Source organism: Micropterus salmoides, unplaced genomic scaffold (assembly GCF_014851395.1).
Source record: "Micropterus salmoides isolate LMB-PRFRI ecotype aquatic unplaced genomic scaffold, ASM1485139v1 Ms_hic_scaffold_9, whole genome shotgun sequence".
In the NCBI taxonomy this organism is placed as follows: domain Eukaryota; kingdom Metazoa; phylum Chordata; class Actinopteri; order Centrarchiformes; family Centrarchidae; genus Micropterus; species Micropterus salmoides.
The window spans coordinates 23,744,400-23,815,730 of NW_024044681.1; the positions used below are offsets into that span (position 1 = coordinate 23,744,400).

Consider the following 71,331-nt stretch of genomic DNA (forward strand, 5'->3'; position numbering starts at 1 on the left):
TTAAAGAAAGCGTCTCAATCCACTGGAACTTTATCGCTACAAACAACTTCCATATTTATGCTAGTGATGAAGTCAGATGCATTATACTGTTAATTTGGAGACAGAAGCTTAGAGCAACCAGTGGGACTCCACTTTACAGCTCTAACACTTGAGCCTCAAATGGCATTACTAACTCTGTAATCTAATCACTGGCCAGTGTAGTAATGCGGTCCACAGCACAAGCCCCAGGAAACTCCTGGGCATACAAGCAATTAATTAACTTAATTGCATGGTTAACTTAATTGATTACCTTGTTATTTTGCTAGCCTTGATATGGCTCCATTGAGCAGTGAGATAATGTAGACATAATGTGAGCATTAGCCCACGGGGCAGCATTGGCTTCAGGTATCTCTCTCACCCCTCTCCCTGCTCTTGAAATACCAAAGTGTCCTAGTTTTGCAGTGAGTGAGTAATTGATGTTGAATTATCATCCCATTATCATAAGCTTAATTCATTTTATTTATAAGCCATTAGCTGCATACATCCAATCCAACACAAAAATGATAAGCAGAGTATATGAGTATACATGAGTGCTGCTGACTGGTGCCAGCATGGCTGAGTCGTGCTAATGTCACAAAGTCCATGTAAGAGCACAGCACGAGGTGTTTCTGATCAGCCAATACTGGGCTCCCTTTGTAGGGAATTTATAATGATAGCTGAGATATAACTTATCTAAAGCATGTTACAAAAGAGTTGTTCTTTCACGTAGAGAATAAGAGGGAGAAAGTAGTGTGCATGCATCCCTCTGTGTGAAGGTTGCTAAAGCCAGAGGCATTTATCTGTGGAATTAGTTGGCCTCAGATTTGGCCTCAGACAACTGTCATATCAACATTGCTTTAGGGAAGGGCAGCCAGCTTCTTCTTTACTCCTCTCTACTCTTCATGACCGACTCCCTGCTCTAGTTCTCCATTATCTCGTTGCCTCTTCTCTCTGTCTTCCCTGTCTGACTTCTTCCTGATCTCCCCTTCTGCTAACTCACCTCAATTCTTTTCTCTGTCTCACACTGTTCCTCCCTCCTCCTCTCTCTCCTCCAGTCCTCCATCTGCTGTGTTTATGAGGGATGACTCTTCTTCCTGGCCTGAGTGTATTAGCTACCCAGCCTCACTCTTTCCTGACAGCTCCGACCTTGTTAGAACTGGAGAGTGAGACGTCCACTTTTACAGCTGTAAAAACGCTGCAAGGGCAGCTGTATGACTTTTTTTTACCTTTTAGTTTTACTCTTGAAGATGGATGTACATAAACACACCATTATCAGGGGATGAGCATTAAGAAGAAGGCTGCCAGCGCCAAAACATCTCACTTCAAAACTCCATGAGTGTCTATTTTTATCCAAAGGACTAAAGTTGGGGTTTCGAGATTCTTTCCATAACTTCCAGACTTTTGTACTTGTAACTTTTCCTTAATGCCCTGTAATGGCAAAAAAGTGGCACCACCCACCTCACAAGCACACCTTGATTTTTACACTTCTTATAAAACCCAATTACCATACTCTATCATGCTCCATGGCACCATTAAATGAGCTCATTAAATACTTTTAGGATTACAAATCAAAGTAATTGCCAATTAGGATTTACCTAATTGTGAAAAACTTCAAGATCTGGTGCTTTCTCACTTACTTTGTGGCACTGCACCGGGCCATCACGCTTTGTACTTGTTTATCAGCAGAACCATTCTGATGATTGATGGGAACAAGCAGAACTAGCCTGGATCAGATTTTGATATACTCGCCACAGTAAATACTACAACTGAAGCAGAGAGAGACAGGTAGTGCACTAACTGAAAAAGGTAAGCTTCTCTCTGAATGATGTCAGCAAAGATGTCAGGGCAACCTTGACGTCAAAGTGAGAAAATTACTAGTTTTGTAAGAATCTACAGCTTGCTAGCTGCTCTGAGACTGCAGTGCTATGAGCTCACTGCAAATGTCAGCATGCTAACATGCTCACAGTGACAATGTTAAAAAGCTTAATGCTTTGTAGCAGTGCTTAATTTGTAAATTATTAGGTGCCAGAGCGAGTGAAATGTGCCACTTGTTGGAAATAATAAATTAATAATTTATGATCAAATAATTATTTAAAACACATGGTGTACCTGCAAATAGTTTTAAAGGGCGAACAGAAAACCATTATTAGCAACCAAATCAAATAGTAAATAAGGAAATCCATTAGACTTACCGTATTAGGCCTAATGAAATATTGGATTTTGTGTGTAGAAGGGCAGTGCAGTGATGGAGCGCACTTTGGAGGTGCCAGAGCACAAAAGGCTTTTAACTCAGAGGTACCGGAGTGGCGCTCCGGCTAGCTCCAGCACAAATTAAACACTGCTTGGTAGATAATGTTACCATTTCCACTATCTTCGTCTAGTGTGTTTGGATTGTAACCTTTCTAATTAGAAAATGGTACCTATACGTTAACGTAACATAGTTTATAAAATATTGTAGACTGTGGCGGTGGACTGACCTCCTGACCTACATTTCCATCCCTAGAGCCACACTAGCTTGCCTACAAATACAGCTGTGAAAAGTTTGTAGTTGGCTTATGGTCAGCAACAACTTCTTAAATGTGTGTTTGTTAAATTGGACTGTGACGTTTTTTGTGTGAAGTTTTCAGAACGGAAAAAAAACATAAAATGCTGTATTTAAATGCAGAGTATGATTTTGGTAAGGTAAGTGCTAAGTGTTTTCCTCTGCTTCCTATATTCTGTATGCTAAATGTCTGGTTACAGCATGGAGCATATAAACACCCTAAGGCTTAGCTATGGAAACACCACCTCTCTGAAACAAAGTTTCAGATAGTTTTAAATAGAACAGTAAATCAAATTTTGCCATAGGGTAATTACATCCAATTTCTTAGCTTCTATCACAGTACAGGCCTATAGAGCATTTGTACAATATATGGACATGCCTGTGGGTTTCTCTAAATTTAGGGAATGGAGCATGCTAGAGGTCTGTCTTATGTGAACTCCTAATTGCTACCTCTGTACAGTGAGGCATAAAGAGTGCATGGTAGATCCAGTCCTGGTACTTTATATAACAATAACACTGCAGAATGAACTAAGAGTGGGCTATTGCCAGAAATGTGAAGCCTTGCTGTCCCTATTTCCTGCCTCTATTTAGCTCATGTGCAGGAGTTAACACACATGCACACACAAACCCTAAAATATTCAGGAAGTACAACTCATGTGTTTGTCCTAGTTGCATTTAAAAGGATTTGGTCATGCTCAGATTGCTTTTTACGCTTCTCATGTGCTGTTATTTCCATGTAGACTAGGGCCCCACTTTGGGCTTGGCTGACTGATGCTACGCAGAAGGTTCCCTGGTAGGACAAAAAGTACGCCGCCTGTGTTATTTGTAGGCAGACTTGTGCTGCTGGTGCTTGACTGTGAACTTAAGCAGTGCTTCGGAATACTTAAATAGCCCTTTGCCATGCATTGCCCCTTGAGCTGATGAGTTTCATCATGGGAAAGAGTTCGGTCAATTAGGCTTAAATGCACTTTTAAAAAGTGTTTGGCGATGATTCTAAGGGAGGGTTCACACCAAAAGATTTGGTTCCTGAATTTAATCAATATGAAGATGATATATACAGGTAATTTTCCAAGTGGTCCAGTTTGCGTTCACAAAGGCAAAATTCAAAAGCCATGCAGTAGAAATGGCATTCGATTATTGGTTATACAGTTAGTGGGCTCTCCAGGGTTCGGTTCAACCAGGCTAAACAAGGCTTGTGTGAAAAGGGCCTTAGATATCAAGTGGGGTTTAGCCTCTTAGTTATTCTAATAAAATGTTTTATCATAAAATAATAGAATGCATATTTTGAATAGCCATAGAGATAGAATATGCACACGACTACTGATACCATTTATAGATTAAACTAGACAAGACCTTTAGACATTTACTCTTTTTACTGTTACCAGTCTGTGACAAAATGATATTGCGTGCACGTTCTATACTTTATAGCCTTGCTCTTTTTCATTTCCATAGTCTTAAAATAAAGAATCTTCTCTTTAAATCTACTCACTGTGGTTCTGAATCACAGCCAGAGTCTTTTGAAAACAGCACACTCAGCCAGCTGGTCTTTGGTTTCCTCCATTGCTGCTATAACATGGCAGCGGTAATAGAAAACCATAAAAGGCCTGTATGTGATGACAGAGTAATAACAGTAGATTTAAACTGTGGCGGACCAGGCAGCCTTTGCCAGCCATAACGGCTAATACAAATGCATGTCTAGGAGCCAATAGATTGAGGTCAACAATCATTGTTTATTATGTTCATTATATGAACACAGCAAATGTTAATAAAATTGATTGAATAAAATCATTATGCTTTTGAGTGCAGTTGAGAAAACAGTGTTGTAGTTCCCTGCTTTGGTTTAGGATAAATGAATGATGCCGATGAATTCCCAAGATTACATTCAACAAATTCAGATATTGATTGTATGCTGTGTGTAATTTCATACAGCGTGCTATATGATGGAGAACATACGAGGGAGGTACAGAAAGAGAGATGGAGGAGATGAGGGAGAGTGGCTACTCAGAGGCAAATAAAATGTGTGGGATTCATTTCAATAGAACTAATATCAGCAGAGTCATACGCACATGTTCACGCGCAAAACACACACACACACACACACACACACACACACACACGCAGACTAATTCAAAGCCATTTCTAGTGCTGAGCAGTTGCCTGCAGCGTTGAGGAGTGGCGTGACTGGGCTGGGACCAGCCTAAGAATGGTTTGGAATACTAATAGGCTCACAAATGGGTCAGGCAGAGCTAAATGGGAGTAATCTAGGCCTGGCTAATTATGAAGTAACCAAGCCTCCACCAAACAGGTTCGAAGGCCAGAAAGGCCGGTGAACTGACTGGTTGTAGACCAGGTTGGCTGCTAATTAGCCAGTACTAGTACAACAGTTTCATGCAAGTGGGTCGGCGTAGGATGGCTAATGGATGGATGTCATTGCAAACACATTCAGAATTGAGCAAGGAGACAAGTGTAGAATCTGAACATTGAGTTTTTCACCAAAAGAAGTTAAATCTGTAAAGCACATCGATTACTATTTGATTTCTAATTCTTTGGTTATATTCAATTATTTAATTTATCGGGTCTGTTAAAGGTCACTCAAAATAGTATAAATTGACATTACATTTTCATTATCTGTTTTTAGTCATTTTCAGAATGGTCGAAGTCACTGATTTCCATGTTGACTGGCACCCATCCCTAGAAAACTCCCTCATCATGGAGTACGTTAGCAACATTTAACCCGGATCTCCAATTGCCATATCAAATAGGTTCCAGCATTGTGAGTGAATTTATTCATCAAATTCATTTCAGTAATTAAAGATGGCACATTAATAATCCCTGTGGGATCCCTTATTAATTCCTGTTTTTAAATTCCCCATTAATTATTTGGATGAACTAAAAAAAAAAAAGTATTTGTCTGGAAAGCTAAATGAGCCAGAAAATGTAACAATAAAAAGTTGATCTTTGTAGGTAATTTAATCTCCCTAGGTAGTCCAGATAAGTAATCCCTTTTCTTTCAGGTTAATGTATACATCTCCTCAAATAGTAGTTTTATTCCTCACAGCCGTGTCTTGTGCTTATGCTGCCATCTTCTGGTAAGGATCGACCCATATTATAAAATGAATACGCTGCACACAAGAGTGTACTGTAGTTCATAACATTTGCACCACTGCTTAATCAAGCAGATAATGAGCAACAGGATTTGAGGCTGTCCGCGTGAGAGTTTGTGTGTGTGTCAAAACTTGTGAGAGAAGGGGATTTCTGTATAAATATTTATGCCTGGCAAACAGATCAATGGCTATTAAAAAGGTCAAGGGCAGATGATGATGGATGCCAGCTGTATGTATTGATAAATTTTGACCGCAGTAATGAATTACAAGTGCACACACACTTTGACACACACACATAGACGGTAGACCAAATGATAGGGATTAATTCATTGATCATGCTTAATCTGTCATAATTAATTCCATAGGAACAACTGTGATGAGAGCAAGCCTCCATTAAACAGATAAATTATTCAACACGAGGAGGAGGTGGACCCAAGATAAATGAGTGTGGGAGGCCGGTGCCAGCAGTCACAGGCTGAGGCTAATTACAGTCTTTTCTTAGAAACTAGCACAGGTTAACTTACAGTAATAGTTGTATGGCAGTACTGTAGAACTGTAATTGGAGGCTCAGGTTAACCTAACAGTTCATGCAAGCACTTGGGCTTCGTTACAGTTGACTTTGAATAAAAGTTATCTAAGATAAAGTGATGGGATATCATTAATGCCATATTTGTTGACCTATATAGCTTTATATAGCCATTTGTTCGTTTTTTTGCAGAGAAATCTCTAACCATATGTTACGTCCCGATAGGTTTATACTTTAAGCTGTGCAGACATTTTTTTCAGTTTGTTTCTTTTGTGATCATTAAGTCTTTATAGTTAGAGTTAAGCCCTGGAAATATCCCAGCTGATGACTGTCATTAACGCATAAAAGAGGATAGCTTTGGCAAAGGGATTTAATGGATCATGAGCATAACAATACACCTGGGGCCAGATGTTTAAAACTTTGTTAGAGAGTAAATGTCTGTGTATGCACAAAATAAAAATATGCATGAGCAGTCTTAGTGCCAGATTTATATATCCCTGCATATGCGTTGTTCTATATTACACAACTCAAGTCAGGTAAAATGAACGCACTGTACTTTTTCTGTACTTGGTCTGCTAACTGTAACATCTTGTACGGCGTCCAGATCAGCCTTTAGTGTTGTTATACAAAGTCATTACAAACTAGTACATGTAATGAGTCAGAATAGACACACACACACGCACGCACGCTCGCTGTTGTCTACCACATTCAGATCAGCACTCAAAAATATTTGTACGCTGTGCAAAGCATGCATTAAGGTTCAAGTAAACATTAAACTGACAAATGTTTTTTTATACAAATATCTGTTTCTGTGTGGAACATAGCTTACACTTTTTGTAAATGCTTTGTTTGACCCCTGAATCAATGAAAAATTACATCCATTAATAATATTCATCCAGTTGTATTTTATTTACTTTCCAGCATCATTTACAGCTGTATGCAGGCCAAGGGGAAAACGCACATCACTAGGTTTTGATATTTGCGAGCATTGGTATTTTGAAATGAAAATCCTAAAGAAGTTCCCTTTTCTGCTTTCCATAGTTGATCTCACCATGTCATAATGGTGTAAGGTATTATCTCTTTACACTCCTAAATGTTAGGAAATATTTGTGAAGCCTGTCCTGGGCACTGCAATACTTTCTTTTCTCCACTTCGTTTTCCTTTAGTTTGTAAAATTAATCATTTCGAAACGTGCAGGTCTATATGACAAAAGCATCTGGCCAGCTTTGATTTCTCCCAACTTTGTGATTCAGCCTTATCTCACATTTCAAAAGATAAAAAAATTAAGTCAGCAAAAAAGATAAAAACTCAACAGAAAAACATCAGCAGGGAGTTACTGATGCTGCACATTTACAGCTGGGTAAAGCACTGGTATTAAACTGTTGGCAGCTTATCAACCCATACTACTGAATATGGACAAAAGCTGCCAAAATATAATTTTCACTGGATTTTACTAGACTCTCAACTGAGCACATGACACGATTTTCTGAATCAAACAAGGAGAAAGAATTTCCACAAATATTGTGATCTAATAAATTAGATCTGAATATAGATTAGTTTCTTATTAACCCTCTTCATTCACATCCAATCCATCACCCGGTTCACTGAAGAACTGCCAACCTTTTAGCCATGATCAACAGACTGTATTGTTAGAAGAAGGTTTCTCTGCACAGCGGACAGGTGGACTTGTTGCTGGATGTGAACCATTTGTACTGTAGAAAGATGAGAAAAAAAAAATGATAATAAATCAATCAATCAATCTTCAAACAATATGTTGTCATGCATTAAATTGTACATGGTATTTGTGAGATGTACTTCAGAAAGTGTATGGAACACAACCAGTAGTGAGTTATGGATTTATGAACTAAGCCTCTGAATAGGTTCCAGAAAAAAGGAAAAATCCTAATTAAACATCATAGTAACAAATTACTTATATAGACAAACTACAGTTTGTTGCCAGTTCTATTGTTGTCTCTCACTACGATGATTAATCAAAGATTTTAAATGCTATGCTCGAAATTTACTATCACCATTTTATGTAAATTGTTCTTTTTAACATCTGCAAAGAAGGCACTGAAGATCCTGACAGCCCACTGCTGGATGTTTATGTGTCTTAACTCATAAATCTCACCAAACACGCCGAGTGGAATTTCTTTTTGCAGGTGCGGCAAGCCTTCTTTGGCAAGGAGTAGTTGGAGCCGTGGATAACGGAGAAGCAGATCATACAATCCTCTATTCCCTCAAAGCGCTTATCCACATTGTTCTTCCACAGAGCCAAGCCCTCCATTATACTGCCATTCTGAACACACAAACATACATTTTCTGAATTGTTCCATCAATTAAGTATCTTCACAGCCCTCTTGGCCTGTATTGTTCAAGAAAACTTCACTATAGAGACAGATATAATCTAGCTACAGGCCTTTAGGTTGAGTAACAGACACTATTTAAAACACCATCTTCTTGCGTTTATATCCATTGTGTGTTTGGGTTTTGTACCTGATGTGTTAGGTAGGTGCTCAGTTGCAGCATCCAGTTCCTCCACTGCTGTACAGCAACGCCCACGCGCCTCCCACTCTCTACAGTGATAGAGCCTAGAGGGTAGTTCGGTGGTAGTTGAATCACCAACTCAATGAAGATATCATCCACAGAATAGGTAGCGATCACCTCCCGCGCTGCTGAGCGGGCCTTCACCTGGAGCAATAAGATAAATAAATAAATAAATACACACACACACACTGTTTGCCTTTCTTTTTTGCCTTGGGTCTTTCTGCTTTACAATCTATTGTCTGCTTATTGTTACTGCACCATTGTATTACAAATATGATGCAGGTGTTGCACCACCAGATTTGTTCAATTTAAATAGTTATTACTACTATCCTTTGTGTAATTTCCTGCAGATGATCTACCAGATTATACAGGGGGAAAGCAAAGATTTCCCCCCCCCCCCGAACATATTTCATTACAATAAGCAGCCTAAAACTAATAAAAGTAGTAGTTACACACACAAAGAGCAATGTATGTGCTAACTTACAGTCATGCTGTCAAACAGTTGCGTGCTGGCGTGGACAGATGAGATCTCCTGGGCTGAGAGAACAGGACTGACATATTTAATAGTGAACTTCTCCACGGCTGCGCTCACTCTCTTCTCCTGGCTGTTCCACCACAGCCGCACCATGGCAGGCAGGTCCTGCACCGTGCTGTAATACACACTGCAGGCCAGATGAGGGAGCTCCCACTCGACACTCTTGCTGTCTGCAGGCATAAAACACAGGAGGGGAAATCTAAGATTGTTTACATTTCACAGCCGTGTGCCAAAAGTCATGCAGGTGTGTGTGCTACTTACTGTCAACACACAGAGACAAGCTCTCTGTAAAGAAGGTTTTAGTCTCCTTTGTCTCTGCCCCCTGGCCTGGGTAGATGGGGTTTTCAGGCATCAGTTTGAAGAGGTGAAGGAGGAGCTTGTTTAGGGAGCAGCTTCTCTTAAGATACTGGGCATAATGGGCACGCAGCTAGAGATAAATCAAGAGAGCAGTCAATACTGTGATATCAACAGTAGTCTTCTCGATCATCAAGTACACTCTCTTAACGGTGGAACATATACAGTGAGGAAAATAAGCATTTGAACACCCTGCTATTTTGCAAGTTCTCCCACTTAGAAATGTTACTTATTTAGAGCTGTATCATACAAATAAATAGTTAAAAAATCATACATTGTGATTTCTGGATTTTTTTTTTTTGATTATGTCTCTCACAGTGGACATGCACCTACGATGACAATTTCAGACCCCTCCATGATTTCTAAGTGGGAGAACTTGCAAAATAGCAGGGTGTTCAAATACTTATTTTCCTCACTGTAGATGTATTTGCTTGTATACACTCTCATACACCCAAACTACAAGGACATCAACATAAAAAAGCAAACATATTGTACCAAGTATCTGTGGCCTGGATGTATCATGACTCACATGGGAGGGTGAGGACTTGAAAAAAGTGAGGAGCAGCTTCCAGGCCAGCAAGTACCCCAGGATGCAGGAGTACTCCACACTGAGAGGCTGGACCACCGCAAACTCTCCCACTTGAATCCCTGCCAGGATGCTATCGCACAGTTCCTCACAGGTTGTCAGGATGGCCATCAGAGAAGCTGGAGGAGAACTGAACACAAAATAATTAAACAGAATTGTAATCTGAATCTCAAAAATCAAAGTCTAGTACTGTAAGAACTCACGTGACAATACCAAGAAGCTATCAAACTATCACATATATGTAAAACCCACAGTAATATGATCTCCCCCACACCGACTTACAGACATGGCTCATCTCTGTCATCATCCGACTTGTTGTTGTCACCTTCTCCATCACACTCGGGCAGCTGAGGCATGACCCTGTATTGACAATAAGCAAGTATATTTATTGTTCTTAGTTTAGTATCTTGTGGTGAGCATGAGGCAATCATTCCCAACCTCCTGCAGGGCCCTAAAGATCTCAGAATAGGTGTGACACTTCAAGCAAAACACAGTGCAACGGGAGGTCTTCAGAAAAACATTTTTCCCTTTTAGTTTAAGGAAAGGATACACACTTTCAAACATAATCCTTACTTTTCTAACAAGTGGTAGACAGTGATCTGCAGAGGCCTGGCCTTAAACAGCAGCAGAGGACAGAAAGTGTTGAGGAGCGTCTGGAGGGGTTCTGGTAGGTTTGTATTCTGGTCCGCTATGAACCTTGGAGGCAGGGAGTTCTGTTTTAGTTGCTGCACAGGCACATATGTGAGAGCAACGCCGGCTGACTGCAGTACCGCCAAAGGGAACACAGGGTCATCTGGTTCAGTGAAAGCTTCTGCATTTAGACAACAAACAGAGAGATAACTTTCCCTTAACAGCATGTATACTGCAACGACTGGGGTGAGGCAAAGTGAAATTAAATCCACACACACACACACCTGTGATCTTGATAGGCAGAGGCAACAACAGGTTGTAGATTCCCTCGACAAAGAAGTCTGTCCATTCACCAGCCAGTTCTGCCGGAAGCTTCTCCTTTTCATCAGGCAAAGATGATGTGAAGAACTGGTTCAGCTTCACTATCAATGCAGCGTTCTCGCACATAAACAGCTGCACCCATGGGTTCCATAGACTGCTCACATTCTCGCTGGCAGTCTGAGATCAGAAGAAAACAAATAAAGTTAAAGGGACAGAAGATCCAAGCTATAAATAAAGAACTACAGTTGATCAAAATGTATAACCGATAAAACCAAAAATATTACTTTTTTGTTACAGAGGAAGCAAAGTAGAGTTCAACACTGTGACAGGAAGCATTCATCCTGCTCTGGTGTCATGGAAACTGAATCCTGAACCAGCTATTTGAGGCCCTACTCTGTAGCTGACCGTGGCCACTGATCTTAAAGTCACAAAACAACACAATATGTATGTCCTTTGCCTCACCTCCAACCAGGCTAACATAGAGCAGAGCAAGAAGTCCCACTGGCTGCCCCCGAGAACTGTCGGACAGTGAGTTACCAGCCAGGACAGGAAACGCATCATCTCCACAGTAAGGTTCAACTGTTCTGCAGTAGCTGTAGACAGGTCACTGAAGTACAAAGATGTGACAAATGTACATATATACGCAGAAAACAGTCTATCAAGGATGGAAATGGAAATGTTTGCATGGTTTGCAGAAATGCATTACCTGCCAAAAAGGAACCAGTCGTCCTTGCTGTTCCTCCACTCCATCACGGTGGCCAGGATAGCCTGCACAACCTCCTCCTCTACTTGTGTGTTGGCTTTTAGACAGCACAGCAGCACCGCCAAACACCCATACACATCTGTGACACATAGAAATACAAAATTATCATTTGTTTTGTTCATTTATAAAAATGGATTTATAATTATGTATGTGTGTGTTTGTGTGTGTACTCTCACTGTCATTCTCCTGCCAGTTGATTATTCCAGCAGTAGCCAGAGTGATGAGAGCGTCTCTGTCTTGTTTGGTCATGGTGGGGCAGAGCACCTGCAGCGTGCTCAGTTTACTTGGAGACACTGGAAACAAACTGATCAAACACAGACAATATTCATTATATGACACAGCGGTAAGAGAGGTCATATAACAGCTTTGAATGAGACATTAAAAAGTTCAGATTAACAAACCTGTCTGCACTGCCGTAAAGCTTCCTCACAGTTGCACTGCCAGTGGCTGCCAATTTGTTGGTGTGGATGTAGTTTTCTAGAGTTAGAGACCATAGACCTCCATCCTCCACTGACCTACAGGGTAACAATGCAATACACACAGTATAATGGATATTGTTTTAAATAATTGCCATAACATAAACATGTGCATAAAAATCAGTGCTGATGACTTGTCGTCTTCTTTCTTCAGAAGCCGATACATTTATTACATTTCTTAAAAGCTACTTTTATTGACAGCCGATAATGTTTAGACTGAAAGCTCTGTTGTTGTAGAAAATCATTACATGTGTTGATCTTATGTGGGTTTGTTTCCGTTTACTCTGCTGAGTGCTAAATTAACTGTAAAATTAGAGTGTAGCTCACCTTGAGTAGAGTGTCTTCAACAGATCTTTCATTGGAACCTGGCTGTGGAGTCCATCTGACAGCCCCCAGTCAGTCAGCAGGCTGTGATAGGCAGACACTATTGTAGGGCTGTACTCTACCTCCTTACACCACTGCAGTGCGTACAACAGTTCTGAAACTGTCAAAGAAGAAACAGATTGACATATACATGTATGACATGTCACGGAGAAATATAGTTGATGTTCTTTGTGTATGTGCGTGTACCTGTGTACTTAAGGTTTGGCAGGTGTGAAGGATATTCTGCCTCCTTTTGGTCACGAACTATGACTGCAACCGTCCGAGTCACCCTTCCTAACAGGGCACAGGCACATAGGTGGGCTGGCAGCCAGGTTGACACCCTAAACTTCCAGATGTCCATGGAGGGTTTTTCGCAAATCCCTCTGTGACGGCTGGCCAGTAAGGGAGTTTTGACCCACTGCAGAGGGCAGAACAAAGGGCAACTCATGAATGTCAAGTGTTTTGTGTGGAGGATTTAATAAAAGCAGAAATCTTCCATAGCAAGTTCTCAATAACCAATGTGTGCTAGTGCCTGAATTTGTTATTATTATGAAAAGGATGATAGATTGGCCAGCTCACCTGAGGAGGTAAGGCTTGTCTGATTCTTGTCCATTCTGTCTGGCTTGGTGTCAATAGGGAAAAGAACTGGACGAGGAAGGGGGAGTCCTGATCGCAGTCAGAGATGATTGTCTCCACTAGGCTCTCTACAGCCAGAACTAGAACCTGCAAACTAAAGTATAACACCAAGAAGAGTTAGCTCCAAGTATAACGAAGCCTTCAGACAGATTCTTAGGTTATGGTTGCACTGTTTCATACACATTGAACAGGCCTAAATTAGGGGAAGGACTACTGACAAACCCACCCAGGTTTCTAAAAATTACAAGTGATTTGTTACCTTTTAATGTCCATAGAGACGGTGAGTAGTTGGTTTGTCACCCAAAGGGCAGCACTGTGCAGGAAACCACCTTCCTTGACCTCATCTTCAGAGTGTTGGACCAATGACTGGACCCCAGCTATACACACTTTCCTCAGCTTATCTAAAAGTGAGTCTTTCAAAGCGATAAACAAAAATTGGTCATTTAGCTTACCTAACAAGAATATATGTTTGTGCAATGTGTGAGTACCTACCAGACAGGTGAGTGTGGGTTTGATCCTGGGCGGTGAGCTGGAAGACCGTGAGCAAGAGTTCCTCAGCAGAGAGTAGCAGAAGACAGTCTTGTACAGAAGAAAAGAATGTGGAGGCCACATCACAGATGAAGGAGATGAGTGGCTCCATGTTGCCTGCATCAGACAGACTCTTGGTCTCAGACAGAGTGGCGTGGAGCTTCTCTAAGATCTTCTCCATGTACACCTCCCCTATCAGAGGCTCTGTGCAGGTAAACACACAAACGGATGATTATATAGATTAGATACTGATCCACAGAAGATATTTTCTATTTACTGACAAAAATGGTATGGTAATTAAAAGGTATGTGTGTTTGTGTTTACCATTGTTGTGGTGCTGAGAGAGGACGATACTGATAAGTATCCAACTGGTACTGGAAGAGCTGTGTCCCACCTTGCACAGTTCCTCAGTCAATCCCAGGAGTTGCTCGCCCAGAACTGAACCTTTCAGCCAATCTCTACAGCTCTTAAGAGTCTCAGGATCTACACATGCCTGACAGGACGGACAGCAGAGTGGCACAGACATTTATCACGGTGTAAAATTGATGGATAGGTAGATAGCACACATTGATAAAGGTCTGAATAATACTTACCCTCTGTATAATTTGCAGGACAATTCCCCAGTGTAAGTCCATCTAGAAAGCAAAGAGCAGAGCATGAACGTCAGTAAAGAAACAACAGCAAAATTAAGAGTTGAACGCTACGAGAAGAGAGGGATCATCACACTGCACATAAGAAACGTGAGTCAACATCAGGTCATATGTTCTGACATCTGTTACCGTGGTGATGTGGTTGAGGATGCGGGTGGTCTCCTGCCAGCTGCAGCAGTAGAGGGAGCTGAAGACCATCTCCACCAGGTGCTCAGTGTCTCTGCGGCCCTTCTCGGACAGCCACACAACCACCCGCTCCAGCAGGAACTGCATTGCTGGATTTTTTATATTCAACTCGTCCCTCTGCTCACCGTCCTTACTTATTTTTTCATCCAATTCGACCAATGTCTAAGACAGGCAAAGTTTAAGGAAAAAGTCAACTGCATTAAGGAATTGAAAGTAAAAGTTAATCCTTTCCATTATTTAATCCAAATGGCCTTACCACTGTTATCACGCCAATGAAGCTAATTCATTGAAAACTGCAAATACAATTACTGGCAGCAATTTTTCAAAGTGTTGTATATCACAAGATTTTATACTCATCCCTTTTAATTGTACATATTTTTCACAGATTTGGCCATTACAAAGACAAATTAAATTCATGGTTCGTAAAAATCCTGTAGATTCGCTGACCAGAAATGCTTAAACTCACAGAACGCCTTACAAACATAGACACGACTGACCTTGAAATTCACTATCATCTGTATTCTGACATAAATAAATAGGACTTACACTGAAGACCCTCTGTGTGTGGAAAGACCGCAGGAGAAGGGAGAGGAAAACAAGATGTCTCTCAGAGTTATTCTCATTCACATGCACCAGGCACAGTTGCGCCAGCTGGCACACTACATCCTCAAAATGCTGGGTCTGAGGGGACCCAAATGCCTTCTCGTTCACAAGCTCCGACATTGTCTGCACAGGCTTATCAACACCATCTCCCTCAACTTCAGTTTTCTCATTGTCCTCCGGTTTAGAGAAACAGATATTGACAGATTTCTTCTTCTGGATGTGCTTCCTTTTTATTCTCTCGGGGTAACGCATTACCTACAGACATAGAAGAAAGGTAGAATAGATTATTTTAGGCATAAGGTTTTCTGTTTCACTTTGGCCACTTTTTAAGACATAAATGGCTCCGACAGCCATATTGATCTGCTGTGTCATTCCCTCAAACTAAACTCACTTGCAGCAAGGTGGCTATCCCTTCCAACGCCTGTGGATCTGCTTCCTCATTGCCGACACAACGCACGAACAAAAGACCAAGCCCCTCCCAGAAGTCTGCCAGGAGCCCTTGAAAGACATCCTTGCTGTCATTTGCTTCTCCATTACTACGTAAACTTGCCCTCTTCTCCCAGGAAACAAGCATTTCAGTGACCAAAAGGAAAAGAGGACCATTCTGAAGGGAGGGATTTCCGAGAGCCTTTTCTAGTAGTGGTAGAAGCTACAAAAACACAAACAACAAAACAATGTAAGGTAGGGAATGAAGTACATCCGACATAATGGGACAAGAATGTGCAACTGTGTGATCCCACCTGCTGTGAAATAAGCATGGTCCGTATTTTTTTGTGACCCTGCTCTTCTTCTGTATTGTGCAGTATGCAGTACCTCAAGCACTCAACAGCAGAAGTCACTATAACCGCACTTTCCGATGGGCTTGTCACTGCACGCTCACTAGACAGACTGAGACAAACACAAAGTAACTTAAAAATAGTGTGACACAGGAATTCCGATTTATAACTTATAAAATTAGCAATAAATGTATAATTTTGTATCAATATATCTAAACATGTGGTACATTTATGCAAAATCAAATCAAATTACTGCTCAGTGCAATCAACTGTTATGCATTACATCAGGAAATATTCCTCAAACAAATACTTGAAATTACTGGTTTTCTGAGATTTAAAAAATAAAAAACAATGATAGCAGTATATTCTAAAATGATAATATAAGCATATTGTCAAAATATGGTTCCCTTAAAATCCAATGATAACATTACCACCCAGCCCACGCATACATAAACTCACACACAGAAACAAATTACCCTTGAATGACTGAAGTGAAGAAGGTGGTGTAGAAGTCCACTGTCGGATCGGTCACCTCCTGGGGCAGCTTGCTGAGGAGTGGCATTAGATTAGGGTGGAGTGCTTTAGCCATGCCTTTGCCACCCTCTTTTAGCAGAACCCAAAGTTTAGGTAAGAAGCCCTTCTTGGCATTCACATGTGTCCAGCAATCCTGAAATAGCAAATGGAAAATCTAAGATTAGATGCTAACTTAACTATAAGTTGGTACAACATGAAACACATCTACATTGGTATCTAAACATTTGTGAGTGCTGGGTAATATAGCCTCTCCTAGCACTAGCTATTAAATCTACTGTAATAACATAGTGGGTAGGCAACATTACAGAACACCTAACAATATAATGGTATTAACATTATTGTATATGTGAGATCATCCTTTATAACACAAGCTTACAGGGATTGTGGACACAACATGGAGAACAGCCTCCCACACAGGAGGCAGCACCAACGGATCTGTGTCTTCAATGCTGAGGAGGACGGCTGGGCAGAGCCGTGCTGCTTCAGACCGGACCAGTTCTGGAGTGAACTCACACAGAGCACACATCATCTCGAAAAAGGCCCCTCGTACCTAAGAGGGGGAGGCGAATACTAATTAGACAAATATCTTCTTCACAACAGGTTATTGCGTGTATATTAGGTGGCATTTGCCAGCACAAACAGATATAATTTAACATCTCACGTAGTTTTATCATTTTATGTATAGTCAACTCAAGTGTAGGTATGGGACAGATTGGTTAACAAAATTTAAACTAAAATGAAGAATTAGTTCACTTAATGGGAAAACAGTTTTCTCTAACATTTTGCCATTACATCTGACATAGAAATGTAGCAACAGTAACAGGAGATAAATTCCATGAATCCAAAGAAAAATTCAAATACTTTATCAAACTTTACTCAAAAACCCACTCAAGACTTTATGATTTATAATATATGAAATTCAAGGGGAAGAATAAACCTTCAGTAGCTTATTTTAGTTGAGTGAAAGTTGAGTGCATTATGTTCCAGTATCAGGTGAATTAGTTCATGAATTACATGCATACGCATTCCAACATCTGTTGTTAGCAGAGCAGTCCTACTCCTATTCAATGCCATTACCTGTGGTGTCTTGTGTTTGCTGTACTTCCAGAACTTCCCGGAGTTCACAAGATGTGCTAGTCTTTGCTCCAGGGCCCTCCTGTCATCCTGGAGCAGCAGGAAGAGCAGTCTCTTCACCCCCAGCAGAGAACTGGTCAGCATGCGCACATATTTGGCTTCTCGCTCCTCCTCTGTCACACTTCTAGAGAACAGGGGGAACCCGTGACTCTGAGAGAATATACTATCGTTGTGCTGCCGTGCACAGTGAGAGGAATTCACACAGAGGCTATATTGATTTAAACTGTTAACTTACTTATCGCTCAGTGTGTCTGCCGTTTCCTTCAACAAAATATCTTGAAGTACCTGCAATATTAAAAAAATAACTATTTGTTACATTTAGCTCAGTACATTACAGCGCAAATCCCCTTGTCCGCTCCAAAAGCCACTATAACTCACGTTAAGGATCTCATCCTTGCAGAAGCTCAGAGCCTCAGGCTGCTTGGTGGGTGAGAAAGCGGCCTGGAAGGCCTGACACGCAGCAGAGGCTGCCGGTGTGTAAGTGTCACACTGGGACAGAATCCAGTGGCCCATCAAGCTCTTCAGAAAGGGGGCCAAGCTGCGACGCACTTTCAGCACCAGCTGCTCAAAGGCCTGCTGGGTGGCCTCCCTGATCCGGCGATCATGGTCCTGATATACATTAACGACAAAGACAAAATTCCTCACACAATTGCACTCACACACATTAAAGTCCAGTGTCTTCCTTAATATGACCCCATCCCCATCATTAACTGAATTCTTTCATTTGCTAGGGTAGGATGGGACTGATCAAATATCTATAATGATAGACTGTGTATTTATGCACTATTTCCAGAATGTTAAAAGTAATGTGACACAGGTAAACAAAGGGCATTTCATGATTGTGTGGTGAATGACCAGCTCACCACTGATATCTTGCAGTAAATCCTGGGCCAGTATGGCAGCACCCCTTTAACCTCTTCAGCATCCCGTTCCTGACACATGGACCCAAAGTCCTGCACAGCCTGACAAGAGTACACAGCATCAAGACACACACCTGGACCTGGAAAACACTCTGGGGTGACTTCAACACACCAGATGAGATAGCTTTTCATGTTTCATGAACACTGTGTTTTATGTTATTTAAAGGTTGTAACATAGATGTTTTATATATTTGCATGGTACCTGTGTGTGGCTGCACAGAAGACCATGCAGTTAGCTGACGTTTAAACTCACTTTCAGTCTGGTGACAACATCCCTCTTCGAGAGTTTCCTGAGCACCAGTCTGAAATCAGCATCAACCAGGTTGTCTATGTCCTCCGCGCCGTGGACAGCTGGGACGTAACTCAGCTCCGTGACCGTTGAGTCGAAGCCCACAAACCCCGGGATGACACCTCCCTCCCGGGTCAGTACCTCAGCAGCTCGACCGCTACTGGACGGCTGGTAGCGGGAGAGAAACGCGCGGTTATAGAAAATCTCATAAAAGCAGTGACGTTAGCCCAGACAGACACGTCGTGGTTATGAAAGAGTTGGGACAACACAGCCACACGTAAGTTAGCGTTAACTGTAACATGAAGTTTACATTAGCTTGTGGTCGGCTTGTTGCTAGCAGTCTTACTTTAACCTTGTAGGTTACGTTACAGAAAGTGATACTTACCCGAACATTTCCTTTAGTTCGCTGTTTATTCTTACCCCCCATGAATACGCATTAATCGTAAAAGTATCCGTTTCCTAGAGTAACTTTGTAGTTTCTAGCGTTGGTAGTGTGAAATGAGACAGAGCAAAAGCCACTTGTGTTGGGGAACTGAAGACTTCCTGTCTAAAATTTCAAAATAAAGCCTCACGAATTTGAATATACTGTGTCAGTATTTAGTAAAAGGGGTAAAAGGGTTTTTAAAAAGTCCACCATACCGTACAGTGGTGACATTTTGTAACAACTGCAGTGGTGGACGAAGTATTCAGATCCTTTATTGAAAGTACTAATAAACTGTTAAATTACTCTGTTAAAAGTTCTGCATTGAAAATGTTACTTAAGTAAAAGTATGTAAGTATATTCAGGAAAATGTATTTAAAGTATTAAAAGTAGGCTATTCTTACTGTTACGCTTTTTTCTGCTGCAGTTGTTGAGCTGGAGCACATTTTGAACTATTTTGTATTGGACTGCAACTAACAATTATTTTGCTTATTATTATAATATTAATTATTATTTTCTCCATTAATCGATTCATTGTTCTGATAGTAGTGAGAAATGCCATCACTGTTACCCAGAGACCAAAGTTTTTTTTTTCTCCCCACCAATAGTCCAAAGCTCAACATTATTAACAAAACATTCAAATAATTAAAAGGAAAAGTAGCAAATCTGACTCTCAACTGACTTATCATTTCACCTGTACTTGTATAGACTGTTGGGTAGTTTTATAACAAAACATCATATTTTTTAAACTCTTAATATGTCTTTTGTGTAAAAATCTTAATTGTAAAGTAACTATTAAAGCTCCTACAGGTACCTCAAATTTGTACAGTACTTGAGTAAATGTACTTACCGGTAGTCACTGTCCCCAACTCTTTAAAGTTTTCACTATATTTACCTTGGGTAGAAAACAGTTCACAATGAAAACTGTAAACTTAAGGTCTGTGGATTATCCAGAATAAACAGGACCAAAAGGAGTTCCTGATTCGTCTGAGTCATGGTTTTTGTGGTGCACTGTAAAATTGCACAGAAGCATAAAATATATGTTCTTTATTATTTCAGTACACACGCATACAATTCCCCGTGGATTCTGATATATTTTCTTTGTGGTCGTGAAACGCTTTTACATTGAGTGGGATATCATGAAACAGAAGTGCTTACGCGTGCCTACTTGACACAGACATACTTACTTCCGCTGTGGACTTCTTCGTGTGCATTTGAAGTAAACTGAAAGCATCGTGCACTCATCGCTGCCCTCCATAAACATATCGCAGACACCGTAGCCTTGTAAATAATAGAAAAAAGATTTCATGCTCATGTGTTGTCCCGAGGGTGATGGAAGACGAAAGCTCCTCTGGAGAGAATAGATTTAGTCAGTTAGTTAATAAATTTCATAGCTGTGTTGCTGCCCATTAGATTTCTTGTGTACAAGTGGGAATATTGGCCTCACGGTGGCACTAGAGAGACCAGGGGTCTTTTATTAAAAAAAACAGCATTTTTAGCCCTGCTGACATTACCAGAGACATTTTAGAGGACTTTGACATTACACAGCAAAATTCATGGAAATCTGTACACTAATTCTGCATACCTTGTGTACAAAGTAGACATTTGACCCCTACAAAAAAAATATCGTTCATGGGCTGTGCAAAAGAAAAATGAGTCCTCCTTATTGGTAGTATTAGCTTACTAAGAGCAGTTAATTTCATTGCATTCTGTTCATTTAGGAGTCATCCTCCAAGTGCCATGTGTATCCACAGCAAAGCTCATTGGCTCATTGTTATAATAGTGTGGTTAAGTGAAAGGTTTCCAAAATCATGGAGGATTTTTTTATGGTCATGATCATGTGGGTCCTGAGGACTTTGACATTTCACAAGCAAAGAGAAACCCAGAGAACAGATGAGTTTTCCCCCCTCCCCAACTTAACGATTAATCATTAACTACCCCTAGGCTGAAAACCTCTACCTGGACAAAGATCAAAAGCCCAAGGTTTGCTCTTTGGTAACGTTTCTTTGGTTTAAATTTAAAATGAATTTAAAATATGACAAACAGCATTGAAATCAATCAATCATCATTAACAAATATTGTAATATACAACATTTTTATAATTCTACATTATAGTTAGGGGAAAAAGTGATATTAACTAACATGTCATTAAGTCTAAACATGAATTTTGTGCTCTCATTCATTTCATTATATATATATATATATACAGTCATTGCTTCTGGTGTGGAGGTCAGGCAGTTCAAATAACTGCAAAAATGTGTAAAAAAAACAAACAAAAAAAACAGTTGCAGTCTAGTTAGCTATAATCATTTCACACCTGGAATGACATGTCAAGAAAACTCCACTTAAAAAACTTAAGATGCAATAGTGTTTTGAGTTGAGCACCAAAATTCTACATGAACCGCAGAGGTTCCCACTGCCCCCATTATTCCATTCACTGCAGAACCAAAGTCACTTAGTTAAAGATTTCAGAGAACATAAAATATTTAAAACTCAAAAGATCTTTTAGGCAGACATCCAGCAACAATTAAAAAAAAAAACAAAAGCAGATTTAGCTGTGTGCATTTTATTCACAGAAACAGATTCCTTCAGGCAAATACTTCAATGTGGCACGACATTCGTCAGTCAACATTTTAATCAATGTGGTGTAAGCGATAGGCTTCACCTTGGAACTGACAGTAAGTAATAATTAAAAAACAAACAGCCAAAACTTTTTGCTCATGTGTCACATATTTAATTTGAACTGTATTTGGCCTGTATTAGTGAATATTTAATATATCTTTTCTAACCCAAACACCTCCAGAGCATGAAATGGAAAGAACAGGTTGACTGTAGCAACAACTTTTAAAAATTTGCGCAGAAAATATATTTTTGGGTTTCAGAACTTATAAGGTGTGTAAAGACCATTTGCAAATTCTGACTTCAACTGATTGTATGTATATATTTGCAAATATAATCTCCCTTGCATTTTCATTCAAGCTATTCATCCAGTGCATTGCATTCCAAAGACTTGGCTCTGTAATACATTTGTACATTAAAGGCTAGTTCTAAACTGAGGCTGTTCTCTGATCAAACCCTTTGAGACCTCTGAACAGTCTGTGCATTAAATAGAGGGTACATGTGTGTTCTGATCTGTTCTGTGTGTTCCAAGTATCTGATTGAAATCATGTGCCAAATCTTGAGGCAGCGCAGGAGTAATGATCATTACTTGTCGCTGCACATTCGTGTTAGTTTGTAGTTACAAGCAGGCCATTAGTAAAATTCAGACATATGCACACAGTATGGGAAACTGTTCCTTCCCGAGCTCTCACTCCACCTTCAACCTCTGACCGAATCATCTCTTCAAGTAGCATAATATATGACTGTTTCTTACACATTCACTTTTGTGTACGCAAGTAAACATGCAAATCTCACCCCGGTTTACTAGTAAAACAATGGATTTACATTTCCTTAGCTGTATTAACTGTCAATTTGTGTGTCTTCAATGTGAAATTGTTTGAATTCCCCACTTAAGTCTTTTCAGCTGATTTATTACCAAACTATTTTGTTTAACCTTCTCCATCTTCCCCACAAAATGAACCTCCAAATTTGGGATGGTCCCTGATAATGTGGTGAAAAAAGCATCTATATATAAAAAAAAATTTAAATGACTCATTCTGTTGCAATCATTAATGTCTAGTGTAGTTTAATCAAAACACCAGAAAGGTAGAGACTTGGGTGGGGTGGGGGAGATACTTATATGCATTTAAACATCAATTAAGTTATGAAATACAAATCGCCTTACATAACTGGTTAACAGTGGTGACTTTCCACCCGCGTTTTACATATTTTTACATCATAGAACATAATCTAAATACATCTCCCATTGTCTACTACAGAACAAAATATTTGATAAGGCTACACAATTAGATACATGTATCTCATAAGTTGCATTTATCATCTTGAAAGAACTTTCAGAAATGATCAGAGTAATCATTTCAGATTCGCTCACCTCTTAAATCGCTCAATATCAGGTATCACTCTACCGGTTCCAAAAAGATTAGTTAGTGAGTTTCCTCTGACATGAAAGCAACCATCCAAACCGAGTTTAGGTTTGTGCAAACCTACAGGTAATTTGCTAAATGAATTATGATTAAAAGGATAAAAATAACGTTCCATCCAAATTAAATATTTTTTTTTTCCTTCCAGTAAACCAATTTGAGTTTATTTGTGATTTTGGTGAACTGACTGATTTTGGTGATCCATCCCTTGCGGAACAGGTCAGTGTCAAAGAAATCAGATTTTACATCAAAAGAAAGCCGTTATTTTACTTGCACTATTAAGGGTTTCTTTGAGACTTAAATTATAAATATACTTCCAAATTTTTCACAAAGTCATATGGGGATGAAACGATTCATCAATTAATTTGATTACTAAAAAGCATCGACGCAAATTATTTGCATTTTGCACGGACATTTCTTACTGTCGCAATTCGCACTTACGCTGTATGAACACGACGTGATTATGATGCCGCTGTTTGCAAAGTGGAGGAGGTGGAGCCAAGCAAAAGTACTTCTTACCTCCAAAATCCACTGACTCCAGCGCGTTAAGGCCGACATGTTTAGATTTTGTAATCAGTGTTTGCATTGTGTGTTTCTACTATGATTATGTAGGCTATGTAGTTAAATGATTTCTTTTTGTGTCCGTTTTAACAGTGTTTATTCTCCACAGGGTGTTTTATTTTGAAAATTGCCCGGATTCTCTATGCCGTTGTTTGTCTGACTTACTGCCTGGTTCGATCTTCTGTGTGCTGCTTGACGCGGCTTGCATCAAAAATAGATGTGGTTTCTCTGTGGAGTGGAGATCCGCTTCTGGGACGCGCTGCGCCCGCGTCTGGTGGACTCAAAAGCATTGACTATAATGGCCGCCAACCGCGGCGCAGCCGTAACACACCGTAGCCAGAGTCAGTGGATTTTAGGGGTTAAAACGATACATCGAGGAATCTCTGAAATAATCTGTAGAAGCTTCAAGTACTAAAAATCATAGTTAGCTGCAGCCCTAAAATTATGCATTTCATTTATTTTACCAGTATCCATACAATTCCAATCAGTGAATGTGCTTGTGCAACACCACACTTGACACTCATGAGACCCTGCTTTGGGCATATCTTGGGCTTTACATCCTCCGACGCATTTTCCATCTCATAACCTGACATCACCACTTCTAATGTATACCTGTCAAAAATCCTTAAAATTTTCAGAAAGAACTGCCAGACTGTCCACGTCCTGTCCTAACCCTAAAGCCCCTCCCCGAGCCTGATCCCAGGTCAGCCGAGTTGGATGTCGGGTCCTGGTGGAAGCACCGTGGTGAAACGAGGGTCCAGTTTAGGCACAAAGCCTTTAAAGTCCCTGGAGGCGTGAGTCCCAAACACATCAAGCAACTGTCGGTTCATCAGAGCAAACCTAGGAGAGGGGGAAAAAAACTTAAAAAAAATCTCTGTACCACCCTGAAAAAAATCCAACTCTAACAGATTACCTTGATAGGAACATATACAGTCCCACTATAGTTAATATAAAGAGAAAGAATTTGATTAAATTTATATGGAATAGCTACTACCTTACATACGGTCTACTTTAATTTACTTCTTGCACACTATGAGTTGCAGCCTAATTAATAACTAATGACATTTCTCCACAGTACGTCACAATGTCATCTCTGCAGTTCAGTCATCATCAGGAATATGTTCACTCCAACTTTAAACCTTGTCTAATAATCAGAAAATCTGTATCGTGTTCATAATGGAATTTTAAAGTCAAAAGAGAGGTAACAACAACAAAGCATTGTGGTAAATGAAGTCGCCACTTATCTCTGAAAAGGATACGCAATTTAAAAATAAAACACTTTAGTAAGGTGCAGTTGGTGTTCTGACCGATTCTCAAAAAAACCAAAAAAAAAAAAAAAAAACATTGTTTGACAGCTGACAGATTCCACAGCAGGTTCCATTCATACCTGCCCTTAGTTAACCGCAGCAGGAACTTCCAGTATGAAGGCCTGAGGTTCTGCACTTCCATCACAGTCTGTAACAGTAACAAGTCATACATTATATCCTTACTCAGCAAAACAAAAGACAAAAATGTGTATGAAGCATATTTATGCGAGTAGGCATGCATGCGTTACTTACAGCTTGGAAACAGATAGCAGTGGAGATGGCATATAGGACCGTGTCTGCATGAGGAAAGTAAGGGAACCGTCCGGCCTCAATGCCCTTGAAGTACATGGTCTAAAGAGAGATTATTACTACATGTGCTGTTAATGATAAACTATCCAACACAAATATTCACATTAGCAGACATGTACAATAAAATATTACCATGCAATTTTCTGTTATCTATTTGGTATTTATTGATGCATTAATACTTTACATATTAATACATGCCTTTATTATTTGAGTGGTGAAATTTTACTTTGTGCGATACAGAATAATGTGTGGCTATGCTCGAGCTGAGGGATTTATTTTGGTGTGTATATCTTCTCGAACACTTGCTTTTTGTGACACAATGTATGAATCTGCTTCATGCGCACAGAGATTTTATCTTACCTCCACCAGCTTAGTGAAGAGATACATAGATATTGTTGTGCTTTTGTAGAAGAACATTGAGGTACCAGCCAGGAAGCCTTGAAAGATCGGGGTGGGGGGGGGTTGTGAAAACAGAGTAATCAGCTGAAAAATGGCAAAATCTAGAGAAAGACTGCTCTACAATAATCTTTTTTGACAGTTTACATAATCCTATCTTACCGGCTATCAGTGCATGGAGTTCATCGTCAATGTTACGCAGCCAGCGCAGCAAGCAGCTTGTTCCCTGAATGAAAGAAGAAGAAAAAAGTAAAAAAGAAAAATATTATACTGTGTGTGTGTGTGTGTGTGTGTGTGTGTGTGTGTGTGTGTCTCAAATCAAAGTGTGTATATTGTATATGCTTTTTTTCTGTCAACCAAAAAAAAAAAATATCAAAATATAATACATACCACCACAAGAGACACTAACCAATATAAACACTGAAATATGTGAGTAGATGACATTGAGAATACAAATCAGAGACAGGAGACAGAAATACACTGCTCATAAAAATAAAGGGAACAATAAAATAACACATCCTAGATCTGAATGAATTAAATCATCTCATTAAATACGCCTTTCTTTACATAGTTGAATGTGCGGACAACAAAATCACACAAACTTTATCAATGGAAATCAAATTTATCAACCCATGGAGGTCTGGATTTGGAGTCACACTCAAAATCAAAGTGGAAAACCACACTACAGGCTGATCCAACTTTGATGTAATGTCCTTAAAACAGGTCAAAATGAGGCTCAGTAGTGTGTGTGGCCTCCACGTGCCTGTATGACCTCCCTACAATGCCTGGACTTGTTCCTGATGAGGTGGCGGATGGTCTCCTAAGGGATCTCCTCCCAGACCTGGACTAAAGCATCCGCCAACTCCTGGACAGTTTGTGGTGCAACGTGGTGTTGGTGGATGGAGCGAGACATGATGTCCCAGATGTGCTCAATTGGATTCAGGTCTGGGGAACGGGCGGGCCAGTCCATAGCATCAATGCCTTCCTCTTGCAGGAACTGCTGACACACTCCAGCCACATGAGGTCTAGCATTGTGTTGCATTAGGAGGAACCCAGGGCCAACCGCACCAGCATATGGTCTCACAAGGGGTCTGAGGATCTCATCTCAGTACCTAATGGCAGTCAGGCTACCTCTGGCGAGCACATGAAGAGCTGTGCGGCCCCCCAAAGAAATGCCACCCCACACCATTACTGACCCACCGCCAAACCGGTCATGCTGGAGGATGTTGCAGGCAGCAGAACGTTCTCCACGGCGTCTCCAGACTCTGTCACGTCTGTCACATGTGCTCAGTGTGAACCTGCTTTCATCTGTGAAGAGCACAGGGCGCCAGTGGTGAATTTGCCAATCTTGGTGTTCTCTGGCAAATGCCAAACGTCCTGCACGGTGTTGGGCTGTAAGCACAACCCCCACCTGTGGACGTCGGGCCCTCATACCACCCTCATGGAGTCTGTTTCTGACCGTTTGAGCAGACACATGCACATTTGTGGCCTACTGGAGGTCATTTTGCAGGGCTCTGGCAGTGCTCCTCCTGCTCCTCCTTGCACAAAGGCGGAGCAGGAGGTCCTGCTGTTGGGTTTTGCCCTCCTACGGTCTCCTGGTCTCCTGGTAGCGCCTCCATGCTCTGGACACTACGCTGACAGACACAGCAAACCTTCTTGTCACAGCTCGCATTGATGTGCCATCCTGGATGAGCTGCACTACCTGAGCCACTTGTGTGGGTTGTAGACTCCGTCTCATGCTACCACTAGAGTGAAAGCACCGCCAGCATTCAAAAGTGACCAAAACATCAGCCAGGAAGCATAGGAACTGAGAAGTGGTCTGTGGTCACCACCTGCAGAACCACTCCTTTATTGGGGGTGTCTTGCTAATTGCCTATAATTTCCACCTGTTGTCTATTCCATTTGCACAACAGCATGTGAAATTGATTGCCAATCAGTGTTGCTTCCTAAGTGGACAGTTTGATTGACTTTGAGTTACATTGTGTTGTTTAAGTGTTCCCTTTAACACACACACACACACACACACACACACACACTACAGTTTCTATATTTAAAATTAACATGTGACAATTGTTTGTAAATATTTTTCCCAACCTAAAAGCAAAAATTGGAAGCAAGGAAAGGCAAGGACAGAATATACAGCGAGGACAAAATGTAAACAGCTAAGATGTCATACAAAAATAAAAATAGAACAAAATGTGACACGTACCTTGTAAATACTGACGAAAGATCCTAGAAAGGCCCCTAGCTGGAAGTTCTCTTTGTTGTAGAAGAGGGAGGGGAGCCGTGAGGGTTTAGAGAACATCTGCCTGAATGCTGAGGGCACTTTAAGACAACACTGAATCAGGTAGCCCACACTGAACATCCTGACAAAACCCTGGACAATGAAAGAAGGGGGGGCGGGGTATTTAATATTGTATTAAAGAATTTCACAAATATACATCCACCATCATAACAAAAGTGTCTTACTTTAACACAGTAGGAAATGCAGCTGTCCTGGTAATGTTTACAACATCTGTGTCTTGGACCTTTTTTGCATCTGGATTGTAAGAGAAAAACACGAGTTAATGCTGAGCACTCCGTACAAACCCATGTGTCAATGAGTCAGTCCGTCCGTTCTCTCACATTGATTCTAGCAGTGCACTGGTGTAGGCTACCAGTGTTTTCCTCCTGGAGCTGGGCCTGTCTGCTGATGCTGGGGAATCCTCCGCTTCTGTCCTCTCAATGGGCCTTGTGCAGCTGTGTTCAGCCGTGACAGAGTGAGTTGGAATCTCTTCTTTCCCAATGATGAACCTGTGATAGAACGTGCACACTGCCTCTTTACCAAAACACTTGTCCCTAATCTAAATCAAGGCATCAGTGGGAACAAGTACTTACTTTAATGCAGAGAATGCAAAGCCTTTGAGACCATCTTTGCTCCTGCAGTGTAAAACACAACGTTTAGCTCAAATTCTAAACATTTGCTCTTGTTTAAAATATTTGAAGGCTATTAATATCATCATGACCACTGAATCACATTTCACTGTGAGAATCTGTGTACTGTGCTGCTCTGACCTGAAGAAGAACATGTAGAGCGATGCAGTTATGCAAAACAAGAGCACCTAGAGGGGGGGGGGGGGACAAAAAAGAGGCCTCAGGACAACAGCTGACATGTAAGCATCTGGCCACGAGACTTTTTTTTACTACCATGCTGCAGTCTGGCAAAGCCTGCCTTTGCCATTTAAAGAAACAATCCAATCTCTACTGGAGCCAAGGCATGGGTGTCATCAGTTTTTTCATAACTTTCTGCCATCTCACAGCTTTCAATGTCTGTCGTCATATTTTATGATGCCATCCTGCTTAAGAAAATAAAATATCCACTAACACCATCCTCAAAAGTGATACATCGCATAAAATGAGTTAGTGTTTTTTTTATTACATCAACTTTCTTTAATGAATATAACTGGTCAGTTATGGTGCCGTAAGATTTCTGCTAGACAGCCCCGTTGTTACAGGTGCATGCCTACCTTTGTGTGCGGCAAGCAGGAGAGAACACGGCAGTGAAAATGGACTGAAGCTGACTATTTCGTTAGATGAACACATGTTGTGCATTTTGGAAATGAATACATCCATCAGTTTAATAAATTTTGACTTTTGGACACTCTGGAGTTATTGAAATGTTTGGATCACACGAGTCGGAAACATTCCCCCGCAGCCACTAGGGTTGGAAAATTGGAAGAATATATTCAGCAATCGGTTGTCATTTTTGGGTGATTTTTATTTTCATTTTGCTAATTTAATGAACAAGTGAGAGCCGCTGCTCAGTGACAGACTCATGTTCAGACAGTGGGGGAAACAGTGTGGAGAGCCAGAATGTTTTCACATCCAACTCTGAATTATTTCGACCAAACCAGATGTGGTGTTTGTCAGTGGAAATACCAAGATGCTTTTACAATGACTTAACAAGGCGCGGTACACACATCTGAGCAGATATATGGGCACTCACCGGTTGGTGGGCTGACAGTAGCTGGTTTGAAAATTTTAACATATTGCTCAACCCAACCCTCAATACAGATGCTAACGAGACGAGATGTGTCTGATTCAGCTCAGTAAGTGGCACTGATGGATCACACTGTACGTTAGCTTTGCGGTAATTATGAAATGCAGCAAATCACAACGTCAGGAAAAAGACAAGCTTGGCCTCATCCACGGATGAAATCCTCCTGTGATTCCCATCACATACTCAACACTCAAGCAAACCTAAAAGACAAGGGGTCCTCCTGTATTATATTACTTAGCCAGTAAGTCACATTTCTTAACTCCCTACACTTTCAGCTCTCCCAAAGCTCCCTTTCAGCTTACCTCGCCATGTCTGATGGGTTGGATGACGCCTCGTGTCACTGCCATGCGGAACAAAGTCTCAATTGCCTGACAACAAGATTACACAGTCACATATACATTGTGTGGCAAAAATCTGATATATCTCTGTATAATAAATAATGTTTAATTGAACAGAGTAGCTCTTACAAGATTTGTCATGTATATTGTCAGCAGCCCTCTCCTGGCAGGTGGTAGAAAAGGGAAAGACATGTATATTCTCAGTAAACAAAGAATCAATATTTACAAGACCACGTCTGATAACTGAGATGTACCCAATAACCATCTGCCATTCTTGTGCAGTATTGTACTTGGCAGTCAGATGTGCTTTAGTTCAAAACATGAAACAAAAAAAGACTCAGAAAAGGACAACCAAGACAAATCTAGTGGAAATAAAGACGGGAATCTCACCTGCTCTTGCGCTCAAGGAGGATGGCAATGTAGGAGGCAGGCAGTGCTGCGCCAAACCCGGCAGACCAGGAGTAGAACCCTCCCAACAGTTTCCTAAAGTTAGAAACATACAGCGTCATTTCACTCTTGTTCATTTCTTTTTAACTAGAAAGTAATTGATTCAAACACACTGGCAACACCAATCTTTAAAATAGTTATTTGCAGTAATGTGTAGCCCTTTGAGCTTGAAAAGGTACACTGTGTAACAATGTGCAGAGAACATGCATGCACATGCGTATCCTCAAGATAAACAAAACAGGGACCCACGCAAAACAGCTCTGAAAATGCAACACACTTGTTGTTAGGCACACAGACAGACTGCTTAGGTTATGGCCTTGTCTGAATCTGCTTATTTCATGTTGCGGTGTAAACCTTTAAATCTTCAGCTTCAATGACAAACATTTGCACTGATCCACAGATGCATCAATTTAGCTTCTGAAGTCCCAGCATGTCACCTGAGAACGCAGAAGAAAACAATGTAGAGACTTCCATTGGCAGTGAGGAAAGAGGTAGACCATAGGATCTCTGGGAGAAGCCTTTTTAAATAGTAATCCTTCTTCCTTCTCCTTAGAACTGCTGCTATCTGCAATACAGAGTTGAGTGGCAGTCACTGTTTGCCAAATCATTGCATGAGAGTTGAGGGGGGGGGGGGGGGGGGAATTCAATGTTGTTCAACTGCAAAGGGATCTTATCAAACAAGTCAAACGAGTTAATTTTGAAATTCGTCGGTTGGTACAACTTATCAGATTGTGTTTCCAGTTGTCTGCTGATAAACCCGTTAACAATCCCATTATAACTCGTGTGCAGTGTTTTTGCCTCTTTCACTACGTTCGTGCATGTGCATGAACCTAGCCCCCCAATGTAATCTAGCGACATGTCAGCTAATCTTTACAGACGTTTTCTCTGAACTTGTAAGTTTAGCCTTAGCATACTTTGTTAGCTAACATTAGCTTCAGAGTCTAACGTTACAAGGCCAAACATTGCAGTTCGAAAGGCAGAACTTACCAGGTAAAGGGGGACGTAAATTTTAAAGGACACCTCCAGAGCGCCCCTGGTTATATCCAAAGCAGATTGCACACACGACGGGTCCCAGGTATGCCCGATCTCGTAACAGTTGTGCGGTATTTTGCTGAGAGCAGCCATGTCTGTGCCCTGCTGACAACGAAACGGCAGGGAGACGGCGCCGTGCTGTCGTGCGCGTTCACTGTGAAGGAGCGCGGCCAGGCAATGGGGCCCAGCGCGTGCACGGCGCTGTTGGAACTGGACTGGACCATCCTTCTTCTTCTTCAAGGTTTTATGGAGGTTGGCATCCAAAATGCAAACAATTTACGTTGACCACCATACATTGTCAATTTTATGACTGAGACTCAATTGTCTGAGTTGATGTCAAAGAGTCCACATAGAAAACAGTTTAAATGAACAAAAGGATTTATTAAAGATAGCTCAACTTACAATTAACTCAAAACACAATTAAACTCAACATAGTTCTACTCAAAAAAAACAAAACAAAAACAAACAAAAAGGAGCTCCTGAAAGGCACCCGCCTTCCAGAAGGAAGATCAGGAGGAAGAGCGAGCCAGCTTGCATTCATCATGGCTTTTAAAGACTTGAACAGGTGGCCGCAATCAGGAGGTGGGTGTGTCCGACCGAACAGGAGGAAAGACGGGGAAAAACAAAAGAGAGAGAGAGAGAGAGCAGGGCTGCGGTTGAAAAGTCAAAAAATTCTCCTTTCCTAACCACTTTTCCTTAACCTCGATAGAAAACTCCACGAGGTCAAGGAAAGATGTGAAGGAGAATTCATAAGGACTTAGGAAAAGAGGACCGCGGGGCTCAGAGAATCGGACTGCTCTTAGGCGACGCCGTGATGAAACTACAATATCCAGAAGATGGACTACAAAAAGCGCATCTTTGACACTGCGCCCCTTGTTTAAATGCAGGCCATCTAAAGGTGGACAACAAGGTGGAATATTAGCCTACTTCATAATCAAGATAGCAAAATATGAAAATAATGGAAAGGTTGTCACGTTGAGAATGTTTGCTCACATGCACCCTCCTGCCCCTCCTGCACCCACCTATTTTTTAATCACCATGAATCCCAATTATTGTCTGTAAACACAGTGTTTCCCACAGAATGGCAGCATAACTGTGGCGAGAGAGAGAGAGGAGGTGTTGAGGGAATATACAAATCAATGTGTGGGAAACAATGAAATAATAGCCTACATTACATTTACTGTAGAGGTCATCCAGCTTGATCATTGCCATTAATTAAGGCCTTAATGATATTTCTGAAGGCTGGCAATAGGCTACATACGGGAGCCTACAGGCTGCAACATTATCCATGTTTAGATCATTTTACAACCAGACCAGTTACATAGCTCGCATTGGCCTCAGTTATTGTTGACAGTTTAAGACATAGGGCCATAGGCATATTAGCAAGTTATGGCAAGAGAGAAAAGGCTTAAAAGTCAATGGTAACTTACATGGTGATCAAAATCCTTTAGGTTATGCGTCATGGTCGGTGATTTTTTTTATTATTGAAGAAAACACTTTATAGCATATTTCAACAATCCGGAACATAAAGCGGTGTTGAAACAGCATTCAATTACAGCAAGGCCAAAATAAAACAAACCAAAAGAAAGACAATTGTAATTCTTATTCCAGTATCATAATGTGTGTCTGTCATAAAGTGCTTCTTGTCCATGCAGACTATATTCTGATATTCTCCATTCCTTTTGGGCTCCTGTTTTTTTTTCCACTCGTTCCTCCTTTCTATCAATTCTCACGGAAGCTTAGGTAATACGACAGACCATCTTCCACTCTAATTTTACTAACTTTAATTTCTTTTATTCATCTCGGACATTGTGTTGACCTCGCACGATGATTTCCCGCACAGTGTAGTCACTTTAATTGCTCCTGCTCTTCTTCACACTCCCCTCTTTTACAGCTGTTCATCCCACATCTCCCACATCTTTTGACTTCTCTACATACTGCAGCAACATGTCCATATTCTTGACAGCAGAAGCACCTCAGTGGAGCTCTTTCACACAGCCTCACCCTGTAACATAGGCCTAATCTAAATATATTCTTTCTGGCAATTCCCCCTCATAACCCCGAATAACTTTCCTCTCTCTCCCCTTGTCGAAATCTTCTCACTTCACAAACATTTTCAATACTCCGAAATGCCATGTCCTTCACTGACAGCGGTACGCCACTTATCACTCCTTTTCTCTTGATCTCTGACCTGACTGGGAAGCAGTTCAAACTGCTATGATCTGAATACTCATCAATCCTCAGTGCTTTATCTTTCTGTCGCCTTGACACACAATCAGTAATAACCATCAGACTTCTTGTTATCCTTATTGACCTCTTCAAGTTTTCCTCTGACAAACTTTCCAACCTCATGCGAATCTTTGAAGATCCAGTCCGTGTCACAGCTATCATCGATACACGATAGGCTACGTCTGATCTGTTACTTTCGTCTGGCTGGCATCACTTGACACTCTACCTTTCTTCTACCTTTTTGTGCTTTGCTCTCCTCAAGCTCCTCTGACTCCATTTTCCAGCTCCAGGAACGATACTCACTGGACCGTCATATTGCTGAAATCAATTTATTGAATTTTTTTTAATTGAAATCTTTGTTTCGAACATGCAAGAGAAAGTATTAAAAAATAAGACAAGGTTTAAAAACAATAGGAGAAAAAACAACAGATGAGCAGCAAAAGTACCCTTCTTTCCTGTGTTAACATACTTTACATGTGCGAAAAGGAGTACGAAGAAGTAAAACTTATGTACTAAGATCGGTTTTATATAGTATAAAGTGCTTTACTATGAAGCCCTACTCCAGATTTGTTTTAGTGATTTTAATCAACACCAATTTAAAATAATTTGACCAAATTTATTGGATAAATAAATGTAGAATGACCATACCACTAAATGTATGCATTCATTAAATTATCACTAGGCTAATCATTAGCCTATACTTAAAGTATGTTTTTGATGTCAGTGTAACCTTAGTAGACCTGTAGGCCCTACACGTAATATTTTTGGGTTACTTTTCTGGGTAAGTTTATCATACTCATTTATGTGCTTATAAAACTGTACAGTATACTGTGGTTAGATATAGGCTATGTTTCAGTAGAAGTAAAAAAATATTAATTGGACGTGAGAATTAAGTTAATTATAACATACATTAATTGTCTCGTAATCATTTGTAACTGTATAATTTTTTTGATGCCCATACCTTTGTACATTTAGTAACATTTTGAATTCAGGACATTTGCCTGTAACCGAGTATTCCTACACTGGGTATTGCTACTTATACTGAGGTAAAAAATCTGAGTACTTCTTTCACCAGTGGCAACATTAAAGAGCCACAAACAAATTTGAGAATGACATGGGAATATGACTGTTTGGATTTATAGTTGAGCTGCAGATCATTACTCTAATGTTTAATCAGCCAGCAAGCATCAAGTTTAATTTCCAGAGGTTTCCAAAAAGCACTAGTCTCGGGTCTGAGTTTAAATAAATGGGTGATCTTGTGAAACAATGTGTTCTTTCTATGACATCAGGGGGTCTGATGGAGCTACAAGGCAAAAGAGAATACAATCAACTCACACAAAAGATCCTGCTGACTCCTGCACATCACAGAACAACAACAATACATGACTATGGGGAACTTATTTCAGCCTTAAGTACTTTATTGTCCTATAGAACACTACCCTGTGCATTATTGTATAACATATCGTGCTTGGGGTGCAGATTGTGCTGAGAGCTTTGTGGGGATTACATTCACTTAACCAAATGAAGGGAACCAGAATGATTAGGACCTGGTATGCTGTTTGTGTATTATCAAGCTGTCCTGAATTTACTTTGTAAATGCAGAGACATCAGATCACCTGCCTTGGCCTCTCACAGCTGTACTGCACAGAGTTGGTCAGCAGATGTCACCCTCTACTACTCACCCCTTTGATGAAAGATTCAGGTATGTACTGTAGGTGCTGAGTTTAGAGGAATGTGCATTAGTCATCTTTAAAAATGCCCACTTGTTATAGTGCAGTGGCTTCACAGTATTACTGCAACTAAGCAAATCCCTGAACAACACCACAACCTAATTTAATGTGCTGATATAATGCCAGTTGTTGCCAAAATGTGGCTCAAGTATCATCTTTTTTGTTTACACTAGAATTTTTCACCATGAATCATTTATTAACCGCCAATAAAACCATTTTTCAACTTAGGGTAACATATCAGAAGGCGGTGCCGAAATGTTGAAAACATGATTTAGAGCTAGCCTAATGAATTTGATTTTCAGGGGGCAATTTGGGGTTCAGTATCTTGCCCAAGGACAGTTTGACATGCACGACGCACAACCAAACCGGATTTTTCTCACACTTTATACCACACTGTTAATTAACAGCTGTGACTGTTTCTGACAGACAGTTTGGCTCTGAATATCGTAGTCCAATCAGCGTGAAGCCGTGTTCCGCGAAGTCCGCAATTTCAGGTTGAAAATCGCTAGGATCGCTCTCATAGACTTTCATGTTAAGGCGGTTTTTTTCGAACTGCGGGCGCTGCAATGCAATCTCTATGGAGGGCTCGCACTTACGTGTTTACGTCATGGGTAATTTTTTTTATAGGGTGCCATTTGGACTTAATAACTTAGGATAAATAAATACTAGATTTACCTATATTTTTTTATATAGGTATTAAAGTTCTATTATATAAAGTATATATCTAACTTTATGAAAAACATATTGGTTGAGCTCAGGCACCTTTATTGTATTAAATATAGGTATTAACAACCTGTTAAGGACTTAAACATAACAAGTGTTTTCAGGGTATGATTGCAACTAAAAATTACATTTTTATAGAAATCATATGTCCCTCACTTTTATTAGATATTTGTTTTACAATAAAATATTTTTTGAACAGTATAGGCTAGGCCTATAATGATTAAAACAAACGCATTAAAACGCACATAATGAAAAGGGGATGTATCTTTCCACTTTTTCTCCCCCTCAGGAAAAGTGAATTATGATAATTACTCAATGTCTCTTGCCTGTGTAGTCAATCCCTTCCATATCTTTATGTAAATACAAATATACACTTAATATTTGGTAATTTCAATAAACTACGAAGGAAAAATACCAACATAACAGCGTGGACAGAGGTCTATTAGCCTAACAGGGTGGACAAAACACCACCCTATATATATATATATATATATATATATATATATATATATAAATACATGTAATTTGTTAAGCTATGAGAACAGGGAAAGTCCACTAGCTGCTAGACTAATTTATGCAGTGTAAAAATCATAGGTTTAAGCTAATAGTTATTAGCTATGTTTGATCCACTTTTATATACAGTATGTGACATTATTACGTTACTGTATTACTTTTCTACTCCAGCCTGCCTTTTAGCTGCAGTTCAAGAGTAAGTAGTTTTATTCATTTCACATTATCAGCATCAGTACCACTGCGCTTTCTTTTGGATTTGTTGTACCTAAATAAAAGCTTTGTCACAGCTCAATCAGATGATTGTGAGAGTCAATTTTATCAATAATGCTAAATTGGTTGCCTTTACATCCAAAGGTCTTTGAGGGTGAACTGAAAATGGCAACCCATCTCTTGATGATCACAGTGTTCTGTCAGGTTTGAGGACCCAAACGCAAGACACTGGAGAGTTGACTGAAGGAGCACAATTTTAATCCAAAAAACACAAAAACTCAGGCTTACATCCAGTAAAACTTCCAAACACAGGATCAGGCAACACAGAGACAGGCCGGACACGCCAAACACGACAACCCCAATAACAGAAATCCATGTAAACAGACAAACACCGACCAACTATAAAACAAGGATCATAACAGAGAAAACTTAAACTCGAACACAGAACTCGAACACAGAGGCTGGTAGTAGAAAACAACATAATGGGGCAAGGCAGGACTGAAATTTAGACACAACGCCAGACAATTACAGAATGAGACAGGAACTAAGGCAAGCACAGATCAAAACCAAAAGACAGGCAACAGTAAATAAACTGACGCTGGGCAGACTGAACACCAGACAGGACTGAAACTCAGGACAAGATCGTGACATGTTCATTCATTGTAGACATTGACAATGAACTTCAGGATGTAGCTTTCCACAAATACTGTACAGCCTAAGGATCAATCCTTGTCTTATAGCTGACTTAGACCACTGAACTGGTCACCTTAGCAATCATCGCAACAAGAGATTTTTACTTCCCACATACCACATACTGATGCCGTCTCTTGATGGTTATCTGGAGGGTCCTCTCACATGCAACATGGTACTTGAACTCCGGTGCAATAGCATCAACACCAGCCAGTTTTGCCAGAAGTTTTCCATCATTCAGACTGTGGGCACATTCATTTAATCGTTCATTAAGATACATTGTCATTACCTGGTTCAATTCAGATGTTGGAGCTTCCTTTTCACAGAGGATGCATTCTGAAGCTTTGCCTTCATGGCTGGTTCATGGTTCTTCTCTGGTTTGTACGCGTTTCTGCTGGCTGATTACTGACCAGCAGCTCTTCTTTTCTGTGCCCGTTCCAGTTTAGAGTTGTTAAAGAGAAGATGACAGGTCTGGAATTTCCTCAATACCGTTACCCTCATCCAGTCTTTTTGGGTCAAGAATAATCGGGAGTTCATTGATGCTTTAAATGAGAGGAATATTGGTGGCAATCATGCTTTAGCCATTATGCTTACTTGGATTATGTTTTGGTGGCAGGGGCGGACTTGCCGCTGGACAAGTTTACAATCAACAGCAGGCCAAAACAGCCTGAAGGCCACCGGGAAATATCCCGACTCTCTGTGATGGCCAGTCCAATAGTGATTGGTGGTGATTATAGATAGAGCTTCATGTGTCTCCTTTCGACAGAGGCAAAATTTGCTCTAGTCAGTTTGCCATGTAGATGGCACTGGAAGTGCATTGACATAGGCCATCTTGTTGAACAGTAGAATATAGCAGACAATTGACCCTTCGCTAAGCCATGCCCCAAATATGCAGCTGGCCAATCACAGCACAGTATAGGACTCATTCTAACTGTGGTCCGACACTTTCATGGCTGCGCTCCATTAATTCGTATGCAAAAGGCATAGTTTTCTAGTTTGTTTTTGCTGTATATTTCCAATATATGGTCAAATGCTGTTCATGGGGCACTTAATAGTTGCAATCACTACCAGGAGATGTTGAAACAAGAAGTATGATTTATTCCCTTTCCAAAACCTAAAACAAACCCAGAAATGTAGGCTGTGGATCGTTCCTAATGTAATGTTAGTTAGCCAACGCTACCTAACTTTTCAAAAAGTGGCGGGGACATGACTCCAGCATCCACAGTGTAAATGACACCTATGGCCTGAATACAACCTTCAAATGTATAATGCAAACCCTTCTGTCTTTCTGAGATCACTTATTTCATTATTCCAAAAAATTGATAATATTTCTCCAGGGAGTGCAGTAATAGACAGACATAAACAGTTTGTCAGACTTAGCAACAGTAACTAAGTTGGGCGTGGCTTAGCAAAGGGTCAATTAATATATTTTATAGGCATAGGAATCTTTTTCAAATGGATTGCATGAATTGAAGTGAAGCCTTAAAGCTTCTACCACCTACACCATGCGTTTTAGCAGCCCAGAGCTCAGTAAGCAAATTTGTTTTCTTTCAATGGCTGAAATATGGTAGAAGGAAGTTTTTAAGACTCTCCAAAGCTAGAAATCTAGCTTTTCTGTGGTCAAAATGTATGGTTTGATTGCAAGATCATTGCTATTGGACAATTCACTCAACTCAACTCAAGTTAAAATCACATTTTGTGCTCGGGGTCTTCGGGACTAATCGTATTTGGAAGTTCAACTTGTGGAGTTTGCATGTTCTCCCCGTGTCTGCGTGGGTTCTCTCCAGCTTCCTCCCACCGTCCAAAGACATGCGGCCTAGGTTGATTGGTGACCCTAAATTATCCTTAGGTGTGAGTGTGAGTGTGACTGGTTGTTTGTCTATGTGTGGCCCTGCGATGGATTGGCGGGCGACCTGTCCAGGGTGTACCCCGCCTTTCGCCCCATGTCAGCTGGGATTGGCCAGCCCCCCGCAACCCAGAGCAGGCAGACATAAACTTTGCCTTAAAACATAGTGTAGGACGTACTAGAGCAGTGCATACTGTGTGTGCATTCCACGATTTGCCTACCATAATAAGGTATCATGCTTTTGTCAACTGATAACCATTATGGTTTAGGCATCATTTTGTAAGACTAATTCAGTGCACTGAAGATGGGCCGTACTTTGTAGAAAGGATCGTTTGTCACATCTGACTTTTCCACCATATAGACTGAGGCCATTATCTCATCAAAGCAATTCCTTCTCATTGCATTTGAGATTGCTTCATTGTAGACATCAGGGTCATATGACCAAGACATGTGATTTGAGAAGATGTGAGAAGAACCCCATAGAAAGTCAGCAACTCATCCATGTTCAGATTGGTTTGCACTATATGGGTATTTGACATAACTAATAATAATTATTCAATTAGCTGACACTTTTATCCCAAACTACTTTCAATTGCTATATATGTGAGAGGTTACACAGCTCTGGAGCAAGTAGGGGTTAAGTGTCTTGCTCAGGACACATTAGCGGATGTGTCACAGTGGAAATCTCTCACACCAAAGGCATGTGTGTTAGCCCCTTCTCTGTCACCACCTCTCAATTGACATCTCAAACCAATTGGTTCTCATGAACATCTGCCTCATCCTGATATTTTGCCTCTAGATTGCCATTCAATAGTCTACCTACCTGAGCCATCACTATCACAGTGAAATGCCATTTTCTCAAATGTAGGAATGACCATGACGCTGCACACAGCACTTGAGGGGTCATGCATGTCTAGGAGGTCCAACACATCTAATAGTTTGTGTGAAAATAAACAGAGGATAACTAGGATAACAGCCAAAACCTGTGTTTTCAATAGAAGCAATTGTGACCAAATTTTGAACAAATTTACACCTCTTACGAACAAAATATATATGCAGGAGTATAATTCTGAATTCTGAATATATCAGTAGTAGACCCTTAAAAGAATATATGTACAAAATATGATAATTCTCTGTTGATTATGGTGTTTTACTTACTTCTTTTTGTAGCAGTCTGAGGAAGACATCTTCTCCCAGATGTGCAAGCAGGAAATAAACTAATCTGGTCATGTGACCTTTCACACTAGTCACATGACACTGATCAATTTTAATCAAGACAATCGATTTATTTTATTTTAAAAGTTGAATTTCTTGCCCAAGGCCAACAATACAACTTTTAGACTTTCAGAAATAAAATAAAAAGATGCGGTCACAGTTGTGACTGGTGGGATTAAGGTAGGCTACTTCTTTTTTTTTTCACTATTTATTTGCATCTTCAATGAAAAAACAGGCATCACTGTAATGTTACAACACAAGTACAACTAAGCAGCATACAACCGAAAATAAATAAGCAAAACTAAATAAATCCGCAAAATAAATAAATACAAACTCAATAAAAATAAAATAAAATACATTAAGGGGATTCAATCAAAATACAATGAAAGTAACTCAGAGAATCTTAAGGCATTATTCTTTTCCAGCATTTCAATCTTCAAATCATTAATAAATTCATTAAAAACTTGGGGTAGCTTTAAAAAATCCACACTTATGAATATAAGATTTTGCTATGATGAATATATTATTATACACAAACTCAATATCTTTGTTTTCCATAAAACAACCAAACTTCACCGTATGGTAATCAAAAACAGGTATTACATTCTTTGTACCTAAGCAATCAAATATTCTGTCCCACAACAATTTAACAACATTACAGCTGTAGAAAAGATGTTCCTGAGATTCAATATCAGTCTGACAAAATGTATAAACATTACAATCTAAATTAAATCTTACTCTTAAGAATTCATTACATGGATAAATATCATTAATTGTTTTCAATTGAACCCCTTTAATTTATAGGAAACAACGGAAATTATAAAAATCTAGTTTGAACCTTAACAGTGTCAACTCTTGAAAGTCTTTCAGACAAAACCTTTCTTTTCACAGGGGAAAACATCCTTTTTGTCATTAATGACCTTGTTATCACATTTACTATCTAAGAAGTTGACTTATCAACAAAGAGATTAGCAGATGTAGGTATCACAGCAGAGTATTGTAACATTCCTTTTATCTGGTTTATCAGAACCTTAGGAATAGCATTGACTACTAAAGAATATTGTCTAATTGAGCAATCCAAATTAAATTTTGTTTTAAAATCATCATGACTTAACATATTCCCATATTCATCCATTAAATGTACTATAGCCCACACTACTTTTTCCATCCACTCTATATAAAATACTTCTTGTTCCATATTGTAGCCTTATGAGGGGAGAAATTATGCTTACAGCATTTTCCAATACAGTAATACCTGCATATGATAACTGGCAATTTTGATGGGTCAAAACCAAAACAGAAAACCAATTTCTCCTACCCTTTGAAAAAGATAAGCTGAAACCTGTTTTATTTGCAGCCATTTTAATTTAATAACTCCATTCATTACTTCAAAATCAATCACAGCCATGCTGCCTTCTTCTACTGGTTTAACCATGTCACCTTTTCTAATCAAATGCTGCTTATTATTCCAAATAAAATTATAATGCATTTGGTTTATTTTCTTAATACATCTGTCTGGAACTGCTAAAGAGTATGCAGGTAAACTAGGGTAAACTAGTATAGAAATCGCTTCCATCGTTGTTAACAAAATTCTTCTGAAAATTTAAATATTTCTTTGTAACAAGCTATTTACGATTCTTAGATTATTTTGCAAAACATCCTGAATGTTACTGTTTCCCCTGTCAATATGACCTTTACTAATAGTTACTCCCAAGTACTTAACCTCCTTTTTGACTGGGATATTATGAATAAAAGGTTGTGCACAGTCGTGGATAGCCAAAATCTTACACTTTTTTAAATTTAAATACAGCCCTGAAGCTTCAGAAAAAATAGATACAGCTTTTAAGGCATTAGGTATTTGATCAGTCTTTCAAAAAAGTACTGTGTCATCTGTTAGTTGTGTTATTATCAAAGGGGTTACCCATAATATCCAATGGTTTTATAGTTTTATCATTTTCAATATACTGCTTACAGTTCAGCTGCTAAAGTAAAAAGAAGAGGACTAACCCGGTGTCAACATCGAATCTCGTTATAGTTCCTGACTGACGTAAGACTACGTAGGCTACTTCTTTCTATCTGTGAATCCTGCCGGGCAGACTAAACCAATTTGCGTCTTTTGTAAGGGGTGAGAGGGGCCTCAGATGGGGGGCTCTCCACCGATATATTCAGCCAATTTTAACTTACTTATGAAACTACTTGCTTAGAAATAAAACATTGCAAACAAGAATAAACTTTTCATTACAGGATTTTCAAAGGCCCTCCCCCCATTGGGGCCCTATCAGTCCAACCCCTCCACCCCCACCCCCCTGCGACACGTACGTAGATCAATTACCTTTAATTTCCAGGAAGGCAATTATCGATATGATAATAACCGCGACAACATTGAGCTGTTGTCACGCCTATACCCAACCCCTGATCCAACAGGAGGTGGTTACTCAGTCCTGCTCTCTGGCTGAATGGACCAACTGTTTCGCTTTGCAGAGTTTCATAAGTGCTGCAGCTCCAACGCACAGTGTTGATACGTGCTTGCGTGAGCGTCAAAGGAGGTTTTCCACTTGCTGCTCTTAAACCAAAACCCCGCTAAACGCTCGGCCCTGCATCTGAGGGAGCTAACGTTTGAGAATGGCACGGACTTTGGGACTGTTGGCGAGTTGTTTGTTGTTTCTTTTCTCCACCGGTGCGGAGGGTGAGCGCAGCAGGGAGAGAGTTTACTACGTGGGGATCATTGAGGACTCGTGGGATTATGCACCCAGTGGAAAAAACCTTCTTAACGGCAAAGACGTCCAAAATGATGAGTGAGTAATATCAAAGGTGTTGAGATTAGGATACTAATAGATCTAGATGTAAATGAGATTTACAGAAACGTTTTCTGAAGTTCTACAGTAGCCTGTGTCATCCTGTGTTTGACAGTGTCTAGACTTATGGATGCACTGTTGTGTGCTTGAGCGTCAGTCTGGCAGTGACTAACAGTGAATGAGATTAGAGGCTTCCTCTGCTGTTGCGTTACACTGGCCATAATAAATTAGAAAAGTTAAATTAGAGAAAGAGAAGTTACAAGAGTTTAAATCACAACACACAACAATACTGTGATTTTACATGGAAGGAATGTTGCTGCACTTATAAGAATAAACCGAAAATTGTAAAAAGGTGCAATGAATGAAGAATTATCCCTCCTGGAATTTCTAAGGATGTAATGTATTTTCAGTTAAGTTTAAGACAGAGTCTTAGACACACAATACTGTCAATCTCACTGGTATGAATGAATTATTAGACTGTCATTGTGTTTCTAGTGAAGGTTCAGCAGTTAACTGAGATGGACTTGTTATTAAAAAAAGGCAGACTTGAAATGAAAGTCTATTATCATATCAAGGCACATGATGGATATAATTATGATAGCTTTTCCAAAGGCCACATCTCTTCAGGTGAGAGAGCTAATTAACTTAACATATAACACACACATAACACAACCGTTGCATCTATGTGTAAAGCCGGAGTTTCCAAACACACAGGGGCAGCCATGTTCACTCTGGGTGTACTCATACCAAGCTATTTCAGCATACATTGAACAATAATTATCTTCTCCAAATATATTGTCTATTTGTTCTTCCTATTTTATTCATTATTGAATCCATAGACAGATCATTTCTACTGATGGTACTTCCTCCAGTTGGTGGCTCTCATATATGGCCCCCTCATGTAAGAAAATTAATTGTAATTAGCCAATGAAAAACCAAGATGTGGTGTGTTTTACTAGAACTGTGTTTTTCTTTCAATAACATAGGTACATAGATTGCAACAGATAGATGATTGTCTCACACTCATCCGTACTGAAATAAGAAAACTTACATAATCGCAAACAACTTCATACATGAAGTTCTGTTTGAAGGGGATAAATTGGTGAGAGGTGGAAATGCTCTGAACAGGTGCTCAGTGAAATCCCCTTTATCAGACTTTCAGCAAGGTTGTCAGTGTAACCCATTTGTGAATCTACTAAATGTAATGCTTTTTGTCCTCCCTGTTGCTTTGGTTATGAGCTGGGTATGCAGTAGCAAAACTGTTTGCCACAGCTGCAGTAACAGGTTATTAGCACACAGAAACGTGTAATCACAATAATGACAAGTCTAATTGTTAGAGAGCTAACCAGATACAATTTGTTCTGCGGAATTACATCTACGGTTAAGGGATGTCCTAGTTCATGTTTAGTTTAAAATAAAACTGTCTGCCATTGACAATAAAGTTAAATGATCTCTGTTCCTGAAGAAGGAGTGCACTGCAATGGCACATTTGCAGTTTGCTACCTTTTTATACTGGTAATACTTCTATTTTCTTGTATTAATTACATAAAGTCTGTATGTTGACAATGATTAGGTAGTTCCACTGTTGTAATGGTGTTTGCATATAGTGGCTGCCTTGTTTCTCCTAATATTTATAGACTAGTATTTTGGGTCAAATACTGTGATTTGTTTTTTATATCACTTATATTTTACTATTTATGCCTTACACTGCAAAACATATACTGTATATGTAGCATGATAGGGAGAAATAACTGCATGTCACTGTGCAATTCTGTGTTGTATAATATGACAATAACCTTACCTTGAACTTAAGAAATGTCTCTTTCTCTCCTCCTGTGTAACCACTGCTCTGTCTGTATCTCTCGTGTTTGTTTTCTTTGTATTCCTTCCACTTCTATCTCAGGCATGCAAGAGTATTCCTGGAAAGAGGGCCGCACCGTATTGGCAGTGTTTATAAAAAGGCCATGTTCAGACAGTATACAGATGCTACGTACAGCAGCCTGGCCCCTCGGCCTGCCTGGCTGGGCTTCCTGGGGCCCATACTGCGAGCTGAGGTTGATGAAGTTATTGTGGTCCACCTGAAGAACTTTGCGACCAGGAACTTCTCTATACATCCCCATGGAGTTTTCTATGAGAAGAATGCAGAGGGTACAGCGTTACAGAATGTATCTGCACATAGAAACGCACTTAACACATTCACACAGAAAGACATTTGCAAGATCAATTAGATATCTTCAGACAGAGGGGACACCTGTTTATAGAAAGTTATACCTAGCAGTTTTTATAATGATAACAGTAAACATGATAACCAAGTACCATCATTACTCAGACTGGAAAAGTGCCACGTGAAAAAAAACAACATTGTAGGTTTCAGGACCGATAGCAATCGGGATATCACTACAGATGTCTGACAAAGTATGTCTGACTGTTCACAAATGAGTAGATTCATTCAACAATTGATGCAAAGTTCCTTAAAGTGAGTATCTCAGTCAGGCCATGGCTCATTTTTCCTGGGAAAGATATATTATTGGGGTTTTCATAACTTAATATGTTACATGAGCCATTATCAAATGATCTTACATTGTCTGCCTATTCAAATACGTTATTCAGTCAAACGAATATGATCTCTTCAGTCTGATTTTTTTTTTTTTTACTTAAAGCTGTGGGTTTGGGTAATGCTAGTCTGAAAAGTGGCATCATGGTATGCTTGCTCCTCTGGTTCAGTGACCGGTTGTCTCTGATAACAAGATACTGACAGGCTGAAAAGAAAAAGAACTAGCAATTGTGATACAGACTAAATAAGTCCAGTTTGGCCTGTCTGAGTGTACAAAAAGTGACCCAGCACAATTTTGAACTTTGCAGCTCTTTGTTATGAGACAAGCCCCCATCCTATTTAAGGGAGGTGTATCTTACAGCTTTGTTCCTATCTGAGAACCAGCTTTTTTGGCTCCCAAACGGCTCTTCATTTAGTACCACTTTTGCTGGTCAGATAACCGGCTGCTCCCGTTGTTCACCTAAAGGAGATGGCTCATAGAGTCAACTCATTTAAGACTAACACATAACCCATCCCCCACTCATCCGGGGAGAGGCATCCTGCCTCAGGAATTCCCAGAACCCTAAGGAAACTGAAACAAAAATGTTGCTTCCCTCTTAACACAGATTAGGGCTGATGTCTGACTTTATTTAGGGATTTTAATCTGTCTACAACTCACTTCTTAAGTGACCAACTAGTTTAAATAAACTAGAGAGATGTGGGGATAGAGGAGGAGGAGGGAGAGGAAGGGGACAGTGGTGTCGCCTCATCAAGACATAACAGTGATTAAAATCAGCTTATTCTGTGATAAACCATGCCATGTGACGAGTACAAATTAGTACAGAGGTCAGTGTATCTGTGATATCACTGAGAATGAGGCCATTTACATCATGTCACACACGCTTACACACGTGGAGGCTGAAAGCGTAACAGAGATAAGAACCATAGAGGAAATGGATATGACAAAACCTCCATTGAAGAAATTGATTATCAAACCTATTTGCAGTTGATGAATCATGTATTTCATGCATAATGTTTCGTACATCATTCTACAGCACTCAGTTTCCACTTTTAAACAGTTAAGGCAAAATTGTCCTTGTTAACCATAACGTTAATGCTGTGTCATTGTTTTCTACTGACGAAGTGAAAACACACCTCTCAGGAAACAGAGTGATCTCCGCATTGACATCTTGTATTTGTCTACCAGGAGCGCTCTATCCAGATGGGACATCAAAAAGTTTGAAGAAGGATGACTCTATTCCTCCGGGAGGCAGCTACACCTACCGCTGGGAGGTCAAACCAGAATTTGGCCCCACAGATGACGATGCCAACTGCCTGACCTGGGTCTACCACTCCCACGTAGATTCCCCCATGGACATCTCCTCAGGACTTATCGGGCCTCTGCTCACCTGCAAGAAAGGTATGAACATATGTGGCCTAGATGCTATTTACCATTTATGGAAGAGGAAATATTTCTTATAATATGCCTGTATATTGCCTGTTGGGTTACCTCTCTGTAGGCATTATTTGTATGCAGAATCAAGTCAAATATGTTTCTATATCCCTTAATCATAGTTACAGTCACAATCGGCTTCTCCACAACCATTAAAAAAGTAAATTACACCAACAGTCCCTAGCCTTAAGTATTTAGTTATAACAATGTCACTAAAATGCCAAAGAAAGCTTCATGAGAAAAACAAATATGGTGGGAAACCACAGGGAGAATTACACAGATTTACTACACTTTCTGGCCTATCATACGTGCTGAGGTGTTGGGGAAAACAAAGACTACATGTTCCTTTATCTGTGCTTGACTACATAAATATGTAACATTTTAATCCTGCACGTTTCTCTGTCTCATCTCCGTCTCTGAGCGCAGGAATGTTAAAGGACGATCCAGTCCAGGGTCAGACAAAGCCGGTGTCTGTTGTAGAGTCGGCCCGAAATGATGTGGACCAGGATATCTTCCTGATGTTCAACGTGGTGGATGAAAATCTGAGTTGGTACCTGGAGGACAACATTCAGAAGTGCTTTGATCCGGATGGAGTCAACCGAGAAGACCCAGACTTTGTGGAGTCAAACCTGATGCACAGTGAGATTTTCACAAAATCTAAATATACTCATCTCACTTTTCTTCCTTTCCCACCTCCCCTGCATCCTGCTGCCCCAACATTCTTTAATTCCCTATGTTATGTGAGTGAGTTATCACTTAAACAAAGTGCATTAAAAAAAGGTTTAAAGGCTACATTTGTTCTCTTTGTGCTGTCCTCTAACCCCTGTCTGTGTTTTTCTCTGTGTGACAGCTATTAGTGGGTACATGTTTGGTAATCTGCCCGGAATCCAGCTATGCCAGCACCGTGCAGTAGCCTGGCATTTGTTTGGCATGGGAAACGAGGTGGACATTCATACTGCCTTTTTCCACGGGAATACACTGCTGGACCGTGGCCACCGCACTGACGTCCTCAGCCTGTTCCCAGCCATTTTTGCTACAGCTGAGATGGCTCCGAAAGCAAGAGGAAAGTGGCTATTGACGTGCCAGGTTAACGATCACTTGCAGGGTAAGGCACCTGACCTTTTAACCTCTGTCACTTTTGACCTCATTGTGCAGGGTTGCTGAGCATGTAGAATGCATATTTGTGAAGTACACCTCACATTTTGACAAAGCAAATTGCTTTCAGGGCTCCTAGTTCTGCTCTTAACACACCAGGGCTTGGATTTTAAGGCCGTCCAAAGTCCAGTGAACATAGAAGTGAATGAGCCATACTTGCTCAACATATCATAAAATGCTGACACTTGTGAAATACCTTTCCTTTGTATTATGCCAGATTTTCCATAATCAGCTATTCATCCCTCTGTGGCTATACAAATCACATCTTTCACAGGTTCTGTGTCCTCTTAGGTTCTAGAAATGAAATATCACACTAAAGTTAAAGAGAAGGAAGTTGAAAGTGTTAACTGAACCCTGGAATATTTCATATTTTATTAAACATGATTCTATTAAACCTGACTCTTTAGACTAGTCAGGTGGATTTTCAGCTATTAAGATTGAGCGGTCTAAAGTTTAAGTGTGTGTGTGTGTGTGTGTGTGTGTGTGTGTGTGTGTGAATTATGGTCTGTGTAATGTTTGTGTCTGTGTCTGTTTATCTATTCCAGCTGGGATGCAGGCCTTTTATGAAGTGAAGTCATGTGGCAGTGGGGCCAGCTCCACAGTGATGCGCGGTATAGTGAGGAATTACTACCTGGCAGCAGAGAAAGTCCAGTGGAGCTATGCTCCCTCAGGAAAAGATCTGATTAATAATGTATCCCTTACTGAGGCCAACAGGTGGGCAAACACCTTATCAAATATGAGTGATATACTGCTGCATCCAACCTAATCAATGGTAACAGTGAGGGTCACTGCATGATTGAAGAAAGTTAAATTATTACTTAGCCCAATGTAATTCAAAACTCTACTGAAGTTTGTACCAAACACACAGTGAGCTGGGCTCTCCTGGTTTCATGGCAACTGTCTTCCAACTGTGTAGGTTATCAGGGGTCATGTCCATTTATTTTGTTTTATAGCCTAATCTGGTCTGTTTGTTGTTTAAAAATCTATCCATTTTTATCCAAAATTAGCCAAAGAAGACATTATTTTTACTGCATGTAGTGGTTGCCAAACATGTACAGTGTTGTAGAACAATGTTTACAATATTATATTTTAAATAACACCTAGGGTTCTTTAAAAGTGCGTCGTTTTAACAAATTGAAACAATTTTTTTGTTAGGATGGGGTCAGGGTCAATCCAAAACCAGTTATGTGATGCAACTGGAATAAATTTCTTTACAACTGTACTAAAACCATCAGATACCCATCAAATGTCACCAACCACCTAATACACAATAAGGCTGGTGTTTCATAGCAAGGCAACTGAATGGTCCAGAAATTTAATATTTATCAGATGGATATGTTCTGCTTTTATAAAGCACAACCTCAATAGATTTGATGAAGGAAGAACAGGTTCTAACTAACTCCTTATTTCATTAAGGGGTGAACTAGCCCTTTGAAGCGTGTAAAACCCCTGAACAAAGTTGCCTGCCTGTGTGTGTGTGGTCATTCCTGTGGTGGGGCAGTTTTGTTGTGTCTAGAATAAACAATGTGGATAGTGATGCAGTGACACAGTTGTTAGTGTGTCTTTGTTATCATTCCCTGAAAAGCCACACCACCGTTTCACCCAAGTCACATATTAATTGCAACCCACGTCACTCCTTCTGTGATACACTCACAGTATCATGTGCTACATATCTTTCCTCCCACTCCCTCCATCCCTTTCTCTCATAGTGCATCAGAGGTGTTTTTTGGCAGAGATGGTGGACGAATCGGAGGTCGTTACCTGAAAGTGATATACAAAGAGTACACGGACAATACCTTCACCACAACAAAAACACCAACACCTGATTCTCGACACTTAGGACTCTTAGGTAAGGTTTCCCTTCTTTTCCCTGATTTATTAGAAATCGCACACTTGTGTGTATTGTGTATTTATTGGTATACTGGTGTCTTGTCTTCCACCATAATCCTCTCAGTTCCTCCCGTCTGGTCACAGTGTTCTTCTGCATTTGTCCAGGTCCAGTACTGAGGGCAGAGGAAGGAGACACTCTCAGAGTGACATTCATGAATAGAGCTGATAGAAACTTCAGCATTGAGCCTCATGGCCTACACTATGACAAACACTTCCAGGGAAGCAGCTATGAGGACGGTGAGGAGTCAGTTGGTTTGGCACAGAAACTCGTTGCACAGCTAAGAAAACCTGCAGTAGCTATGAAATCTTTTAATTCATCAGCTCAATCATAAGGGGAGAGGATTAATTAAACTATACTCTATAAACAGAAGCTGTAGCCAATGCTTAACAATTCAGATTAACAAAGGCATGCATTTTTTTGAAAATCATTTCAAGACTTTTACTTTGAATTCATGCTTAAATGTTTAGAATGAAGGGTAAAAAATTCATGTTATGCATGAACAGCGTTGCAATAAAATGTGTTTGAATTTCAGAATACCTTAAAATAAAACAAAAATAACAAAAGTTTGATACAGCTGGTATTGTAATTAGGTAATTACAATACATGCCTCATGACAGTAGCTCTTAAAGAGTCAAGCATCATTATTTAAACTTTTAAAGTAGCATTACCACACATAGGTTCCAGATACAAGTTTCATTATGTCTTGATTTGTCATGAGACCATCACCTTAAACAATCTGAAGCAGTGGTAAGTGCTCACACATTATGCCCACTAAAAGAGACAACCCTGGAACAAAGCAATGAAAGAAAATTTCATAATCCCTCTCACTGTTGACTGAAGTGACAGCAGATCTGATCATTATTGTTCTTTGTGCCCGATACTGTAGGTGTCAATAAGCCAGGCTCCCACGTTGGTCCAGGTGAGAACTTCACCTACATCTGGCAGGTGCTGGAAGGGCCATCTTCATCAGATTCTCCCTGTGTCCCCTACCTGTACTACTCTGCCACGGATCCTGTCATGGACACCAACTCTGGATTAGTGGGACCTCTGCTCGTTTGCAAGAAAGGAACACTGGGGGAGAAAGGAACCCAGGTGCTGATTTATTAACCATTCACACACACTCTGTCACACAGGGAAATGCTGGAACGCATTTTACAAGCTTTAACCAGTAAATGTTAATCTTTTCCCTTGTTCAATGATTTTATTAAATTATTGTCATTGGTACATTTTCTGACTGATCGACTAATTGTCTCTGCACTATTATAATTGGATAAGATTAAATTAAACTTTAATGATACTTTTTGGGAAATTGGGCCATCGTGGTCGAGTTAGTTAAGATGATAACAAAATACACTGAGCTCAAGATAATATTGCGTATAGTAGTTTACATCTTGACATTTGCATATTCAAAGAGTTTAAAGCATCATAATACATTTTCCGTTGTTTCTGTTATGCTGTTAACTGCAGCGGCACTCAGCAAACCCCAACACGTCCTTACTGTTAAAATGTGTGTGCATTGTTTATCAAAAGGATGTGGACAAGGATCTGTTCCTTCTGTTTTCTGTCATGGATGAAAACCTGAGCTGGTATTTGGAGGAAAATATCAAGATGTTCAGCACCAATGAGTCAAATCCAGAACACGAGGACTTCAAGGAGAGCAATAAGATGCATGGTAATCAGTGTGTTTGTCGAGGGGTGTGGATTTTTACCACAGTCTGTATTTTGATTTGAAATCTTTATTTCGAACGTGCAAGAGAAAGTTTATATAAAAATAAAATAATACAATGTTTAAAAACATAGGAGAAAAAAAAACCAGATGAGTAGCCAACAAAGTACCCTTCTTTCCTGTGTTAACATACTTCTATCACATGTGCGAAAAGGAGTAGGAAGAAGTAAAACTATTATTAAAGTAAAACTACTATTAAAGTTAAGTAATATTTGATTGATACTAATCGTAGCTCACGTGCCATTTGAACATATTTTGAATGCAGTTTCTAGTATTTCTTTAGTATGTTTAAATCTTCCCTTTCATTTCAGCTGTAAACGGACGCATGTATGGGAACCTTCCCGGGCTGGATATGTGTGCTGGTGACAAAGTTAGGTGGTACACCTTCGGGCTAGGTACAGAGGTGGACATCCATGGGGTTTATTTCGAAGGGAACACCTTCAAGAATCAAGGCACAACTCGTGACACTCTCAGTCTATTTCCTCACACCACTGCTACTGCCGTGATGCAGCCAAACAATTCTGGTTAGTCATATTACACACACACACACACACACAAACATGCACAATGCTGACACTCAAAAACCACATCCCTTTCTCACAGACAGATTGTCTCATCCATACTTAAGATTTTGTTTGACAGGCAGATTTGATCTTTACAAACATCCTGTTGTTTTCCTGTGTGTACACTCTTCCCAACACTTGAAAACAGGAAATATTAATAACTACAATGCAAACAGAAAATGTCAAACTATATGTAATATTTGTATCATTTGCAATATCCTGAGATGTGTTGAGGGCGTCTTCCCAGCCTAGTTAAAGGAAAAGTTGTTAATTTGCAAATCTAGACTACTTTGTAAGGATATCCCGTTTTTTCTTGAATTTGATGTTTGTTTAGGTCCATGAAAAATACTATTTCACAAAATCACTGATTTTAAAGGCAGTCATGTCAGAGAAAATATTGTAAATAGAGTTTAATATAACAGTAGATGTGGTATAGCAAACATCTGAGGTCAGTTGTTTGGGTCAGTTGAATTTCCGTTTTACATTTGAATGACTTGGGCTGTCACAACCTAAAATATGAGTACAGATACACATATGTCCTTAATATATGTATGGTTATTTATTTTGGAAGTCAAAAGATCATCAAAGGAAAAGTGATAAGCCATATTGAATATTAAATCACAATGCAATCTTATTGCACAATGCAACGCAGAAGAAAAAAAGGACACTGTTATTTCTGTGCCAAGCTATGCTTTGCAAGAAACCACATACCTCAAATTGGAGTCAGTGAAGTTGACACTTTTATTACCAAAAAACTTTCAGACACTAAAAGCAATTACACACATGTCCCTTTTACTAGCATGGTGTGGCTGCACACATTGACAAATAGTTCATGCAACTAATTAGCACCAAAGTATTATTCATTCAGATTAACCGGAATGGTTTCTGTCTATCTGTCTGTCTGTGCATAAGGTTGGCCTAGATCAAATAAATGATTCGAAATTGCCTTAAAACTAAAAAACTTATATTCATACTTGTTGAAATAAACAATTTCCTAATAGCCTATTTCCCATCTTTGCTGAGCAAGAGTTTTGTGCAAAGGAATTAAAGACCTGTCCCATATAAACACCTGTCCCAAATGTAGGCAGGGTGAGTTCATTGGTTGAAGCAAATAAAAGCCTGGGCTATTGCTTGACGTTTTGCGGTACATTACATTAATTTGGCAGATGCTTTTATCCAAAGTGACTTACAATATGTGCATTCAGACTCAACAGGAACAAAGCTAGATGTCATCAGAAACTCAAAGTGCTACCCCCTTCAAATAAAACACTATAGTGTGTTCAGAGAGCAACGGTACAAATGCATCTATGTTTCACCTGCAAATGTCTGCACCCAGGCTGAAGCCACAAACATATCCCATGAGGCAAAATCTTTAACCTCTTTCCATTCTACTGGCAGGTGTGTATGAGGTGAGCTGCAGAGTAACAGACCACTACTCTGCTGGCATGAGGCAGCAGTACAGAGTGAACCTCTGCCCGAAAAACAAAGTGAAGCGCACACATTCAGAGCCAACCAACATTGTGCAGTATTTTATTAGTGCTGAGGAAATAGAGTGGGACTACTCACCCGAGAGAGACTGGGAGCTGGAGAAACACGGCACAACATCAAAGGACAGGTGTGTGAGTAAGATAATTGCAGGATGATGTATTTCAGTGTTGTAGCCGGAGCCTATGATTACTATTGGCGTCACTTATAACTGTTTGTTAATGGAAGCACATTGGGACATGTCTCCCAGTCCAGGCGCAAAATACGTGGAGAAAGGGAAAAACAGAATTGGCTCGCGCTACAAGAAGGTGGTGTATAGAGAATACACTAATGACACCTTCAGAGTTCAGAAGAAACGCCAGCCCAACCAGGAACACTTGGGAATTATTGGTAAGTGTTGCTGCTCTTTATGCCCGTTTTTTTACCAAGAAAAAAATAAAGAACACAGGTTTTTTCATTCCACTGTAGGTCCAATAATCAAAGCAGAGGTAGGAGAGCAGATCGTGATCACATTCAAGAACAAAGCCAGCCGGCCATATTCGATTACTGCACATGGAGTTAAAGCCAGTGGTGCACACATTCCTGTCAAACCTGGTGAGAATCAAATTTGAAAAAATAAATAATATCCATGGTGGTGTATTTTTTTTTCAGAAGCAGTGGGATTGATATGCGTTTGTTTTATGTTCTCTTGCCTTCAGGCCACATAATCGAGTTGACGTGGGATGTTCCTCAAAGCTCTAGTCCAGGGGTATCAGATCCTAACTGCATCTCTTATGCCTACTACTCCAATGTTGATTTCATCAAGGTACATATTTCCTGTATACAGTAACAATCGCACAGAAGCACATAATTCACAGTGTTGCTGTAAAAGAATACATTAGCCTGCATATATTTGATGTTTGTGATAAGTTCGTTTATTTATGTTTAGGATCTGTACAGTGGTCTTCTGGGGCCTCTGGTGATATGCAGGCCTGGTACTCTGCAGCAGGGCGAGGGCCCCGACAGACCGAGGGCTGACGTGGAGAAGGAGTTTGCTCTGCTCTTCATGGTGCATGATGAAAACCAGTCCTGGTACTTGGATGACAACATCAGAACATACCTAGGCATTCACCCTGATACCGTAAAGGGAGATGAAGACTTTATAGAGAGTAACATGATGCACGGTAGGAGATTAAACAATGGTGTTCCCGTTACACTTGTGTCTGACTCAATGTGTGATGGCGTGAGTGTTTGGTAATCTCTATGTGTGAATGTGTCTATTGAAGGGATCAATGGTATGTTGTACGGTAACCTCCATGGACTGGTGATGATGCAGGGCCAGACAGTTGACTGGTATCTACTGGGTATGGGCAACGAAGTGGACATGCACACCGTTCACTTCCATGCAGAGACATTCACCTACAAGGTAATCCTAATCACCACAACTATTAAGCTTATTATTCAGAATTAAAACAGTTAGTTAAACTTTATAGTCCCCTGTTCTAGTAGTGCTACTATTTGACATAAAGAACGGTTATAAATAATTTTGGTTTGATGTGTAGGCCGCCAGTATTACCTCTGGGTGCCTTGGCAGGGTGTAGAGTGACCTCTGCTGGTTAAGCTTCTACATAGCTGAGTATGTAGAAATGTTATAACACTAAAATATACACTTATTAGTAATAATAAGCACTGTCATGGTTAGCACTGTCATCTCACAGCAGGAAGGTTGTGGGTTCAAACCCCGCTTGCCCTGGCCTTTCTGTGTGGAGTGCATGTTCTCCCCGTGTCTCCGTGGGTTCTCTCCGGGACCCTAAATTTTCCTTGGGTATTAGTGGTTGTTTGTCTAAGTGTGGCCCTGTGATGGATTGGCGACCTGTCCAGGGTGTTTCAAAACTGAATCTGTTTTAAAACCAAAATGGAAAAACAGATAAACAGAAAATAAAAAAAACAGACATTGGTTTTTGCTTTGAAAATATTGATTTTGATATTTAATGTGTCCAATTTGTGTAGCTTTGTGTGTTACACTTGATAAAGCTGCAGCAGATACACTTGGGCGAAGCGGTGCCTGAGTAAATGTAATTAAGATGAGCGTGAACATCAACATACAGTATCTCACAAAAGTGAGTACACTCCCCACATTTGTGTAAATATTTGATTATATCTTTTCATGTGACAACACTAAAGAAACGACACTTTGCTACAATGTAAAGTAGTGAGTGTACATGTAGCTTGTACCTTCAAAATAACACATCACACAGCCATTAATGTCTAAACCACTGGCAACAAAAGTGAGTACACCCCTAATGAAAATGTCCAAATTGGGCCCAAAGTGTTAATATTTTGTGTGGCCACCATTATTTTCCAGCACTGCCTTAACCCTCTTGGGCATGGAGTTCACCAGAGCTTCACAGGTTGCCACTGGAGTCCTCTTCCACTCCTGCATGACAACATCACGGAGTTGGTGGAGGTTAGAGACCTTGCACTCCTCCACCATCTGTTTGAGGATTTCCCACAGATGCTTGATAGGGTCTAGGTCTGGAGACATGCTTCTTTAGCGAGGCAGTGGTCGTCTTGGAGGTGTGTTTGGGGTCGTTACCATGCTGGAATACTGCCCTGCGGCCAGTCTCCGAAGATCATGCTATGCTTCAGTATGTCACAGTACATGTTGGCATTCATGGTTCCCTCAATGAACTGTAGATCCCCAGTGCCAGCAGCACTAATGCAGCCCCAGGCCATGCCACTCCCACCACCATGCTTGACTGTAGGCAAGACAAACTTGTCTTTGTACTCCTCACCCGGTTGCCACCACACACGCTTGACACCATCTGAACCAAATAAGTTTATCTTGGGCTCCTCAGACCACAGGATATGGTTCCAGTAATCCATGTCCTTAGCCTGCTTATCTTCAGCAAACTGTTTGCTGACTTTCTTGTGCATCATCTTTAGAAGGAGCTTCCTTCTGGGACGACAGCCATGCAGACTATTTGATGCAGAGTGTGGCGTATGGTCTGAGCACTGACGGGCTGATCCCCCACCCGTTCAGCCTCTGTGGCAATGCTGGCAGCACTCATAAGTCTATTCCCCAAAGACAGCCTCTGGATATGATGCTGAGCATGTGTACTCCACTTCTTTGGTCAACCATGGTGAGGCCTGTTCTGAGTAGAACCTGTCCTGTTGAACCGCTGTATGGTTTTGGCCAACGTGCTGGACATTTTCACTTACACAGCAAACATGAACTGTTTTTCAGTGAGATGTATATTAACGAATCATACATGGATTGTCCCAGTTGCTAGTGAGTTACAAACTGAACATTGAGCCTTCTCTAACTAAAAACCCACTATGTTGATGTCTAAGCTCATCTTAATTGCATTTAATCAGGCACCGGCATTGCCCAAGTGTATCTGCTGCAGGTTTATCAAGTGTAACACACAAAGCTACACAAATCAGACACATTAAATATCAAAATCCGTTTAAAAATTTATATACAAATAAACCAGGGGTGCCCAACTTTCCCATTCCATATTCACACAGTGTAGAACTGATCCGTTTTGAATTATGTTAAATAATCAAATTCTGATTTTAGGTGTGGTCGTCCTTGACATTAAACCACTTTCCATGTCTACACAGGAAGTTTCTCAGCTCTTTACTCGGTGCTTATTTCCTCTTCTTTTTTCCCCGCGTGTGTGTGTGTGTGTGTGTGTGTGTGTCAGACAGATCATGTGCACCGTGCAGATGTCTTTGACCTCTTCCCGGGGACTTTCCAGACTGTGGAGATGGTGGCCGGAAACCCGGGGACTTGGTTGCTTCACTGTCACTTGACTGACCACATCCGTGCAGGCATGGAGACCACTTTCACTATCAAAGGTATGTATGCAGTCATGTTTGTAAATATGTGTGAATGTGACTTTACATATTCAGTATTCACATACATGGGTATGAACTTCTATTGAAGAGGCTTTGTCTAACATCTCACTTTTTATCAGTTTCAGGTCCAGATGACGACTCACATGGTAAGATCTGTTTTTTTTGATCAAACACTACATAAATTATTGGAACACGTTACAATGCACGCGTGGTTCAATAAGACTGTTAATAATTCCATTTGGTCTGGTCACAGCCATCATTTCTCATCTAGTTCAGCACAGGTCAAAAGTGGGCCAGGTATTGGACTTGCTCCATCTGTGCTGTTATGTAATGGATTTGAAATGTTTTGTTTAATATTATCTATCTTTGCTTAGTTATTATAGGGTACAGTATAGAAACATCATTTGGGTTACACTTGAAAGATGCAGTGCAGCAGATAAATTTGTGACTGTATTAACGTTGATGAGCATGAATCAAAATTCCATTTTTTTCACAAAAATGTGTGAAACATTTTTAAATGGTTGACTCCAAGGCCAGTATAGGTGAGGACCGGAGATTTACGGTAATCATGTAACACTGCGCCAGTAAATAAGTGAATTCCAAGATATAGTAAAAAAACAGTTTGTGCATTTAAGGACTTACAAACAAAACAAAATCCTGAATGCTACAAGATGTCATGGTTGTAAAATATATATCATGCACTTATCATGTCCCTACCACCCTCCGTCTCTGACTTCCTTTTTCTGCTATAGCACCAAGAACTGAAGGCTCCTTAAAGACGCTGCTGCTCTCGCTTGGTGTTGTGGCTGTGAGTAGACTCGACTGATGAATGGACTGTGACACTGGGCTGTCTGTGCGTTACTACAATACTGGTCACTACTGCACCTAAAAATCCAGAGCCAAAATCACTGTTGGAGGTTATCTATGTAAATATCAAGCTTTTCAAAATATATCAATGACTGTATAGCGTAAAGTTTAGACAAAAGAAGCATTTTATAATGGTGAGTTGTTTCAATGTTGCTGTTTTCTGGCATGTTGTGCTGTGTTGGATGTGCAATAAAGACATTTATTCAACTTTGCTGTGATATCAGTGGCCATGTTCACTATTTGGTTTCATGTGCTTGCATCACCTTGCACCACAAGGTGGCGATAACAGTAAGTTCCCAAGAAAACAAAGGGTCAAAGTTTCCTTTTTTATTGTGTATAGCCCTAAACAAAGTATTTTTGTAGCTTTGTTAAACCTTCATATCAAATGTGACATGTTCATATCACCACAGGGACTATCAAAATTTAAATGTTGAATATTATCAAATGATATACTGTCGTTATTCCATTACATCTCAAACAACTGAATCCTGTCTTGTAAGTTCCTGATGTCCTTTATGATATAAGGTAGCAGATCAACAAATGTTTTTCATAAGGTGTAGGGAAAAGCCACTACTGACGATTAAGTTTGATTTGTGTCATGTAATGAGGCATCACCCACAGTGTGAGATCAATTTTTAGGTGTGTTCGAGATGACTGCGGCTGACATTCGCCGACTTCATAGTCTAAAGTGAGCTGCAGGGTCGGGGTATAAAAACGGCGCCGTCGAGTCGGACACATTCTACCTGTGTGGCTAATTTATACTGTGAGCTGAGATCAATGACTGATCTCAGGTGTGGTTCCAACTTTGTGCAGTCGGAGAACAGCAACTGCGGCCGCCGGACTCGGTACCTGCAGCCGCCTTGCTCCCGCGAGGTTTTAATGTCATATGACATGGTGCCGTTTTGCAGCGCCGGGGACGCTGCATGAAGTTAAACGCACCTACTCAGTTAATGGCTGATACTCAAACAGTCTGATTGGTTCATCTGGGATAGATCAAATACCCCTTCAACATGAATGAATTTATTGGCCGCCAGATTAAAAGCAAATTAGAATTTTAACTTGGGTGTGTTTTCTTTAACCTTTAATCTGGAATATTGATCATGGTAACAGCACAAATTACCATATCAGTGTTTATTTAAATAGGTTCACTGTGGGTCACTTAGTGATTGATTTGCATATTGATTACTGTTTTAAGTAATAGTGCACTGCAAGTGGCCAACTGAAAAACAATGTTTGACCTTCAGTTTGTTGATGATTTAACACCTGACTTTTAAACTTACTTAAAGACCTATAGATGATCACAATAATCATGGTCAAAGATGCGGGCTGTTACATTAAGTAATAATGCACATTTGGCATCACGTCAATGCAGCATTGAGGATTAGCCTAAATCGGTGCGAGATGTTGAGAAACGACTATAGCACATTTAGATAATAGCCTAATGTGTCACATCAGTAACCAAATGACCTTATTCGAGCATTTATTGGTGCTACTTGCTCTATGGTCGCTGCCAGACTGTGCTGGATTAACTCAGCAAACTGCTTCCCTCAGTGCGAGAGTGTGTGTGTGTGTGTGTGTGTGTGTGTGTGTGTGTGCGTCCAGACTTCAACCTCGTCACAGGTAGGCCAAACGTTGAACATAACACAGTAAACAGTAAACAACAGTTACGCAACAACCGAAACAGTCATCCCTCCGGTCTGCCTCCTGATCTATATCAATACCTGTTATTGATCCAGACAACTCTTGATAGCCGCGACTCATCCTTATCTTCAGAGGTCCATTATGTTTTCAACCACACTTTGTTTGGCTTGATTAATCCTTTCCACTCACCCAGTTAAAGCACTGTCGGACTTCCCTTGCACAATGACTCTGATAAAATCATAGTAGCCCTATGTCAATACGGAGTTTTTACAATTAAAGTGTAAACATTTTAGAAAAACATAGTCTCTACAAACTGACTTTTTGGAAATATCGAAGCGCTAGGGGTAACAACGCTTTTGAGCGCTGCTTGGCCGAGGTGCTGACATCAAAAAGCCAATGGTCAATAGGGGGCGCCATGTGAGGGCCGCCTGCGTATATAACCTGGCATTTCACAGAAAACTGGTCACTTAACTGGCCCAGAGTGCAACGTAGTGTGAAGCTGGATGGTGCAGCTTATAGCCTGTGGAGGTAAGGAAGTTTGTAATTTGCCTGGATAAATTATATACCAGTAATTTACTCAGAATTGTGGGGAAATGGATGAACAATGGGAATATTTGTTTTCAGTTACAGAAACAAGTTTTCCCTGATTTTAAACGTGTTTACTTGCTTATTTCTTCTCCATGAGATCTACAAATGACTCTGCAACTATTTTTGTCTTACTGGTTGAACAGAGTGTGTGTGTGTATGTGTGTGTGTGTGTGTGTGAGAGAGAGAGAGAGAGAGAGAGAGAGAGTTTGGCTATGTGCAGCTGATTTGTTTATTGTTTGTCTGGCAGCTCCTTTGTGTTTTGGATGCTCCACAGTAATTGCAGAGGAAAGTTGCGGTTGGATGGGCCCAAGAGGACATTTAGGGGTTGTTTAGGAGAGAAGGGGAGAGAGACAGAGGGGCCATGGGCTGAGGGAGCAGTGAGAGAGCTGCATTTTTTTTATCCAGTTTGGACGAGTTTGCTTTTTTCACCAAACAGCAGAAACTCTGTGATGCCACCACGGATGCTTCTTTAGTTATTAATGCCTATAGTGAGATGTAAGAACTGAATCCCAGCAGCAGAGTGATGTAAGGATCTTTGCACTAGCAGGATAGTTAATAATTCGCCATCTGCTGTTACTATTATTAAGTTTAGTTCTTTAGAGCAACTGCCATTACCTCTCCCCTGTGTCTAATTAGAAAGGAGACTTAATTAATCAGAAGTAATGACAAAAACAGAGCATGTGTGAGATTTAAAGGTTAATTTTCACTCTATTTCACACAGTACACAGTTTTTTTCAGTTAGGATCAAAGTTAAGTGTATAGTTAAGTTCATATCTTGTGATCTTATAAAAGCTGAACCTTTCTGTGACTTCAGTGATAGGCTAACCTTAAAACCTCCCCCTTCCTCTTGTGCCTTTCTCTTCCCAGATAAGTGATCAGTGATCCTTCATTCTGAGCGTCAAGGCGGCTCTCTCTGCGCTCGCAGCTTGCTCCTTTCTGTCCTCTCTGGTGGTCGCTCACTCTACTTTCTACATTTATTTTCTGTGGTTCTTCGCCCTCTCTGCCCGTAATATCTTTCCTTCAACCATGCCTCCGACCCTGGCCACAGCGTTTGCCAGGCGCTGGTGGATGGCAGTGACTGCAATCATTGAGAATCTGCTCTTCTCCGCTGTGCTGCTGGGATGGGGTTCGCTCCTCATCATGCTCAAGTCAGAAGGCTTCTACTCTTACCTTTGCAACGAGGAGGGTGAGTCACAGCTGTTGTATTTCTGTATTGACAAAAGGATTATTTCAGTTCCTACACTATTGACACATTACCTATCTGTCACTTTTAATACCTTAAATTGCCTTGAAGGTGAAGAAATTGATCATAAGTAAAGGCAAATAGTCTTTAGCATCTGCCCTTCATGTGGTTATAGAACAGAACTCTTTTGGGGGATTTGGGGACGTGTCCTGCATTTCTTCCTGAACTGTAAAGCTATGGGAGAGATACACACGCACACACACACACATTCCACTATCCCCCGTGGGGGACGTTGAATGAGCTGTTAAAATGAGGATTCGTGCTGAGGGATGCCTTGTCAGTTGTCAGTCAGTGTTATCATATGAGTTAGGGCAAAGGAGGGAGCAAGGTTTTATTCAAGAGATGCAACTTGAAACTGCTGCCTTTTTTGCCTCCTCCATTCAAAATAAGTGTTTTCTTTGGAGGGGTCATGCACTGTTTTTTAGGAACTCAGGAGATTAAGCCTGATCAGTTAACTTAAAGAGAGAGCAGGGTCGTCAACGTGGTCCAAAGTTATGGAGTAAAAGGCTCCAGTGGTGCCAACTAAACTGAAGACATGGCAGCAGACTGATTTAGAGGGAACTGATAAATCAAAGGGGAACGGGATCAGCTGTCCTTTTGCCCTCATGCCAAGTCCCTCATCTCTAAAGCTTCTTCTGTTTTTCTCCTTGTCCCCCACTCTGACCACAGTCAGTCAGGTGCTTTGTGTTTTTAAGTACAAAGGTGGAATTGATGCACACAATGGCCCCAGTCAGGTCTAAACTATTGGTCGGATTAGTTTTTTCTCTCTCACTGGTAGCCGCCCTATCTCCTAGGGAGTTTACACTTGACTTGTAGAAGGATGTATTTCTAACTCCTGGTAATGCCACTGTCTTCCTGTTAATCTTCATTTGCAAGTGATGCAACTTTGTCAGACAGTCTGTGCCATCTCTAGGCTTATTCACTAGTAGTTATTAGAAGCATATCCTAAAATTTTAAGTTTAGAATTGGGCATCCACGGCTGTGAGTGACTTCCTGGAGCAGTGCCACAACTGTCAGTCTTATCTTGTCCTGATGATGTAAGAGGGACAGAACAGCAGCAACAGCTCTTTTCAGGCATGTGACATGTGATAGAGGGATGGGGAGATCCACGGCTGGATTTTATTACTGATAATATGAAGGTTTAAAGTCCACTGATAAAGGACAGGGCTGGAGAGAAGACTGATAGCAAAGTGATGAACAGTAGAAATTCAACCACGTGTGGGGTGGACAGTAAAAACAAAATGGTGGATAAAAAAAGATAATGATGATGCAGTGCAGATCCGGCTTTTGTGCACATGCAGCAGAAATATTGGCGAAATGGTTAAAGCTGTTCATGCTCTTTGTCAACCAGCTACTCCCTGTGGCTTTGCTCCAGAGCGTATGATCTGGTATTTCCTGCAGAAGACCTTTGCACTTTGTTATGAAGCTCATCATGGTGTTTCACACATACATGCCTCACATGACTACAAAGATGTTGGGTGGCTGATAGGTATACAGGAAAGTAAACCAAAAAACATCAGCTCGTACATGACCAATAAGTTCCCAGACTGCTGCTGCCCTTCCTCCCTCACTTGGACTTTTGTACCTTTTCACATTATCTCCTTGCAGGTTCTGATGATAATCTGAAGTTTATTGCCAGATTATCATGTTTTTTCCTTGGCATTCCAGCGCACACACACACCGATCCTGTGAATAAGGAGAACTACCACCTATACATTTCATCTGTGTGATGACTCCCTATACACTAAACCATCTGCAGGAGCACACAGCTGAACTCAGCCTTACGCAGTCATATGTTTATTCACACCATCCAACCTTTATGGATGATGCTAAATGAGACATTGTGGCATCATGAACCATCTCAACTGACAGTGTATTTTCTACATGCATGCCTGTCCTGACTTCCTTTTAATCAGGGTATCTTTAAGCTCATATCCTCCTTTCATCATGTTCTTCAGGCAACAGCTCCAGCTACAATCTGTCCCAACCCCTGGTAACGCAGACACCCGATGAGTATGAGTACTATGAAAGCGAGGGTGCCGTGGTTGGTCTGGGAGACGGAGTGGAGATGAAGCCCCTGGTCCCTATGGATGGCATCCTGAGGATGAACGGCTGGCTTATTTGTAAAGAACAGGATGAGATGCTGAACTTGGCGTTCACAGTGGGTTCCTTCCTGCTCTCAGCCATCACCCTGCCGCTCGGGATCGTCATGGATAAATATGGGCCTCGCAAGCTACGACTGCTGGGCAGGTAGGGCAAGAAGAGAAGAAATAATCCAAGTTAAACATGATGTTGTTTCTGGAAAGACAGTTCTTTTTTCTGTGAAAAAACTTCTACTCACATTGTATTGGGAACATGTAAAACCCTTCAAGAAGCAAAAAAAAGGCAGAGAGAAGTTGCTTAACTTAAATTCATCTTCAAGTGTTTGACTTGATCATCTATTTTCAGCACTTGCTTTGGATTGTCCTGTCTACTAATTGCTTATGGAGCCTACAATCCAAATGGTAAGTCCACCTCAACAGTACTTGTGTGTACCTTTTTGCACTGTATTTGAAACAAAGTGCAGTAGTTTGGTTGTTGACAGACTCGTGAGCTAACATCTGTGTCATTTGCAGAACTTTCTGTCCTTATCTTCATTGCCCTGACTTTCAATGGCTTTGGGGGCATGTGCATGACCTTCACCTCTCTCACAGTAAGTGTGCGCTTTGTAAGCCTACTGCTGCAGAGCCTTTGCACCTGCCGCATAACATTTGATTTTAAGATGTATATTTTCTATCTTCATAGGTCTTTGTCTCACTGTTCCTGCTCTCTTTTAATAGTTTGTTGGCTCGCTGCCTGTTCCCCCTCTCCCTCCCCTCTGGTCTGGCATTCTGTCATTTTTATTTGCTTCTTTGCAGCACTCTGTGTTCCTGCAGACAATTGGGCTCAGCATTGTATGGGATAGGGGAGGTGGGTGGTTGATTGGACAGAAAGTGGAGTAACGCAATAATTCATTATCACTTTTTCACTGAATTTTTTTTGTGCTTCAGCAAGAACATCATAGCAACAGTTGGGCTTTCAAGCTGCTCATCTGGCCGTCTTTCTCTTTTTATGCAAACACATGCAATTGATGTACATGCACAAACATAACTAGTAATGCAGCATCCAGCTCCAAAGGGAATAATGAGGCTGCATAGCAGAGCTACGACTCTAATTTGCAGTTTTATGTTGTATAGCAAGTAAAAAGTAAAAGAAAGGATAACTATCAGAAACCTCAGAATCGGTCTACGATTCATACTTTTAGAAAAGCAACACACTTTGCTCTTTAGGATTAACTTTGTTTTCATGGAAATTATATTGAGTACCCATCTAACATTGTCTGATGCATGATCAATAGTTTAAAAGTAGCAAAGTATCAAAATCGATTTCTCGCATTCTTCCTCCCTGTCTAAACCTGATTCTGCATTACTCACAATGCAGCTCAGATATTCGGCTGTGTTTTGCTAATAGCAACTTATTTGGCCTCGAGCTGTTAGCCTCAAGCACAAATGAGGAGGAGGCTACTGGGGTCTGGTGAGCTCACTTCTTTTTAACTCCACACCATCCAACATTTTATTTTCACACTTGTAGTCTTAGACCCCAAGCACCACTAACTTTAGCTTATTTCACGCAGCTAAATCTGGAACCACAAAAGGTGTATACAACCTTTCTTACATGCAGTATTCCTCAGTAGTAGTTCTCCACGTAAGCAGACTTATGTGGAGACTAACATTAATGCTAATATTGAGCAGAACCATAGTTACTAAGGGACAGAAAAACAACTGATGCCATTTAAGATTCACATAGTACACGGGATCAACCCCTCACCATTCCTTTGCATTCTTTCCCTGCTGTTCTTCAACTGCCATCAGTTCAGCAACACAGGAGTCCTGGGCTGTACCATGGTGATGCCGTTCACTGGAGAGGGGCTCTGCTCCAGTAAATCTCCCAATAAAATGCCCCACCACAGGCTGTTACTATGATGTACACTGTTAATCTCCAATGTGGTATTTGCTGCATCGACCTAAATCTCCCATTAGTTGCTCCCACTGGCCTGAATGTCTGTGATGTAGTACAACCATAATTTAGGGCTTTGTTTGGCCTTATACCACCTTTCATTCCATCTCTCCTACACAATCTCAGTGTTGGGTTAATCATTAGACTCTATACTGCTCCTTGACTCATTGACTCCTTGATCATAATTCCACCTCAAACCTGCAGGCATCCATTCTCAGCTGAGGGGTGTTGGGTAATACTCAGCTGCCCTCAGCGGACGCCACTGGCTCCCTGCCAGTGTCAGTTGTCAGGTCACCTTTCCCCCTTCAGGTTTGTCCTGCAGCTGCTGATGAATGTGTAATGTTTCAATAATCTATTGGAACAGTTTTCTAAGTAGATTATATTGCTGGGAGATACTGTAACTTGGATGCTTCTATATGCAAACTTTCTCAGCACACACACACACACACACACACACACACACACACACACATACCTCTTCCTCAGTTTCCCCAGCTTATGTAATTGAATGTGCTTGTTGTTGTGCAGTCTCTTGAAAACAGAACGGCTTGTGAATGCCTTTGTATTTGGATGTTTTGCCACCTGCTGTCTCCTGTCGTCTCTGTTTTTTGTCTGCCTGCTCTCTGTTCTCGTGCCTCAAACGAGAGTAAAGCAGAGAATCGTAACCTCACCTCAGTCACCCCCTTTCATTGTTTCAGCTGGATAGAATTCGTCAGCACTGCGTTTGTGTCGTGTGTTTTATATTCTCTGATCTTCTTCATGTAGAGCCATGTCTGTTCGCTAATTGGTTCCCACTGTCCACACTGACCCTGGTGTCAGTAGGCACCATCCTCACAGTGTCCCCAATCTGTCCAGGCCCTCAAGCTTAGAGGAGCTACACTGCAGCTGAGCTCACCATGATCTTGGCATTAGATAGTCTAAACTTGATGCTTACTAGTGCTGGACAACTAAAATTTTTAATCACGATTAATTGCATAATAATGCGCAAAATTGAACAATGACTTTGAAAGTAGTGTATTGCACACTTTTAATTTAAACATACTGCTATATACAAGTGCAATAACATGTGGTTTGCAAACACTTTAAACAAATAAGGTGAATTTTACCAGCAGTATTCCCTTTACACTAGCAATAAAATATGTCTTGTAAATCTCAAATTAAACATTAATGTAATCAAATCAAATATTAAACCAAAGCTATTTGTCACTGCCAGGGCATTACCTTTTATCTAGCTTGTTAAAACAAGTCCAGAGCCACGATCATAACATCATAACAGGCACCTTCTGGGCAACAGGTTAACATATAGGCCTATGAATCTGTTTTCTTCTTGTTGTTTTTTCTGAACAGGTATCAGCAGAAACATTTTTCTTTTTATCAGGGAGCAGTATAAACAGTCTATGTTCAGTAGCAAGTGTTAGAGTGAGGTGAAATGGTCGCCTCACACACTTGCTGCCAAGTCAAATTGTCTTGAACTTTTTGTATGCGACGTGGAGCACAAGCATTGGAAGAGAGACCGATCCTCACTGTTTCTGAGACTTTTAAAATAATAATAAAAACTTTGTTGGCGTTAATTAATTAATGCATTAACGCGATAATAACGCGTTAACGTGACCAGAACTAATGTTTGCTAAAACTCAGGGACAGGTTGTGATGATGTGATTATCTGAGTGCTGATCTATCTGTGCCTTTTCATCTCTAGCTCCCTAACATGTTTGGGGACCTCCGTTCCACCTTCATCGCCCTGATGATCGGCTCATATGCCTCCTCCGCTGTCACCTTCCCTGGTGTCAAGGTAGCAAACACTGATTCCCCCCCACACATCCACACTTTATGCGTAAACAGTTTGTTGTCTCCTCTGTTTTTGTATTCATCTGTCATCTTTTGATGTGCACAGGTGATCTATGACCTTGGGATAACTTTCATCACTATTCTAGTGGTGTGGGCTGCCTGTGCTGGACTGGTCTTCTTGAACTGCTTCTTCAACTGGCCTCTGGAACCGTTTCCTGGACCAGAGGACATGGACTACACGTTAGTAGCACAGATACACAGATATCTCAGAGATCACTGAAAATACATTTAAAAATAAGATTAGTAAGTCTTTTAAAAACAAAACTAGCTGGACTAATGAACTAATAGCAGTCTCCTGTGTGTTACAGAAGCCATAACCACTGACACTTATGTAATACTGTATGTTCAAAAATGTGCAGTGTATTGCTGCAAGGTTAAAGTCTATCTGCTGAGGATCACACTTGTCAACTAAACGTATCCCTGTGGTAAACCCTTGTTAATTAAAATCATTCTTTTGTCATGCTTGTGCAGCAGAAAACTTTTCCAGCTGATTGGTTCGCACAGGACTTGTAGAATTTCCTCCACAGGATTTTCTCTAGACATAGGCCTCAGGGATGTCAGAGCCACAGCTATATTGTACCGTTTTAGCAATAATTACCACATTAATGTGGCATGCATGTTTCCCATATGTCCTCCTCTTCTCTTTCAGCATAAAGATCAAGTTCAATTGGCTGGGCTTTGACCATAAAATCACAGGGAAGCAGTTCTACCACCAAGTGACCACTGTGGGCCGTCGTCTGAGTGTGGGCAACATTCCACAGAAGGAGCTGGCCATTAAGGACGGGAACAAGCTCTGCCTCTCCACCACGGACCTGGAAATTGACTGCAAGCCGCAAGAAGAGTGTAAGAGTGCCTAAGCTCCTGATGTGTGTCTGCAGTTAGCAAGGATGTTAGTAAAAGTCAACCCCCCCTCTTTTTGTGCTTCTCACTGTACTGCATGTCATTGTCCTCTGTTTGGTTGCTGTTTCTCCTCTGCAGCCCAGTCATTCTTGAAAACCATCACCAGCACGATGTTCCTGCTCAGTCTGGTGACCATGTCCGTCACTCAACTTCGTCTCTTGTTCTACATGGGGGCCATGAATAGCGTCCTGGAGTCGCTCAGTGATGGAGACCTCAACAAAGGTCTGTCTCTTTGTTTTGAGTATCTTTCTGCCTTTGCATGTAGATGAACATTGATTTTTTGCTTTACCTAGAATCGAGTTGTGCTTTGCTGTGTCTGTGTTCAGAAACTTTTTATCATGATGTAAAAGCAGCTGGACTTACTTGTTTTTTCAATTGAATTTTCAGTGGAGAGAATGGAAGTTGGTAAGACTAAAGTCCAATAGTTGTATTATTAGAGTACTGAAGCATTAGACAACAATTAGAATTTAACCTCTAGTCATGTATAGGTTCACCACCACAATACTTCAGATCCACTACCATTGCTTTCTGGCTTTTGCCATAGCTGGTGTTGTTATTTCATTATTTGACCTCGGCTGTTGTCCATGTTAATAACCAAGTCCTTCAGTTGTCATTCAGCCTTAATCTGAAACCAACAGGTATCACATCATTTGCTGTATTCATTAACTAACTTGCCCCTCAGCATATGAGCTGTTTCACATGACGCACTTTTAAGTGATCATTACTCCACTGGCCATAAATCGCCTCATAATGGCATGAAATTGACTTTTGAACAGCCGATTTCTCCATATCCACTGTTGTTTCACTCAGTGTGGCTCTACAACCCAGGACTAATGATTAACTGTACCGTCACAGTCATTAACCAGGTAGAAAAAGGTCCTGAACCCTTCATCTTATCGTCTTTTTATGCTTTCCTCTGACCCTACCCCTTTCTGTTTTTTTCTCAATTTCTAATATTTATTCCACTTTTTTAAAAAGCTTTTTGTCCTCATTCTGATCCATCTCTCAGTGAGTCTGTACTCCTCCATCTTCGGCATGCTGCAGTTGCTGTGCCTGATGACCACTCCCGTGATTGGTCAGATCATGGACTGGAAGCTGAAAGAGTGTGATGATGGTGAGGAGGAAAAGGAACCCTGTAGCAAGTGAGTCAAGTTTGAGTTGTTCCTAGACTGCCCTTAACCCCCTTTCCAGTTATAGGCCAGACATTACTGCAATGTTTACTTGCCAGTCTGATGAACAAAACCAAGAAATCAACCTTTATTGTGGGAGAGTTGTGATATCAGTACCTGATAACCTAATCTCTCTTTCTTATGTCTGATTTTGACCACTAGGGGGGAGAAAAAGAAAAAGCGCAGAGACAAAAAGACCCAGAAGGTGACCAATGCCTTGCGAGCGTTCATCCTCACAAACGTCCTTCTAGTAGGATTTGGGATCACCAGCCTGGTGCCCAATCTCCCCCTGCAGGTGAGAGGTCCACTTCAGTTGTCAGAGATACACACAGGTCTGCAAAATACTTCAAGGATACAACTGCTATGCAAGCAAAGTTATCAGTGTCTCTTTATGGCCTTTAGAGATTTTCTCTAAAGAAGTTACACATAAGCCTCTTTTTTACAGACTGTTGACACCAGAGACAGACAGTTTTGTGTAAGTCTAGCTAGCCTGGCTCTGTCTGAAGGCAGAAAAGTTAACCTATAAACC

At 40.6% G+C, this 71,331-nt stretch overlaps 4 protein-coding genes across 5 annotated transcripts in view; 2 read left to right on the forward strand and 2 right to left on the reverse strand.

The window, feature by feature from the left end:
- Positions 1-7,075: 7,075 nt before the first annotated feature.
- On the reverse strand, positions 7,076-19,565 carry ltn1 (listerin E3 ubiquitin protein ligase 1). Of its 2 annotated transcripts, none has more exons than XM_038707985.1 (32): positions 19,407-19,565; positions 18,986-19,189; positions 18,676-18,774; positions 18,191-18,421; positions 18,048-18,097; positions 17,756-17,933; positions 17,055-17,228; positions 16,621-16,811; positions 16,109-16,256; positions 15,760-16,017; positions 15,312-15,623; positions 14,709-14,927; positions 14,523-14,564; positions 14,254-14,422; positions 13,894-14,133; positions 13,661-13,814; positions 13,345-13,495; positions 12,973-13,183; positions 12,730-12,886; positions 12,328-12,441; positions 12,103-12,230; positions 11,870-12,005; positions 11,626-11,770; positions 11,127-11,340; positions 10,786-11,023; positions 10,495-10,572; positions 10,156-10,342; positions 9,534-9,699; positions 9,222-9,442; positions 8,687-8,881; positions 8,322-8,489; positions 7,076-7,902 (listed from the first exon to the last, which is right to left on the reverse strand). In XM_038707985.1, exons 1-32 carry the CDS (start codon positions 19,446-19,448, stop codon positions 7,840-7,842), a joined length of 5,283 nt encoding a protein of 1,760 aa, XP_038563913.1. In that variant the 5' UTR covers positions 19,449-19,565; the 3' UTR covers positions 7,076-7,839. The 2 variants fall into 2 exon arrangements, with proteins under 2 accessions (XP_038563913.1, XP_038563912.1); XM_038707984.1 differs by having other exon boundaries at positions 17,756-17,936.
- Positions 19,566-21,992: 2,427 nt separating this feature from the next.
- tmem135 (transmembrane protein 135) lies at positions 21,993-32,403 on the reverse strand. The gene is made up of 15 exons (XM_038708262.1): positions 31,867-32,403; positions 31,317-31,444; positions 30,823-30,915; positions 30,562-30,595; positions 30,397-30,462; positions 29,110-29,156; positions 28,933-28,974; positions 28,681-28,848; positions 28,525-28,594; positions 28,265-28,432; positions 26,218-26,281; positions 26,020-26,096; positions 25,603-25,701; positions 25,431-25,498; positions 21,993-24,883 (listed from the first exon to the last, which is right to left on the reverse strand). The coding sequence occupies exons 1-15, from the start codon at positions 32,002-32,004 to the stop codon at positions 24,748-24,750; spliced, it is 1,398 nt and encodes a 465-aa protein (XP_038564190.1). The 5' UTR covers positions 32,005-32,403; the 3' UTR covers positions 21,993-24,747.
- An 11,063-nt stretch (positions 32,404-43,466) lies between these two features.
- On the forward strand, positions 43,467-59,591 carry LOC119895730 (ferroxidase HEPHL1). Its single transcript, XM_038709023.1, has 20 exons — positions 43,467-43,862; positions 45,766-46,010; positions 47,603-47,815; positions 48,275-48,487; positions 48,699-48,953; positions 49,549-49,717; positions 50,713-50,852; positions 50,999-51,130; positions 51,781-51,986; positions 52,425-52,566; positions 52,932-53,144; positions 54,582-54,798; positions 54,919-55,058; positions 55,137-55,262; positions 55,367-55,473; positions 55,597-55,831; positions 55,934-56,073; positions 58,358-58,511; positions 58,631-58,657; positions 59,264-59,591. The coding sequence occupies exons 1-20, from the start codon at positions 43,690-43,692 to the stop codon at positions 59,335-59,337; spliced, it is 3,321 nt and encodes a 1,106-aa protein (XP_038564951.1). The 5' UTR covers positions 43,467-43,689; the 3' UTR covers positions 59,338-59,591.
- A 1,862-nt stretch (positions 59,592-61,453) lies between these two features.
- The window catches only part of slc43a2b (solute carrier family 43 member 2b), a 12,263-nt gene continuing 2,385 nt past the window's right edge, over positions 61,454-71,331 (forward strand). The window contains exons 1-11 of the mRNA XM_038709314.1: positions 61,454-61,547; positions 62,475-62,793; positions 64,809-65,100; positions 65,299-65,354; positions 65,466-65,542; positions 68,585-68,677; positions 68,780-68,913; positions 69,383-69,576; positions 69,712-69,855; positions 70,643-70,775; positions 70,965-71,097. Coding sequence (XP_038565242.1) covers positions 62,634-62,793; positions 64,809-65,100; positions 65,299-65,354; positions 65,466-65,542; positions 68,585-68,677; positions 68,780-68,913; positions 69,383-69,576; positions 69,712-69,855; positions 70,643-70,775; positions 70,965-71,097 — 1,416 coding nt within the window. The 5' untranslated portion in view covers positions 61,454-61,547; positions 62,475-62,633. The remainder of the gene's footprint in view (positions 61,548-62,474; positions 62,794-64,808; positions 65,101-65,298; positions 65,355-65,465; positions 65,543-68,584; positions 68,678-68,779; positions 68,914-69,382; positions 69,577-69,711; positions 69,856-70,642; positions 70,776-70,964; positions 71,098-71,331) is intronic.

Excerpts from the sequence above, each read along its gene's own strand:
- ltn1 (XM_038707984.1), bottom strand. The coding sequence starts at position 19,448 with ATGGGGGGTAAGAATAAACAGCGAACTAAAGGAAATGTTCGG. Across the intron at positions 12,231-12,327 it reads CTTTACGGCAGTGCAGACAG|TTTGTTTCCAGTGTCTCCAA; the intron begins GTTTGTTAATCT and ends GTGTTTGATCAG. Across the intron at positions 11,341-11,625 it reads CTATGTTAGCCTGGTTGGAG|ACTGCCAGCGAGAATGTGAG; the intron begins GTGAGGCAAAGG and ends TTCTGATCTCAG.
- tmem135 (XM_038708262.1), bottom strand. The coding sequence starts at position 32,004 with ATGGCTGCTCTCAGCAAAATACCGCACAACTGTTACGAGATCGGGCAT. Across the intron at positions 26,097-26,217 it reads ACTCCATGCACTGATAGCCG|GCTTCCTGGCTGGTACCTCA; the intron begins GTAAGATAGGAT and ends CGATCTTTCAAG. Across the intron at positions 25,499-25,602 it reads CTGCTATCTGTTTCCAAGCT|ACTGTGATGGAAGTGCAGAA; the intron begins GTAAGTAACGCA and ends TTACTGTTACAG.
- LOC119895730 (XM_038709023.1), top strand. The coding sequence starts at position 43,690 with ATGGCACGGACTTTGGGACTGTTGGCGAGTTGTTTGTTGTTTCTTTTC. Across the intron at positions 47,816-48,274 it reads TCTGCTCACCTGCAAGAAAG|GAATGTTAAAGGACGATCCA; the intron begins GTATGAACATAT and ends CTCTGAGCGCAG. Across the intron at positions 58,512-58,630 it reads GACCACTTTCACTATCAAAG|TTTCAGGTCCAGATGACGAC; the intron begins GTATGTATGCAG and ends ACTTTTTATCAG.